Source organism: Danio rerio, chromosome 12, assembly GCF_049306965.1.
Source record: "Danio rerio strain Tuebingen ecotype United States chromosome 12, GRCz12tu, whole genome shotgun sequence".
Classification (NCBI taxonomy): Eukaryota; Metazoa; Chordata; class Actinopteri; order Cypriniformes; family Danionidae; genus Danio; species Danio rerio.
Genome location: NC_133187.1, coordinates 6,290,624 through 6,362,712, shown reverse-complemented (window position 1 = coordinate 6,362,712; position 72,089 = coordinate 6,290,624). Strand labels below are relative to the sequence as shown.

Below are 72,089 nucleotides of genomic sequence, written 5' to 3'. Positions count from 1 at the left end.
ACTTTGCTCTCCATGTGCGCTATGAATTGAAGCCAAAAGCCAATGGTGCCTGTATGTCTGTAGGCATTGTGCTTCTGGCTGACCCGAGAAACATTTTTCTTGTGAATATTTCAACCTTTCACATATGAGCGGGCGCTGCCAATGGACTTTTATTGACTTGAGACTTCCGATCCATTGATTTTTAGCCATAAAAACACAAAATTGCATTTTCTTATTATATCATTTTTGTGTATTGTCATGAGCACAATTGTTTGTAGAACAGTTTGATTGTTTAGTAATCCTAGTCATTTTACCTCCAGAAAATAAGTTGGAAGTCCTTAAACAGATTGCAGAATAAGGTCAATAGGTCTGTGATAATTATTGACTACACAATTGTTATTTTAGCATTGTTTTGTTAATCAATTGCACTTGTTTTTATTGTGATTGTCAATGCAGAAGCATTCGACCATCTATAAAAGTTGTAAGCTGTCAAATATGTATAATTGAAAACGACCAATAGGCATTTTGGCCCCGTATACACTGCGAGGGGGGAAAAATGGCAATTTTAGAGTGTCTGTTTAGGCAAAGTGCACATAACGCACCTCGTTGGAATAAGCTATTTGGACAATTTTTACTCATCAATGTTTGATTGACATAACTAAAGAGTGCAACTAATAGCAGCTTGAGTGTCGTAGCACAGCGACACATTTTGACGCCAACAACAGGCATGGGACGATAGCCGTTTTAAAAGTCAAGATTTTAAATCCGTCAATTTTCTGAAATACCGTTCCTGAGGTATGTGAAAGATTTTATTCATTCATTTATTTATTTATTTATTTATTTATTTATTTATTTATTTATTTATTTATTTATTTATTTATTTATTTATTTATTTTTTATTTTTTATTTTTTTAGGAAAAATTCTCCAAAGAGACCATTTTAAATTGTAAAGAAATCAGTGTTTTTGAAACTATTAAAAACAGCAGAAGTCAGCGATTCATTTAAAATATTTAGCCTGACATGTTTACTGTGTTAAAATATTTCAAATCTTTGACAAAATAAAATATGTTCAAAGGGGGAACATTGGTTTTTTTACCTAGCCATTTAAAAAGAACTTATTTTAGAGTTGTAATCGCAATACCGTGATATTTTTATCCAAGGTGATCATACCTTCTGAATCTTATACCTGCCCTTGCCTAGCCAACGATCATCTCTCAGATGAGAAGACTCAAATTCATAAAACTGGATAGGAGTCCGGAGAGGCATTATGTGTCGCATGCCAATAATATGCAGTTATATTTCAGAAATACCCTTTAAAATGTATATTTATTGTTAGTACTGCTTCAGTGATCTTGAACAAGAAAAAAACCCATTAATTTTGACTAGTTTTATTAATATTGTTTTTTAAAGTGTGCTTTAAATGCTTTAAAAATAAGTTAATTCTTTGTAGATATGCATTATATATAATTTATTTTAAAAATGTGGGCAATACATTATAGATTCATTTTATAAACATTTTATTATATTATTATTTTTTAATTCAATTATAGGGCTAAGGCCGGGTAGGGGGCCTACAAGACAATGTACTCATTAATAATCCGGACCTGATTGTACAGCTATCTCTTCCAATTTTTATAAAAAGGTTTTAACTATAGAAATGTTTTAGCCAATGACTCAAGTAGGTGTTTACCTCAGAGAAACAGGACCACTTAACAAGACCAAAAATTGATTATTACTTCTAAGTGTTGATGTTTTAATGTTAAAATAGTTTTATTAGCGGAGGCCAGAGAACAGTACAAAATCTTAAAAAGGCAATTCATCCCCTTTCCTCAGAATTTGCCTTTATTGAGTTTCTTTTTTTATGCTAAAAGAAAATATTCAGAAAACGCCAGGCTTACATAAGGAAAAACTAGTTCTATGGAAGTCAGTGGTTCAAAGTTTTCTGCCTTCTTCAGAATATGTTTTGCGTTCAACAGCTCGAGCAGGTTTGTGACAAGTGAAGGGTGAGTAAAGGACAGAATTTTTGTTTTGTTTTGAGTGAACTGGGCCTATATAAAAGGGTTCTTAAACAGGTATAACAATGAAAAATATACTTGGTGTATTTCAAACAAACAGTAAAATAGCCTTACCCCAACATCTTTTTGTGCTAGCTTACTGGCAGCACTATTGCCAGCAATTTATTGCAACTGCCCCATTACAGTAACTTACCTGTAAATGTGTTTTACAGCAGCTGGGCCCTGCCATTTTAGAGTGAAGTAGTGGTAACACTTTACAATAAGGTTCATTAGTTAATGCATTTACTAACATGAACTAATCATGAACAACACTTGTACAGCATTTATTAGTCATAATTGAACATTTACTAATGCATTATTAACATACAAGTCTGTGCTTGTTAACATTAGTTAATGCACCGTGAGTTAACATGAACTCGCAATGAACAACTGTATTTTCATTAACTAACGTTAACTAACATGAACAAATACTGTTGTAAATGTATTGTTCAGTGTTTGTTCATGTTTGTAAATGCATTACTTAACATTAACTAATGAACCTTATTGTAAAGTGTGACCGAAATAGTTGTACCTCAACTTCATTCTATTGTAAAGTGCCCTTTACCACATTTAAATTTTACAGTATGACAATTTTTACAGTATTTTGCTGTAATTTATTTACATTTCTCTCTAGCAGTACAAAACCTTTAAGTGTTTACTATTGAATTTAATAAACTAAAGATCATGTAAAACAATATATGTATTATTCATTGCTATTACATCCATTTTTTAAATGGTTCACAAAAGTAAATTTAATTTAATAATCTATTTTAAATACATTTTGTGATACAAGATCACATTCTTTAAGTGTCTCATATTTGTCTTCAAATACAGTAGGAGTACTTGATAAGTTTGATTACAGAATACCGCAAATTCCTAATATTCCTAGTCATTTTAAAATGACCCACACTGCAGTGCATATTACAGTAGTGAGAATGTATGCAGTATTTTACTGGACGTTTTTGCAGTAAATAACTGTAAAATCAGTATAGTTAGTTTTGATCAAATGTGTACTTTAAAGAAAGGAGGAAATTCAAAATACAATTTTTACATTTTAATGCAAAACTATGATTACAGTATAATACCACAAATTCTTAATATGCAGTAATTTACTGTAAAAGTGTTAAAATGACCCAAAATGCAGTAACTACTACAGTAGTGAACTATAAAAAATGTATATGGTATTTCACTGGGCGTTTTTGCTGTAAATAACTGTAAAATTGCGGCAATGTCTAACAGTGTAGCAATGTGAGCTAACAAAATCAGTATGGATAGTTGTGATTTCATGTGTACTGAATGGGTGACAGCAAAATACAATTTTTACCTTTTAATGCAAAACTTAGATTACAGTATAATACCACAAATTCCTTATATTCTTAAGTTACTGTAAAAGTTTTAACATTGACCACACTGCATATGCACATTACAGTAGTGAACTGTAAAGAAGATATGTTGTATTTTACCTGCAGTATTTGCAATAAATAACTGTAAAATTGTGACAAAGTCTAAAAGTGTAACAATGTGAGATAACAAAATCAATATAGTGTGTTGTGATTTCATGAGTACTTTAAAGGAATGGGGGAAAGCAAAATACAATTTTTACTTGTTAATGCAAAACTTAGATTACAGTATAATACTGCAAATTCCTTATATTCTTAAGTTACTGTAAAAGTTTTAACATTGACCACACTGCATATGCATATTACAGTAGTGAACTGTAAAGAAGGTATGCTGTATTTTAGCAGCAGTATTTGCAAAATGGACCACACTGCAATGCATATTACAGTAGTGAACTGTAAAGAAGGTACACAGTAGTTTACTCTGTGTTTTTGCTGTAAATATCTGTAACATTGAGGCAAAGTCTAACAGCATAGCAATGTGAGCTAACAAAATCATTATGGGTAGTTGTAATTTTTAATGTGTACTTTAAAGGAACGGGGGAAAGCAAAATACAATTTTTACATTTTAATGCAAAACTTAAATTACAGTATAATACCGCAAATTCCTAATATTCTCTTAATTACTGTAAAAGTTTTAAAATTGACTACACTGCAATGCATATTACAGTACTGAACTGTAAAGAAAGTACACTGTAGTTTACTCTGTGTTTTTGCAGTAAATAACTGTAAAATTGCGGCAAAGTCTAACAGCGTACCAATGTGAGCTAACAAAATCAATATGGGTAGCTGTGATTTTATTTGTACTTTAAAGCAATGGAGGAAAGCAAAACTGAAAAACACCAATATCTATATGCGGATTGAACCTCGTCGTTGTACCGAATGTTTTAATATTATACCCTGCACTCAGAAGGTTTTAATAAACAATTATTAACTGTATTTCGAAGCGCCCATGATATCAATATCGTACATGTTTATCATCACAATATACTGAATTGTTGAGTATCAGCATATTGCTACCTGCAAGTGTGTAATAATTCCCCAGTTTAAACTTCTCCCAGAACTTTTAACATGAAAATCTGTGAACTTTTTAATCCATTTTTTTTAAAACCCTGCAATCGTGCATCTGTTTACGGCAAAGTTCCCAGCACTGCAGACGCCAATGGAAGCCAGACAGCAATTACAGTCCTCAAGAGATGTTCAGGGAATCAGCCGCAACACCCCGAAACCATAGGAATCGTGCACCTTATCTTAGGCTCTATCTAATGACTTTGTGGAAGGTAGTGGAGGAGTAACCACATCTAATGGCCTCCCCCTGCTTCCCCCAATGCAGCGGTGCGGCAGTTCATGTACAGTGTGCAGGAAGTGATTAAGTGGGCGAGATCAAAGACACTGGACACGATAAACATTCCTCCCCAGGACGAGTGGCTTCGGGGCAAGACTCGGCTTCCTCCTCTCAGACTTCCAGCACAGCGCACACATTGACACCACATGACCATCCAGGATGTGTGGAGCGTCTTTGTTTGGGCCGTTTAGAGTCTCGCCAGGCTGAGAGAGAGGATGTGTATGTGTTTTGTGAATGGGTTTGAATAAGATTGAAAAGGTGGAAATGCTAAGGATGGAGAGCCTTATCTGAAGGACACTGCTTGGGTCATCGCCCGCAATACACACCGCCTTTGGGTCGATTCCTCAGAACTGATAGGAAGATCTACTGAAGTAGCTGAAATCTGTGTGTGATGCTGAACACATCAGAAAGAGTCAGAAAAAAAAAAACGGAATTATGGAGGATTTAGATAAGTCAAAGGTTTGTTCATTAAAATGCAATGGGGATTTATATTACTTTTTTTATTTCATTTTAGATTTTGTTTTATTTTTTATTTTATTTGACTTTATTTTATTTTTATTTTATTTTATTTTATTTTATTTTATTTTATTTTTTATTTTAATTTTTAATTTTTAATATTTAATTTTATTTTTATTTAATTTAATGTAATTTATTTATTTATTTTTATTTGTTATTTTATTTTTATTTTATTTATTTTTATTTTATTGATTTATTTATTTGTTTATTTATTTATTATTTATTTTATTTTAAGATTTACATTTACACCTTAAAGTAGAACTTTTATAAACACAAAACATTTTTTATAAAAAGTTGTAGAACTTTTCATAAACACAGCATTAAAGTCACTTGAGTCAAAATTGTAGGTTTCCAGAGTTGACAGTCAGGGAATAAAGTGTCCCATATCTGTGCAATATATTTGTCCATATATCATCATTTAGCATAAAGGACTTGGCAGCATTCAAATATGAAAATAATTCATAAAAGATATATAGAGAAAAAAACAACAGGTAACAAAAATAATGCTTTAATAATGTTTTTTTTTTTTTTTCACTCCATATTTTCAGAGATGACAGTGAGTAAATAAAGTCTCCCATATTTGTTCAGTACATATATTATCATTTAGCGTGAAAGGCTTGGCAACAGTCAAAGAGAGACAGAATATATAAGTAGTATATCTTTAAAAATATGAGCAAGCAAGCAAGTAAATAAAATAAATAAAATAAAATAAATTGAATGAATAAAATAAATAAAATAAAATAAAAATAAATCGAATTAATAAATAAAATAAAATATTTATATTTTTTAAACATGAATAAAAGAAAAGAAAGAAAAGTAAAGAAAATGAATAACAATAAAATGAAATACAGACAGGTCATAAAAACTTTATTCAATGTTGATAGGGGTGGGCGATGTCGACCAATTTGGCATCGTACAATGTCTAGTGTCAAACATTGCGATGGACGATGGCATCGTAGGTGGTCATGAATTAATTATTTATAAATAAGCAATTAATTAAAAATTAATTAATTATTTGTAGCCTACCATTTTAACTACCTGACCCTGTCTTTGTTTTACTCATAACCAAATCATAAATAAATAAAGATGAGTTACACAAAAATTACCACATGTCAATCACTTTTTCCGCAGGACTCTGGCATAAATAGGCAGATTATTAAAATTTGTAATTGCACTTATGAACAAATTCCTCACGTCTTTCTTTTTTAAACTAACGTTAGACTTAGAGATTATTAGACATGTTTTTGTAATTGCACAAAGCAGAAATTAATGATTTTAAAGTAAAAAGGGAGGGGAAAATGACTAATTCAAGTTATTAGATCCATTGTTGATATTCTGAGCTGTCATTTTTCTTGTAACTTCCTGAAAGATGATGCCATAAAAGGAACTAGTTTTTTAGAAGAATTTATTAGAATAAATTCTAGAATTTAATTTATTACAAGAATTGTAAAAAAACAACAACAACAGAAATAATTAATGAACAATAAAACATTATTCCTTCCAAAAATCTTAAATCAATGACATTTTTCCCAAATCTAAAATGAAAATATTGTCTTTTATTATTTGAATTTATCCTAAAATTCTTAAATAGTGTTAGAATACTATTTTTATTGAAATTTGGAAGAAATGTTATCAGACCATTATTTGTTTTGACCATAATTTAACATCTGTTAATTTACAGTAAATGTCTGGAATTTAATGATTGTTATGTATGGTAAATTTCAGTAATATATGGTACATTTCTGTAATTTAATGTCCGATATTTTACAGTAAATTTCTGTGATTTAACATCCATTATTTTACAGTGTATTTCTGTAGTTTAATGTCTAATATTTATGGTAAAGTTCTGTAATTTAACATCAGTTATTTACGGTAAAATTCTGTAATTTAACGTCCGTTATTTTACAGCAATTTTTTGTAATTTAAGGTCCGTTATTTTACTGTAAATGTCTGTAATTTAACATTAATTATTTTACAGTAAATTTATGTAATTTAACAGCCGTTATTATTCAGTAAATTTCTGTGATTAAACATCCATTATTTTACAGTATATTTATGTGATTTAACAGCCATTATTTTACAGTAAATTTCTGTGATTTAACAGCCATTATTTTACAGTAAATTTATGTAATTTAACATCCATTATTTTACAGTAAATTTCTGTAATTTAACAGCCATTATTTTACTGTAAATTTTGTAATTTAACAGCTGTTATTTACAATAGATTTCTGTAAAATAAACAGCCGTCTGTAAATTAACATCTATTATTTTACAGTAAATTTCTGTACTTTAACAGCTGTTATTTACAGTAAATTTCTGTACTTTAACAGCTGTTATTTACAGTAAATTTCTGTTAATTAACATCTATTATTTTACAGTAAATTTCTGTACTTTAACAGCTGTTATTTACAGTAAATTTCTGTACTTTAACAGCTGTTATTTACAGTAAATTTCTGTTAATTAACATCTATTATTTTACAGTAAATTTCAGTACTTTAACAGCTGTTTTTTACAGTAAATTTCTGTTAAATAACATCTATTATTTTGCAGTTAATTTTTTGTAATTTAACAGCTGTTATTTACAGTAAATTTCGGTAAATTAACGTCTATTATTTTACAGTATATTTCTGTAATTTAACAGCTGTTATTTTACAGTAAATTTCTGTAATTTAACATCCATTTCATTATTGTAATTTAACATCCATAATTTTACAGTAAATTTCTGTAATTAAACAGCCGTTATTTTATGGTAAATTTCTGTAATTTACAGGCCATTGTTTTAAGGTAAATTTCTGAAATTCACTGACCGTTATTTAACTTTTTTTTTCCGGCACCCCTGCTGTGCCTTTAAATGACACTTTAAGCTCGATACTAATATCTTGCAAAATAACTAGTAAAATATTATGTACTGTCAATGCAAAAATAAAATAAATTAGTTATTTAATGGTTCTTAATTGTCTGCACTTATTTATGTGAGAAATTAGTTTTACAATGCTCTATGCTGTATTGTAGGAACAAAACCCTGACTGATGTCCACATAAAGCCGCGTTTAGTGTCATTTATAGGGCTGTGTGTTAGTGTGTGAGTAATGGGCCGGTGGTGTTCTGCTAATGTTAATCCACACATGGTTCTGTTGCTGTTGTACAGCTGGCTTGTTAATGGACTGCATTGGGAGTTTATTAATCAGAGCAGCTGCAGGTGTGTGTGTGTTTGTATGTGTGTATGAGCTGCTGAAGGAAACACACCGAGGGAAAACCTCTCCATTTCACTGACGTCAAACTGCTTGAGCTAAACCTCATCGCATGTTCAGACTGGAATCGGTTGAGGTTTTGTGCCAGTGTTTTTGGGATTGGGCTTGCTGTGCGTCACGGAGGGTTTATGTCTTGATTATATTTTTTTATCATTAGGTTTAGTGTTACTGTTTTGTGTTTGTGGATGTATTTGTACACTGTAAAAATGCTGGATTCCACACAATTCCTTAATGTGGTCCCAACACAAATCGGTTAAGTTATTGTTTTTACAAATTAAAGTGCATTAACCATAATATAAAAATAAAAAACTCAGGAATTGTGCTGATTCAACTAATTTTGAATAATTAGTTTAAACAAGCAGCACAAATCTTTTTGTTTGAGTGTATGTTTGTGCTTCTTTATTATGAATTTGTTTATTGTATAACAGAGCTTTAGAAAAAAATAAGAGATATAGAGATAACTTTAAAATTTGTTGTTATTAGGTACACTGTAAAAGAAATCGGATGTTAAATTACAAAAATGTACTGCCGAATTGAATGACAGTAAACGTCTGTAATTTAATGTCCACTATTTTACAGTAAATTTCTGTTATTTAATTGCTGTTATTTAAAGTTTTTTGGCAAAAAAAAAAAAAAAAAAGTAAAATAACGAATTGGTTTGATAACATTTCTTTCAATTGTCATGTAAAGTGTAGTAATAAAAATATTAATATAAAAAAATAAAATAATAAAATTGTTCAAATGAACTGTTTAGCAATACATATTACTAACCAAAATTAAGTTTTGATATATTTACAATAGGAAATTAACAGAATGTATCGCTGGAACATGATCTTTACTTAATATTCTAATGATTTCTTGCATAAAAGATAATCATTTTGACCAAATCAATGTATTTTTGGCTGACTACACAAAATGATGGGAAGCCATAACCCAATAGGTTAAATTTGGAAAAACCAAACATTCACTGTTAAAAATAACCTTAAATTTGCAGTTTTCTGTAATTAGTGAGTCAAGTTTTCATTTTTTTATTTCCCCCCATTTATTTATGCTTGTGAATTGCATTATGGAACCTTGATCTTGCTTCTAACAACTTTTAAACTTAAGAAGTTCGAAAAAGTGACTTTTATTAAAATTTTTAAAAGTTTAAAGTGATATATTGTCTGGGTTGGTTTATCACGCTACAAAAACCTTGTAATGAACTCCAGTACATTTTCTGTAATTTAACAGACTTATTTCTCTCTCTATATTATTTCTTATACATTAAATTATTTCAAAATGTCAATAAAAGTCACTTTGTTAAAGTGTAGAGTTGAATTTTCAACATCAAAATTCCACAAAGCAGAGTTTAAGGTCCCATAGCTCGCAAATAAATGAAAAAAGCAATTGTGAATTGCAAAATATATTTTTCACATGTGTTGGGTTAATTTTTTCAGGTACATTAAAATCACACTTTTTAGCCCAACTGTTGGGTTTGTCCATATTTAACCCAATGTTTGACCCAAACAACCATTAGTGTATTTATCATATATCTGAATAATTAAAAACTAAAAATGATGGAAAATAGCAAAAATATATCATTAAAACCTTGCTGATATGCAGTGCTCAACATATACGAGTACACCCCTTACAAATCTCTCATTTAGATGAATATTTTCTGTAGGAAGCTTTACAATATTACATTTACGCATATACGTTAGATAAGTCAGTACTGAAGCCAAATCTAGAGCTAATCTAACAAAATAACGCATGATAACGGTAAAAAATTAATACACCCACATTTATATGTACATGTTAGGGAAAAAATATTAAATAAAACATTAAAAAAAGGAAAATTTAGAAGAAACAAAATATTTAGCATAAATTTAAATGTATTATCTTTCTATTTCTAAAGAGGTTCAGTGACTAAAATAATATTTTAATAAATATATCTATTTAATAAATCTGTTTTGTTCAAATGCATCAAAATATATTACCCATATTCACTGAGAAATGGATAAAAAATATTCGTTTACAAAATAGGGTGTACTCATATATGCTGAGCACTGTATGTATGTTTGTTTGCTTAAACCTCAAGAGAAAAAAGGCTCTTTTAAGTCTTTATTGGTTTGTGTGATGTGAAGTGGAACTCCCTCCATCCACACGCGAAAAGAATCCGTCATTCCTGCGACTTCAATGGATGGAGGATCACACAAGCCCTCAGTGATCTGAAAGAGACAATTATCCACAATTGAGCTCTGTCAGGAAGAACAAACCGGCCCTTAATAAGCCGTGTGTGTGTGTGAGGGGGGGTTTAGTGGCGGAGTCCCATCCAGGTGAGTGACGAGCTCTCGGCCCTGGGCTAAAGGCCTGAACCCTGCACTCCACACGCTCGGCTGATCACAGCTCCAGACTGTCCTCTCACCTGTGTCTGTTTCATCAAGAACACTGTCTGTCTGATCTGAATGACCCGCTGCATCACTTGACCTTTTCAAAAGCCTCTTTTGTGCTGCACCGATGATCATTGAGGCGTTGTTTACTATTAGAGAGTTTGGGGGTTTGACTTTATTTGGCTTTTTCTAATGATAAAGAGAATGTTGGTAGAAAGATGTCATTTTCATGTTTATGAGGTTTAGAGTGCTCTTTGGATAACTGAACGACTACTAAAATGTCTTTCAGTGGAACTGTAGTTTATTTGGCTAAAAATCTCATCGGGAGTGTTTAGATCAGTCATTTAAGGGCATTTCAAAAGATGCAAAAGCAAGAATAGCTTGAAATATTTGAAATATTTATACTTTTCCACTACACTCCGTTCAAACAGCTACGTTTAACCTCATTTTTTAGCTCTCTCTCTCTCTCTCTCTCTCTCTCTCTCTCTCTCTCTCTCTCTCTCTCTCTCTCTCTCTCTCTCTCTMTATATATATATATATATATATATATATATATATATCGTTTTTTGGGTTTTTATTAAATACATTTTAGCAAGTACTTTTAAGATTATTAATGTTGTTAAATTTGTATAACTATATCTGTCATGCTAAATGACGAAGGAACTATTTAAATTAATTGATATGTTAGTTTGTTAGTTATATAGTGCATCCGGACAGTATTCACTGCACTCACATTTTCCACTTTTATTCAAAAATGGATTAAATTAATTCATTTCCTTAAATTTCTACACACAATTAATGACAATGTGAAAAAAAAGAGTTTTTGAAATTGTTGCAAATTTATTAAAAATAAAAAACCTGAAAAACCACATGCACATCATTATTCACAGCCTTTGCTCAATATTTTGTTGATGCACATTTGGCAGCAATTACAGCCTCAAGTCTTAAATATGGTGCCACAAGCTTGGCACACCTGTCTTTGGTTATTTCCACCCATTCCTCTTTGCAGTACCTCTCAAGCTCAGGTTGGATGGGAAGCGATGGTGTGCAGCCATTTTCAGATCTCTCCAGAGATGTTCAATAGGATTTAGGTCTGGGCTCTGGCTGGGCCACTCAAGAACATTTACCAAATTGTTGTGAAGACACTCCATTGATATTTTGGCAGTGTGCTTTGGGTCATTGCCCTGCTGGAAGATGAATCGTCGCCCCAGTCTGAGGTCAAGAGCACTCTGAAGCAGGTTTTCATTCAGGATGTCTCTGTACATTGCTGCATTCATCTTTCCCTCTATCCTGACTAGTCTTCCAGTTCCTGCTGCTGAAAAACATCCCCACAGCATGATGCTGCCACCACCATGCTTCACTGTAGGGATGGTGATAGCCTGGTGATGAGCGGTGCCTGGTTTTCTCCAAACGTAACGCCTGGTTTTCACTTCAAAGAGTTAAATTTTAGTCTCATCAAACCAGACAACTTGTTTCTTATGATCTGAGAGTCCTTCAGATGCCTTTGGCAAATTCCTGGCGTGAGTGGCTTCCATCTAGCCACTCTACCAAACAAGCTTGATTGGTGGACTGCTGCACAGATAGTTGTCCTTCTGTAAGGTTCTCCTCTCTCCGCAGAAGAACGTTGAAGATCAGACCATCAGGTTATTGATCACCTCCCTGACTAAGGCCCTTCTCCCCTGATCACTCAGCTCAGATGGCCTGCCAGCTCTAGGAAGAGTCCTGTTGGTTCCAAACATCTTTCATTTACTTATGATGGAGGCCGCTGTGCTCATTGGAACTTTCAGAGCAGCAGAAATTTTTCTGTAACCTTCCCCAGCCTTGCGCCTCGAGAAAATCCTGTCCCGGAGGTCTACAGACTATTCCTTTGTCTTCATGCCTGGTTTGTGCTTTGTCATGCACTGTCAACCCTGGTACCTAATATAGATAGGTGTATGGCTTTTCAAATCATGTCCAATCAACTGAATTTACCACAGGTGAACTCCAATTAAGCTGCTGAAACATCTCAAGAATGATCAGTGGAAACAGAATGTACCTGAGCTTAGTTTAGAGCTTCACGGCAAAGGCTGAGAATACTGATGTAGATCTGATTTTTTAAGGGTTTTTATTCATAATAAATTTGCAACAATTTCAAAAAGTCTTCTTTCACATTGTCATTATAGGGTATTGTGTGCAGAATTGTTAGGAAATAAATAATTTTTTTTTCCATTTTGGAACAAGACTGTAACATAAAAAAATGTGGAACAAGTGAAGCGCTATGAATACTTTCCAGATGCACTGTATATACAGTGCGCAGCATATATAAGTACACCCCTCACAAATCTCTCTTTTAAATTCATATTTTTAAAAAAGAAGCTTTACAATATTATATTTGTGCATACACATTAGATAAGTCAGTACGGAAGCCAAATCCGGAGCTTATCTAACAAAATAACGTAAGATAATGGTCCAAAAACTAGTACACCCAAATGTAGATGTTATAGAAAAATATTTAATGCAAATTTGAATAAAGAAGAAAAATCAAAAGTGCTTATTTATGCTGAGCACGGTACAGTATGTCTCTGTATTACAGATGTGGCTGTGAATATGATCATAGGAAAATAGTAGCACACTGACTTAAAAAATCCCTGTGATTCATGTGCAAAAATATGCATCAAAGTTTAATACCTCAAAATAGGGTAATCCTTGTTTTACTTTAAAAAGGTAGATCATCCAAAAACTAAAATTTACTGTCAATTTACTCACCCTCAGTCCATCCAGGTGACTTCTTTTTCAGTAGAACTTTAAAGAAGGTTTTTAGATGAAACTGTGGCTCTCTGCAATTCATAAAGCACAATTCAGCAGTTACTTGGACTATGAGAGTAAACAAAAAGCATATACAGGCAAAACAAAATGAATACCCGTGGCTGACGATACGTTGAGGTCTTGAGGAATTGAGTCAAACTGAACATTATTTACAACGTTATTACATTTCTGCCACAGGCAAATTGGGGAATTTGATTCTTTTCTGAAAACTGGTTGTTTCAGAGAGTTTGTTTCTGCTTCTCAGTGGTGCAGTAGGTAGTGCTGTCACCTCACAGCAAGAAAGTCGCTGGGTCGCTGGTTTGAGCCTCGGCTCTGTTGGCGTTTCTGTGTGTGAGTTTGCATGTTCTCCCTGCGTTCGCGTGGGTTTCCTCCTGGTGCTCCGGTTTCCAAAGACATGCGGTACAGGTGAATTGGGTAGGCTAAATTGTCCATAGTGTATGTGTGTGTGTGTGTGTGAATGTGTGCGTGGATGTTTCCCAGAGATGGGTTGCGGCTGGAAGGGCATCTGCTGCGTAAAAACTTGCTGGATAAGTAATTAATATTAATAAATAAGGATTAATAAAGGGACTAAGCCGACAAGAAAATGAATGAATAAATGAATGAATGTTTCTGCTTTAAATAACCAATTGTCCAGTTCATCTGTCAGTGTTTCTCACTACATTTTTCAAGTAGCTTGCCCAATACTGGTTTCCGGGGTATATAATAGCTTGTAAAAAGCTTATGATATAGCTTTAGTTTTGTTTCACAGCCAAAACAAGATTATTTTATTGACCCCATTGGCAGATTATTTTACTTATTTTAAGGAAAAGCTCACTCAATTTTGTCTTACTATTTCTGAAAACAAGCTGTTACTTTTTGCATGTCTATAAAATGATTCACGGTTTCAGAACTTTTAGATATTTGGACTAGAAACAAGACGAAAACTGTAAATAAGAAGCAGAGAGCTTCAGCTGCACTGACTGAAATTTTTCAGTATGATTCAGAAACACTTGGCTGTAACTTTCGAAAAGCAGAACCATTAGTTATGGACATTATGTCACAAGAGCGTTATTTCACACTCTTTTCTTACGCTCCCTATTATCGGTCCAGTTTAATTAAGCGTGACATGATTTGGACCCAGCAATTCTCAGGTGGTCTCCATTTCATTCTGGAAGGAATAATACCATGACTTATTGTGTCTTAGCTCCAGTTTGCCTTGACATTTTTAAACGTCTTCCTCCGCTTCACATGGAACAAAAGTCTTGGCCGTAGGCAAGAGCGCTACGAGTTGGCCTTTTTCTCCAACACTACAAAGCCCGGCTGTCATTACATACAGTGCATCTGGAGAAACAAACAACACAGATTGTGCTCGGGCCCCCGTGAGGCGGAGCGGTTCCATTGGCGGATTACAAATTAGAGCTCATTTTGAATGATTATCAGAGCAAATCCACATGTGGCTTCGGACTTTCTCCGCATGCCATTAAAAAACATTTAATCTGATAGATTCATTTGTCTTTGCGTCTGGGCCGGCAAAGTCAAGGGCAGGCCGGAGCATTCCAATTGGCCAAAGGACACGTTGACATCACTAGGGGTGAAAGGTTGAGCCGGGACAAGCCTACATATTCGGCGGTGCCAAGTTTTGTGTTGAGACTTGCCAGGTGTAAAGGTTCTCCTTGTTGTTCTTGGACTTATTTGAACATCTGTGCCGGACTACCGGTCAGACCCAGCGCTCTGGAATGAATTCAGCCTGAATCTAGCTGCAAATTCCATTTAAACATGAGGGTAATTTAGCGGAGGAACATTTCAGGGTGGACATGGAAGGTGGTTTAGGGATTGGCTATATCAAGTCCCAAGTGCTGAGGGTTTCCTCTTCACACCCCATCAGAATTCTAGATAGTGATCTGGAAGTGACTTTGGATTATTACACCAATGCTAGTTTGAGAAGTCCAGCGTAATTGCTATGGAAAAACCAACATGTGTACAAAAAGTCATTGTGTTTTTTTTTTTTTTAAATTTCAAATAAAAGACCCTCATTTATGAAAAAGTATTTTATTTATTTTATTTTTTTAAGTTTTAGATTTTTATTTACATTTGCATGATTGGTTGAACTAAAGTTCATCACAAACAACTTTTCCACAAGAAAAGAAGAAGCATACTAATATATTGAAGATGTTCAGTGTCATTCACACATCTACTCAATACCATCATGGTACTGTAACACATAAAATTAAAATAATGAAATAAATATTAAATAAATAAATAAACTTCCGTTCACACTGCACTCTCAGAAGCTGTCACTGGGGTGGTACCTCAAAGGTATATTAGTTTATTATAATTAGTGCCTAAAAATGAGGTACTCTTTTGTACTTCTTGGATACTAATATGTACCTTGAGGTATTAATACTGACCATTTAAGTACAAATATGTACTTTTCAAAAAGATACCACCCCAGTGACAGCTCTTGTACCTTTGTTTCTGAGTGTGTGGGACAATGTTTATGTATCCCAAGTTGGTGCATTTTAAAATGCAAGCATGTCTCTATCAGGCAAGAAACTAACAAAATAAGGTACTTGCAAATGTTGTCACAATTTTCTAAAAAAGAAAAATTTAGATCTCACAATTTTGAGTTTAAGTTTGACAATAGCCATTTTTTTAAAATCAAAACTACAGTTTATTATGTGTGTTCCCCAGACATGGGTTGCGGCTGGAAAAGCATAAGCTGTGCAAAACATATGCTGGATAAGTTGGTGGTTCATTCCGCTGTGGTGACCCCAGATTAATAAAGGGACTAAGCCAAAAAGAAAATGAATGAATGAATTATAAATAAATATTTGATTCTCATTTGTTTGTTTTCAGTAATTAATAATTACTTCAGTTTCAATTTATTTTCTGACGTCACAATGTGAACAAGAAACTTTTGGAAAACACTAGTGTGGACATATACAGTACAGCATTTCACTGTGTTTAATGTATTCATCGAATGTAGAAAAAACCTATATACAGTTGAAGTCAGAATTATTAGCCCTCCTTTGAATTATTATTATTATTTTTTATATTTCCCGAGTTATGTATACCAGAGCAAATAAATTTTCACAGTATGTCTGATAATATTTTTTCTTCTGGAAAAAGTCTTATTTGTTTTATTTTGACTAGAATAAAAACAGTTTTTAATTTTTATGATCCATTTTAAGGTCAAAATTATTAGGCCCTTTAAGCTAATTTTTTTGACTGTTTTAAGAGCAAATCATTAATATACATTAACTTGCCTAATTACCCTAACCTGCCTAGTTAACCTAATTAGCCTAGTTAAGCTTTTAAATGTCACTTTAAGCTGTATTGAAGTGTCTTGAAAATTCTAGTAAAATATTATTTACTGTCATCATGGCAAAGATAAAATAAGTCAGTTATTAGAAATAAGTTATCAAAACTGAAAAAAGTGTTACATGCAGAACTGTTGCACACAATTTATTTGTGTTAAATTTAAACAAACAAATTAAATAGAATAATGTTCAACTTAATTTGTTTGTTTAAATTCCACCCAATTAAATTGTTTACAACCACTTAACGTAAAAAATTGAGTAAATCAAAGGAATCATCTTTGTATATTTTTTTTCAGTGTATTATGTTTAGAAATGTGTTAATTTTTTCCCCTTCCATTAAACAGAAATTGGAAAAAAGAAAAAAAAAAGTAAACAGTAATAATTTGGGGGGCTAATAATTCTGACTTCAACTGTGTGTGTTTGTGTATGTATATATATATATATATATATATATATATATATATATATATATATATATATATATATATATATATATATATATATATATATATATATATAAAGAAGAACCCTTGACATGCATGAAATCGTTATAGTTTTTTAAAAATTCTTTAGATTATTCAAATATTTTTCACCTTACAAAAACAGCTTTTGAATACTTTCAAAGGTGTTTCTAAACTGTAATGTGGACTATAGAAGTGTGTTCCCGCTGGTGAATATTGTAAAAAGACAAAACATAAATTTAATTTTTTTTTTGTGATGTAATTCTGACTATTTCCTGACTTGGACTTTCACACTCAGAAAAAAATAGTAGTTTCAGAACTATTCACTAAAAGATTCTTTGAGGAACCTAAATGGTATCGCTGCTTTGAAACCTATATGTTTTCTGAGTGTACAGATCCAGACTGATCTCATGAGGAAACTCATCACACTTTTACGTTTTGTCAGTTTAATTCATACAAATTTACATAAGTTCAAATGTACAAAAATGTAAAATTTTTAACAGGAGGCACAAACCGCACCCCTAAACCCAAGCATCATTGGGGATGAGCAAATCGATCTCAACTGTACTAAATTGTACAATTGAGATTGGCTGAATTTCTTTGATTTAGCCACTGATATAAAAAGTTCTGAATCGCCGTGAAATAGCGTTGACAGATCACACTGCATAAGATGTGGAAGTGTTTTCTTTTTGGATGTGAAGGTGGTTTTGTGCTTGCTAGATGTCCCATCTGGACATCGAGTTTTGGCCAAGGTCAGAGTTCATGCTCCCGAAATGACAGTCCCCGCAGCCCTAAATTGGCCCATTTATTTTTAGTCTAAACAGGCCAATCCAGGCTATTAAAAGAAAGGCCAACATGAGGCAGTGTGCTAATTGCAGCTGGTCAGACAGAACTTTCTCTCCTCAATTGCTGCCACATGTGCACATCGAGACCAAGTCTTTTCCATCACCTCCTATACGTCCCATTCACTTTCACTACAGGCAATATTTTGAACATTTTGCATCCCATTCTCTGTTATGATCAGATATTTAATTGGACGTTTGTAGTTGAATGTTTATCCGTAAAAGTCTTTTAGAGGCACGTTTTGTATTTCTTATGCAATAATTTATGTATCTGCTGTTTGTGCTAAACCGTTCAGTTAATGATTCAATGCCTATTTAATTTGATAAACTTGTCATTTTAGTGGCGATGCTGTGGCGCAGTAGGTAGTGCTGTCGCCTCACAGCAAGAAGGTCGTTGGTTCGAGCATCGACTGGGTCAGTTGGCGTTTATGTGTGGAGTTTGCATGTTCTCCCCGCATTGGCGGCTAAATTGTCCATAGTGTATAAGTATGAATGAATGGAATGAATGTATATAGATGTTTCCCAGAGATGGGTTGCAGCTGGAAGGGCATCAGCTGTGTAAATCCTATGCTGGATATGTTGGCGGTTCATTCCGCTGTGGCGAACCTGTATTAATAAAAGGACTAAGCTGAAAAGAAAATGAATGAATGAATATATCATGTTAAAAATAAACTGTTTGCTTGATTATCTACTGTTATCAGCCTCTGTTCTTTTTAATATATATATATATATATATATATATATATATATATATATATATATATATATATATTTTTTTTTTTTTTTTTTTTTTTTTTCATGCCCTCGTCCATTAATTTCTATTTTATTTTTATCCAAATGTATGTATTGCTAGTTACATTATATGGGTAAAATACATTTTAGAATTTGTACAATTTTGTTTTCTTTTACTGTTTGTTAACATAAATTGGGCAAAATAATGTTTATTACCATTAAGTGTAAAATTAAATATATTCTGATCTGTGCCTTTCAGAATAAGATATTAAAATAAATTTATTATATTTTTAATGATTCAATCTTCTTGTTGACAAATTGGTTAAATTTTTTTATAATATGGTTTAAAAATGAATATTTAAAATGACAAATATTGAGTGTTTTGGAGCTGCACTGTGATCCTTTAATAGAGTATTTTATTATTTAATTAAATAGGAATTAATCTGATTGTAAAAATGCCTGACAGAATTCCTTCATTCATTTATTTTCCTTCGGCTTAGTCCCTTATTTATCAGGGCTTGCCACAGCGGAATGAACCGCCAACTATTCCAGCATATGTTTTGCACAGCAGATGCCCTTCCAGCTGCAAGCCAGTACTGGAAAACACCCATACACTTTCACATTTACAATTTAGTTTATTCAATTCACCTATAGTGCATTTGGATTGTGGGAGAAACCGGAGCACCCGAAGGAATGATATTTTACTGAGTGTCTTCTCTAAATCCTAATAAAAATGTACATTTGTAGTAAACATATCACATGTACTGTATATTTGAAAGATGTTCTTTTCCCCATCGTATTTCATTCAGCCATTTGCCTTTGTTTCCAGATTGATGCGTCTGGGTCATCTATGTAAATGAGATGAGTTATTTCCACACGGGCTATGAAGCAGAACATACAAATAAACCAGTTATCACAGCTCTAGCGCTGGAGAGTATCAAAGCACTCCGAATGTCTGTTTTGGACAAGTAAAGTAATTGGTTTGATTAGAGTCTGCCTTTAGACAGACTAAGTAATTGGTTTGATTCAGACCTGTTTGTGGTCGCAGTGGAACAAACAACATAAAGCACTAATGTCTGTAGCAGATAAAAACAAGATCGACTCATTTTTAGTTTGTCTGATTGTGATGTTTACGGATTATCCACGAATAAATGACTTAAATTTAAATAAAAGCAAATCACTTGAGTTAAATGCCTTTAATCTGAAGTTTTAACACAGATAGGAATGCATATGTGCCAAAGATGAAAATAAGTTTTATTTCTTTCTCTCTGTACATTAAAAGTGTCCTGTTTACTTTTTTAAGCAAAAACTAATAAACACACATGGGTTTCTGTATACAATATAGGTCTTAGACAAGTCTTAAATCACTATTCAATAATTTAGGCCATACAATGTCTTAAATCTGGCCAGAAAATAATAAATTCTGAGGAAAATCTTGACGTTTTCCTTAAAAAAATGTGTCAGTAAACGTAAATGAGATGTATAAACTAATGTCAATCCTCCAGATTCAAATGATTTGACAGGCACATTTAAAACAAGAATAATTTAACAGCATATTAAAGGACTTAATTAATAAAATAATGTAACTTGAACAATTCAATTAAAATAAATAATAATTAAATGATGAAATAATTATCATCCTTGTACATATCCTATAAACCACTATAGGTTTTAACCATTTTTCAGCAAAATATAATAACATTTAGCACATTTTGTTTATTTTATTAAGTACTTGTCAATATAATTGTTCTATCGTTTTTACATTAAAATATAGAGATGAAATTAAAGTTATTAGCCCTCCTGTGAATTTTTTAATAATATTTTTTTAATCAATTTACTAGTTAATTAATATTGAACCAATTCACTAACTTATTTTATCTGTCTGTGCTATGATATCAATACATACTTTTTCCTACTTATGTTGCATGATACTTGTATTAATATTAAAGTGCTTCAGGGACAGTGTAAAGGGACAGTTCGCCCAAAAAGGAAAATGTCCTCACTATTTACTGTTCCTCAAGTGGTTCCAAACCTTTGAGGTTTTTTTTTCTTCTTCTCTTAAACACAAAAGAAGATATTTTGAAGAATGTTGGAAATTGTAACCATTGACTTCCATGGTAGGAGAAACAGATACTTTGGAAGTCACTGGTTACAGGTTTCCAAGATTTTTCAGCAGAGGAAAGAAGCACATTAAAGTTTGAAATGATGTAAATAATGACAGAATTAAAATTTTTGGGGTGAACTATTCCTAAACTATTCCACATTTAAAACAAGATTAATTTAATGACATAGTAAAGTACTTAATTAAATAAACAATGTAATTTAAACAATTGAATTAAAATAAATAATAATTAAATGATGAAATAAGTATCATCCTTGTACATATCCTATAAACCACTATAGGTTTTAACCGTTTGTCAGCAAAATATAATAACATTTAGCACATTTTGTTTATTTTATTAAGTACTTGTCAATATAATTGTTCTATTGTTTTTACATTAAAATATACAGATGAAATTAAAATTATTAGCCCTCCTATGAATTTTTTAAAATATTATTTTTAATCAATTTACAAGTTAATTAATATTGAACCAATTCACTAACTTATATCATCTGTCTGTGCTATGATATCAATACATACTTTTTTTAGTTATGTAGCATGATACTTGTATTAATATTAAAGTGCTTCAGGGACAGTGTAAAGGGACAGTTCGCCCAAAAAGGAAAATGTCCTCACTATTTACTGTTCCTCAAGTGGTTCCAAACCTTTGAGTTTTTTTTTCTTTCTTCTGTTAAACACAAAAGAAGATATTTTGAAGAATGTTGGAGTTTGTAACTATTGACTTCCATGGTAGGGGAAACAGATACTTTGGAAGTCAATGGTTACAGGTTTCCAAGATTTTTCAGCAAAGGAAAGAAGCACATTAACGTTTGAAATGATGTAAATAATGACAGAATTTAAATTTTTGGGGTGAACTATTCCTAAACTATTCCACATTTAAAACAAGAATAATTTAATGACATATTAAAGTACTTAATTAATTAAATAATGTAATTTAAACAATTGAATTAAAATAAATAATAATTAAATGATGAAATAAGTATCATCCTTTTACATATCCTATAAACCACTATAGGTTTTAACCATTTTTCAGCAAAATATAATAACATTTAGCACATTTTGTTTATTTTATTAAGTACTTGTCAATATAATTGTTCTATCGTTTTTACATTAAAATATAGAGATGAAATTAAAATTATTGGCCCTCCTGTGAATTTTTTAAAATATTATTTTTAATCAATTTACAAGTTAATTAATATTGAACCAATTCACTAACTTATTTCATCTGTCTGTGCTATGATATCAATACATACTTTTTTTTAGTTATGTAGCATGATACTTGTATTAATATTAAAGTGCTTCAGGGACAGTGTAAAGGGACAGTTCGCCCAAAAATGAAAATGTCCTCACTATTTACTGTTCCTCAGGTGGTTTAAAATGTTTGAGTTTTTTTCTTCTGTTAAACACAAAAGAAGGTATTTTGAAGAATGTTGGAAACCTGTAACCATTGACTTCCATTGTAGGGAAAACAGATACTTTGAAAGTTAATGGTTACAGGCTTCCTAGTTTTTTCAGCAGAGGAAAGAAACGCATTAATGTTTGAAATGATGTAAATGATGACAGAGTTAAAATTTGGGGTGAACTATTCCTTTAACCAGCTTAATTAGGCTAAATAGGAAAGTGAGTTAGCCAAATCATTGGACAACAGTTGTTTGTTCTGTAGCCAATTGGAAAAAAAATACATTTCTAAGAATATTGACCATAAAAGTCCAGCCAAATTAAAATTGTAAAACCATTTTTTGCTTTATTCCAGGCAGCAAAAGTAGACATTTGTCTTTCTTTCATGTGTTTTTAAACGTATAAACTTAATTAGCATCGTCTCGCCTTTGACCCACATTTTTTCGGTTTAGTGATTTTTCGAGCTCACGCAGCTGATGTTATCTTCAACTATAACTGCGTAATGGCCTCTTTATTTTACGCCGTGTAATCACAGGTTTGCAGTGTAATGTGCACTTGACTTTAACAGCCAACAATCTCCTCTGGTTTCTCTCCATTTGGCCTCATGTTCTTCCGTAATTTTTGTTCTCTCGTTCTCATTTCGAGTATGAAAATCTTGTGTGCCGTGCTGATTTGATGGCGTCTTTGGATGGAGATTAATTTAGAGAGACTGGTTAGTGCTCTGGATAGTGTCAGTCTGGTGAAGGTGGACATTTCAGGCCCACCCGCCTTGAACCCACCTGATTTGACTGATTTTCCACCTTACTTCCTCATTAGTTGTTTTCATCTGGAAAGCAGCCGCTCCAGACGTGACATTCATCATTGCCAAACTTCACCAGCGCACGTGTTGTAATGTTAGCCGCTGCTTTATCTCAAAGCCTGAGAGATTTGGAGTAAGTGCACCTGTAGAGCTGCACTTCTCACTTTTTTAGTCTTCAAATTGTTGGTTTTATAGCTCATTTTTACATTCATACAGTGCTCAGCATAATTGAGTACACTCCATTTTGAAAATTTATATATTTTTCCATTTCTCAGTGAATATAGGCAAAGTATTTCGGTGCATTTGAACAAAACAGATTTTTTTTATTAAAAATGTATATATTTTAGTCACCAAACATCTTTAGAAATAGAAAGATAATACATTTAAATACATGCAGTGAATTAAGGAAAAAATGACAAACTACAAAATCTCAACAAAATTTTAGAATTTTTTTTTTTATTGTAAATTTTGCTGTTTTTAAAATGTTTTATTTAATATTTTTTTTCCTAACATGAATTTGGGTGTACTAATTTTTGATCATTGATACAATTTAAAAGATGGTCAGTCAAGGGGATGGAGAGACACATTAATTTTGGGTGAAACACATAAGCAAACACACAATATCAACAAGTGAGAGACAAAATACCAAGACACTAAATGCAATAAAGTGAGTTTATTTACAAAGATAGTGATAATAATGTGCCAAAAAAATGTATATAGAAAGAAAAATAAATATTTACAAGAATATATTGAAAATTACAGACAACAAATGGGACACAAACTGTTTAAACAGATAGATTGGAGAGTTGGAGAGATGAGACACAGTCGGCGTCCAAACAATAGAAATAAATAAAACTATTTATTTATTTATACATTTTACTACTACATATTTACATATACTATTTATACAATCTATTCTATTGGCCCAACTTCGACCCTAACTATCCAAAAGAAAAATATATCCGCTTTTTAAAAGAAAATCTTTGTGTCTTTTACGCACTACCTAACCTACTCTAATATAAGATTAAAAACAAAAGTACAGCAGGTGGAGCAAAACCCCTTACCTAGTGTGTCTAACAAAAGTGATATTTAAAGCCTACGTGTGCACAATGTATCATACATTATTTAGTAAGATACAGACTAATCTAATATATTTGCACAAATATAATATTGTAATGCTTCTTAATAAAAAAAATTATCTAAATGAGACATTTCTGAGGGGTGCACTTAGATATGTTGAGCACTCTAAGTAATATACAACTTATATTACGGTCATAAATGTAAAAAAAAATGACAATAAAAGCATGAGATTAAAATACGTGTTAGCTAAGGGGTTTTATAGTTTATAATTTTTTTTATCTTCAGTTCGCTGCAGATTGAAGATTTTAAAAATGCAAAAGCTGTGCGAAATTCCTCCGAGCCCTGACGATGAATCATTTAGCAAATCTGTCGGTGTCAGAATTTAAGGATGGTGGTTCTCCCCCTAAGTCGAGCTTGTGTTTCTCACCCTTTACGTGAGGGAGATCCCATCACTGAGCCTCCCAATCTTCATTTAAACTTGTTTGTCTCTTGCTTGTTGTTGGCAAACAACTGCTCCTCCGCTCACAACTGTGTTAACGGTGCATTAAATGTGCTGTTTACTAGACAAAATACTCATGCTAAGTGTCTTATACCCAGAGCACTACAGCCCAAACCAGGGGTTTCTCTGTGATGCCACAATAGAACCATTTTTAGTTTACAATATTACATTTCAGTGATCTAAGAACTTTTTAATAGAAACATTGGCCCTATATGTGTTGTTTACATATATGTCAATTAATATGGAAATTAAATGCATGTTTTTACAAAAATTAATATTGGATTTTTTTTTAATGCGTGTGTGTATAAAACAATAATTTGCACAAAAACATCATGGGGTTTTTCTTTAAAGAAGTTGTTACCACCCAGTTCAGAGCATCATTATGGACATTTTAAGTTAGAATTAATGCGGTTCAAACGATGAATCTGCGACAGAGACACTATGGTTTGGGGAAACACTCATCACTACATCTTTATTTTCCCAAACAATGCATCATATGACAGCTGCAAGTTATGTTGTTGTTTGGGAAATGCAGCCCAGATCGTTTATAGATCAGATTTTTGTAACCATCTATGCATTAATGGATTGCTGATTTCCAGCAATCTTTTACAGAAATTAATGTTATATCAGATATCTTGAACAGTAATACTGATTTTAAAGCAGTATCTCCCTCATCTCTCATTGACTGCCTAAAATCCCAAAATAGCTCATGATTCCGGAACCCTTTTCCCTCATTAACCTCTTTCCTGAGAGCAGAATGTAGGTGTTTCAAGATGCTGGTGTTGGGCAGGTCAGATGGGGCTCAGGGGCTGCTATTAAACTGACACAGGCTTTGCCCTCATCCAGCTGTCAGTCCGGTTGATAAAGGCCAGACGCCAAAAAAACCCCATCACCACCAGCTCTGAGACTGAAAATTAGCTGAGATTCTCATTCAGTCACAGTATGTTTACATCAATGTGTATTCATTTTAAAACACACAACTTTTATAATGTTCATACCTGGCATCCACAATACTCTGCAGTTTTCAACCTTCACAAATGTTTGGAAACACCTGTTTTAGTTTGAAATAATGTCAGCTTAAACAGACCTAAACACAGACTTTTGAAAACAGAGGCGTTTCTGCTCGCATGTTTTCATTCACAGGATTGAATTAGGTGAATTAGATGAAGTTGATAATTATTTGCCCTCCTGTACTTTTTCTTTTTCAAAAATTTCCCAAATAATCTTTAACAGAACAAGGAATTTTTCACGGTCTATAATCTTTTTTTTCTATTGGAGAAAGTCTTTATTTTTTTGGAGTTTGCATGTTCTCCCCATGTTCACATGGGTTTCCTCCGGATGCTCCGGTTTCCCCCACAGTCCAAACAAATGCGCTATAGGTGAATTGAATAAACTAAATTGGCCATAGTGTATGTGTGTGAATGAGTGTGTATGGATGTTTCCCAGTACTGGGTTACAGCTGGAAGGGCATCTGCTGTGTAAAATATATGCTGAATAACTTGTTCAGCAATTAATTTGTTCCCAAACCCCACCTTTGCATAAGGCTAATCTGCTGTGATTGGTCCGATGACCCAATCTGTTGTGATTGGCCGTCTGGGTTCAGCGTGAGACTGAAGCTGCATCTCAAATGGCACACTATACACTATGCACTCATTTACTATGTATTTATGTACTTACACACTCAACAGCTTAGTACATCATATCTGCCAACACTCCCGTTTTTCCCGGGAGTCTCCCATATTTCAGACTAATCTCCCGCCCATCTCCCGTATTGTTCTGTCTCCCGGAAAACTCCCAGAATTTTTTGGTTCAGTCCCCATGTGCACTCCCCGCTCTTCAGTTCGCACGCACCTTTCCCCCCGTTCTTCACTTTGCATGGAGAAAGATTTTGTGATCCGAATGTTGGCAGGTATGTAGTACATGTATGTAGTGGCGCCCCAAATGGAACACAATAATGTTTTTTTACTAATCGGAAATTCAAGCCCGTTTTCCTGATGACGTTTGACGGTTGCCAAAATCAGTGAAGTAAATGACCAAACTATCAAATAATACCTGCCATGAGTATAACAGTATTCACCATCGCGAGGCGCTATAATCCCTCTCATAGGAGAATTTTGCTTTCACCATCCAAAATAAATAAAGTTATCCAACATGTGCGGCTGATAGCTCCACCCCTTCCACTACTTGAGCAAACCTGCGGTCGTTGAGGGCATGAAGTGTCCATCATTCCACACTTCATTTTACTGGCTGAACGATCGCATCATCTGGGTAATTAAAATGCACTTATTATTTCAGTGTGAACGCACTACTTACACTATTTATACTACAAAATGGTTTAGAATAGTGCATAAGTATGCGATTTAGGACACAGCTAGAGAGAAATGCCTTCTATGGCTATGAAGTAGCACAGAGCATGTTAGAGCCCAATGCAGGAATGTATTAAAGCAATGCAGTTAAACACTAGCATATTCAATATTCCTAACCATAACTCACATTCACACATTCAGTATTAATCCACACAGTGGCAAAAGTTGAACAATTTGGAAATTGACCGTTTGTGTGAGGAATAGCTGATGGAGGCCATAGCAAAGACCCACGGCAGAGGATCGCGAGTTCAGAAACGCATTTAAATCGGTAAAGGAAGAAGCATGTGTCATGTTATCAACGTGGTTTTGGACACAATATGTGAACAACCATTACAGATTTAACCTGAGAGATACATTACAAGCACTGATCTATAATAGATACGTGATTACAAGCTGCGTGGAGCGATTGCAACTTACAACACAATTAATTCTTCTTTGTCAAATCTTAGTCAGATATATCTCAACAGTGCACAAGTAGGAGAGTTCTCGAGACCTACCTGAGCTCAAACTCTCCTGTCACCCTTTAAACGGGAGGGAGCCCCGGGCTCAAGGATATTCTGAGCTTAGGGCTCTCTCCCAGGAAAGCATGCCAAACACGCTTTATTATCAATCATCAAGTGTGAACTCTTGAATATAAATTGATTATCTTTCCATTTCTATAGATGTTCTGTGACTGCAATAATATTTTAATAAATAGATCTGTTTAATAAATCAGTTTTGTTCAAATGCACCAAATATATATTTCCCATATTCACTGAGAAATGGATAAAAATATAAATATTTTTAAAATTAGTTGTACTCATTTATGCTGAGTATTGTAGATGAGGATTGTTTTTATTTTCAGATGTCAAGTTAAAATGAAAATGCACATATAAAGATGCATATAACGGTTCTTTATTTTGCCTCTGCTGACTGAGACCTAATTTCCTGTTTGTTGTTGTGTGATCCTCCGTCTACGGAGTCATTTTTGTTGTTTCCTTTTGTTCTTGCTGTTGTTTTGTTATTTCCTTTGTACCACACTGTGATTTTACTGGAGGGCTAAGCTTGAAATGTGGCGACCACATGTACCTGCAGTACAGACGCAGATCTGAGACTCTTTCCCAGCAGTCTGTCCTCTTCTCATTCTCACCGCAGTCTTCTAATACATTGTGAAAAATGATATGATCAATAACTCATGACAACATACACCAGCGAGCCATTGCATTATGACCGTCCTTTGCCTAGGGCAATGAGCACACCTGGAAACTGAGCCCTGGCACAAATGCAGTTCACAGAGCAGTATGTATGCCACCAGACGACCAGCTTTCAGTCAGTGGAGTGTTCTGGGACATAATGGGAAAAGCTGATGATTTATTGGAGTTTAGTAAATTTGTGGTCAAATTTTAATACATACAGTAATAATACATACAGATAGTTGAAACCTGAAGCTTACATACACTGTATAAAAAGGCACATACCCATTTAAAAAAATGTCAGATGTTAATGTGACTAAACTTTTTCTCTCTTAGGTAAGTCAGGATTATCAAATTAGTTTCTTTTATGCTTAATAGCAGAACAATGAGAGAGATATGTTTTGAGAAATTGTTATAACTTTTCTTGAAAGTCAAGTTTACATACAATAAGATTATTATGCCTCTGAAAAGGCTCAGATGATGATGTCAAGGTTTTGAAAGTTTCTGATTGGCTAATTGACTACATTTGAATTAATTGGAGGCACAACAGTAGAATAGTATTTAAAACCAACATGACAACATGGGAAAATCAACAAGCCAGATTACAATTTGCTAAATTACACTGGGAAAAAGAATAATTTTTGGAGACATATCCTGTGGTCTGATGGAACTAAGATTGAGCTCATTCATTCATTCATTTTCTTGTCAGCTTAGTCCCTTTATTAATCCGGGGTCGCCACAGCGGAATGAACCGCCAACTTATCCAACAAGTATTTACACAGCAGATACCTTTCCAGCCGCAACCCATCTCTGGGAAACATCCACACACACATTCACACACACTCATACACTACGGACAATTTAGCCTACCCAATTCCCCTGTACCGCATGTCTTTGGACTGTGGGGGAAACCGGAGCATCCGGAGGAAACCCACACGAAGGCAGGGAGAACATGCAAACTCCACACAGAAATGCCAACTGAGCCGAGGTTCGAACCAGCGACCTTCTTGCTTTGAGACGACAGCACTACCTCAGCACTGCCTCGCCCTAAGATTGAATTGTTTGGCCATAATGACCAGTGTTACATTTGGAGGACAAAGGGGAAAGCTTACAAGCCTAGGAACACCATCCCAACTGTGAAGTATGGGGGCGTCAGCATCATGGTGTGGGGCTGTTTTGCTGCAGGAGGGACTGGTCCACTTCACAACATAGATGGCATCGTGAATAAAGAACATCATGTAGAAATACTGAAGGAACATCTCAAGATATTAGCCAGGAAATTAAAACTTAGCCACAAATGTGTCTTCCAAACAGACCATGATCCTAGGCATACTGCCAAATTAGTTAAAATGTGCTTTAAGGACAACAGAGTGAATGTTTTGGAGTGGCCATCACAAAGCCCTGAACTCAATCCTATAGAAAATTTGTGGCAAAAGTTTAAAAAACTTGTGTGAGCAAGACAGCCAACAAATCTGACTTACACCAATTCTGTCAGGAGGAATGGGCCAAAATTCCTTCAAACTATTGTGAGAAGCTTGTGGAAGGATACCCAAAGCATTTGACCAAAGTTATACAGTTTAAAAGCAAAGCTAAAAAATGCCAAGGATATGTATGTAAACTTTTGACAGTCTAGAAATTAATAAAAAAAATCTTTAAAGAAATTCTCTCATTATTTTGGCATTTAGCAAATGTAAACGATTTAGGTAATCCTAACAGACCTAAAATCGTCAACGTTTAGTATGATTTACCTTTAGACATTTAAAAAAAAATGGTTATGTTCCTTTTTTTAGTGTGTATGTAAACTTCTGGTTTCAACTGTATACAGTATATTGACTTATACAAGGGTTTGCAGCAAAAAAAAATTTATATATAACATATATAATAACATCTTTTTGATTACACCAGTGATATTTATTTAAAGTGCATGTCCCTAATGAGTGTGTAAATTAGGCTCACCCCTCATATTTATGTCCGAAACAGCTGGAGTGTTTGATAGGAGCCTCGCACATCTCCACTTTCATAGCTAATCTCCCTGAGAACTGAAGGAGTGGCGTCTCTTCAGGCATTCTCGGGATCCGCAGGGGTCCACGGGCTGGGTCCGGTTGACTGGCAGGCCTGCATTGGTGATGGAGAGGGAGCATTGTTTGAGAAGGGGTGTCTGCACAGGTGGGCAAGGCCCGGTTTTGTTGTTGTTGTCTTTGTTGACGAGGCTCAATAAACATTCCAGCCCTCAATGCTGGAAGGTAATAAGACAGCGGAGCGGGGGAGGAGTGGAAAAAGTGGAGGAAAGAAGTCTCAGATGAAGTCTACATTAAAAGCAGAAGAAAAAGGAATAAGAGATTGTTAGTATTAGTAAGTTAATGCAAGGTGTGTTTTTTGTAAAGATAGTATAGGGAATATAACAAATCTGACATTTTCATATGCCCTGTTGTGTTTGTTTGCTTAAAATTCATAATGCATAGAAACTTTGCACGCTGGGTATATAAAGTAATTTGTTAATGTAATACAGTTTGGTATATTTACCTTCTGCCCACAGCTCTCAATCACAAGCTTTTACATTTTTTTGACAGTGTGTCTTCCAGTAGAAAGTAGAAAAATGAATGGAACAAAATACTATAAAAGTAAATAGTTACAGGTTTCCAACATTCTTCAGAATATCTTCTTTTGGGTTAAACAGAAGAAAGTGAACTTAAAATTGTAAGGCAACTTGCTGCAGTTTTTTTTTTTTTTGACTCAACTCTTAACCCAAGCACTGTTGTTGAGTCAACTTAAAAATACTAGCAGCAAGATGCCTTACAATTTTAGGTTGAGTTATTTTATTTACAGTTTGCCTTCCATTGTAGAAAAAAAAAGAAAAAAAAAACAACGGAACAAAAATCATGGAAGTCATTGGATACAAGTTTCCAGTATTCTTCAAAAATTTTTGTTCAACAGAACAAAGTAAGGGCCTACTCACACTATGCTATCCGAACTGTGCACAGGTCCATTTCCCGGACCGTTTGAGAAGTGTGAGTGCTCTGATTCAGGCTCAGGCATGGTTCACTTGGCCGGCTCTGGCCCGGTTGGAAGAGGTGTGCCAGAGCGCGGTTGACTTGGGCTTTGGTGCGGTTAACTTATAGTGTGATTGCAAAGCCTGCCAAAGCCCGAAACTAAAGACGAGACATGACTTTTACAGGATTGTTTCATATGTGTTTATTAATCATTCTTACTATTCAATTAGCGCAAACTGTCATACATTATTAAAGACGCAAACCCCTCATTGCATGACAGCTGCACCTTCAGCAAACCTCCTAATTCCTGCAGCATGAAGACTTTATGATTGTTTATGAGCGTCTAAAGTGGCTGATCTGTTTGGCGAAATTTTGGACTGCGTGTTACTACATATCAAACGACTAAAATAATATAACTAAAGAAATCTCCACTGTGCCGAGCGAGAGCGCTTCTCTACTGAACAGCGCATCCTCGATGGAAAGAGTACTGAAAAATTATACTCAAGTAAAAGTACCATTACTTGCCCAAAAATGTAGTGCAAGTAGATTAAAAGTATCTGTTGTAAATATTACTTAAAGTAAGAGTAAAAAGTAGCCCTTTAAAAAAACTCAAGAGTAGTGAGTAGTGAGTATAACGCTGTAAAAAGCTGATGCGTTTACATGTCATTTGTGCATGTGTAAACGTAACATTCTATAGTGCATCTAATTATTGCCCAGCAGGCACACAACATCATAAGACGTTAAAATTAGGTTAGATTTAGGTTGTGATGTCAAGTGACCAAAATTTTGTCTAGTCAGCATCTAAAGACAATGTTATTTTGATGTCCAATAATGATGTTGATATTTGCTTGATTTTAGGTTGTTAGAAAAAGTAACAACCAAAGCAAATCTAAGTTGACTTAACTTAAAGTTGCTAGGCTAATAGTTAGCTCAACTTCTATCCCAAGCACTGTAGTTGACTGGATTTAAGTTGAGTCAACCCAAAATATAACTGTGCAGCACATTGCCTCACAATTTTAAGTTGAGTCAATGTTTTGTTTTGTTTTTTACATTGTGTATCCATTGACTTCCATAGAAGGAAAAACAAAAACTAAAGAATTCAGTGGTTACTGGTTTCCAACATTCTTCAGAATATCTTCTTTTGTCTTCAACACAACAAAGTCTATCAGGAACAACTAAAAGGTTGTCAATGACAGAATCTTAATTTTTGGGTAAACTATCCCTTTAACAACCGAAGCGATATAGGAGTGTAAAAAAAAGAAGTGAGGTTTTCAAATCTCAGAGGCTCCGAAACAATAGAGGATGAACCTCCAAGCGCTGTGACCCCACGGGCTCTCGAATTCACTGATGCATGACAATGAGAAGGGCCACTGTGCGGTCCGTTGCCTCGGGCCAAACCACCAGGCCAGGTTTCCGTCAAATATTTGAATGCGCAGGACAGGGACTGGGGAGATATGTGTCGTTCTGGCCCTGGTGTTAATGGAGCACAACACGACCAGCATCTGAGGTGGCGAATGCAAAATGATGGAGGTTTTGATATACTGAGATTTTGGGAGAGTCGATTTGTTTTGGTCACAGGCCACGGCAGACACTCCCTTCCTGAGCACGGCTTAGAGATTTCTCTGTAATCCCTTAAAGCCTTGTGCTTTGTGTCCGATATTTAGTTGAAGGGGCAGATCAGACCTGCTCAGCTTTATGGGCTTCACCTGTACGAGGGGGACTTAAGCTTTACCTGAGGATAGATGAAGAAAGGTCAGGCTGATGTGTTGGGCTGGGCGATTTAGGGAAAATATTTAATTGGGATCTTTTTTTTTTTGGAAAGATATTCAAATTTGATTTATGAATACATTCAGGATTAATATTGTAGTTTACGCACTTTAAATTAAAGGAATGCAACATTCTTTGATCTCAGTATATATATATATATATATATATATATATATATATATATATATATATATATATATATATATATATATATATATATATATATATATATATATATATATATTCATTAATTGTGTTTAAGTTGTATACTGTATATTTGTGTGTATTGTCATTATTTTAAATGCAGTATGTGTGTGTGTCTCTCTGCATCAGGCCCGTAACGGCTAAGCAGGAGGACCGAGAGAATTCCCGGTGGGCCGGTCCGTTTTTTGACCGCGAGAGCTGGTGTCCCTAGGTGCTTGCACTCTCAGCAGTCTCACTTTCTTCATTTATTTATTTGACATAGCCTCACTCTTTTTATTCATTATTTTGCCGCAGCTACGCTCTTTTTACTTATTTTCTCGCAGCCCCGTGAGCAAAATACAGCCTGCAGGTTAATAATGATGTAACTATTCAACATTCAACCCCAAACAGCGGCACCTTAGTGAATATAGGAATTCGAATAATCAATATTAATGAATATTACACCTGCTCAATGAAGATCAGATGATTCACTACATTAATAAATCTGACATAACTTGATCAGAAATCTAAAAAGGGGAAAAATGATTAATTCATCAATAAAAAAAAGAGAAAGTCTCTTGCAGATAGCAGTGCAATATTTATGTTTAGTACCATATACCAATAGTACCACTGTGGTCCAGTGGTTCGCACGTTGCGTTACGACGCTGCAGATCCGAGTTCAAACCTGACCAGAGAATTTTTTTTTTTTCATTTTTATTGTTAAGACATATAATGCTGTTTGGGTTACTAATATAGGTGTACATATTTTATTTTATTTTGTGTGTGTGTGTGTGTGTGTGACCACCATTGCAAAGGACTGGATATCTATAAAGAATTTAGCACAGAATATATAATATTCAGATATTGCACTGAGGTGGGCCGGCTTGGAACTCCAGGGCTGAAAAGGAGCCCCACTCCGGCGCCATGCTCTGCATAAAATGATATGAAATGTTATTTAATTAACTATTCCCTATTTCTTATTAGGCAACATTGTGAAGTTTGTGACACATTATTGATAATAATTGCTACTTTAACCGGTCGGACATCTGAATAATCCCATTGTGTGTTAAATCGAATGATATCAAAATGATGCAAAATTTAATCAGTGCTGCCCTTTTAATTAATTTACAGTTTGCAACGAGAAAAAAAAATCTTGAAAAAGTCCTCGAGTTTCTCTGGATTTACTTGATTTATTAGGTAGTGGTTTGAGTGAAATGTAAATGTGTTTGCTAAAAAATGTCCTTAAGCCTTTCACCCAAATTTCAAATATTAAAAAAATTATAATTTAGAGCATTTTATTTTTTCAGAAAATGTCAGTTGGGTCAATTGAAAGACAGGATTTTATTTTTATTTTTATTTTTTTACCAAATTTAAATATTTAACTCTTTTAAAGTTAAAATTGGCATACTCAACCAGAAACTTACATTTTCACTTATAAAAATGTGACAAGGCCTGACCTTTTAGCTTGTCTTCCTCAAAAAGAATCATACAAAAACAAGCTTAAAGTCATACAATTCAATTAAAGAACGCATCCTTGAACTCTGTCAGCTTCTCGTCCATCAAATGATGTCACTTTCTCTGAGTCATAGCTTCAAAAGTGTACTGCACGCATTATATATTCAGTTTAATACAAATGTGACAGGACTGACAGAAACATGGGGACAGTTGTAAAATAGTGTGGAATTTATTTATAATTTCATGTTTTTAATCGATTGATGTGAATGATAACAACTTAAACTTGCTATTTCTAAAGATTATTTTATAAAAAACATTTTTTTAGCATAACAAAAACTATTAAAGCTGTAGGTTCAATTGGGCTGAGGACAAGGATGATGACAGGGTTTGCATATTTGTAAAGTGTTTAAAAAATAAAAAATAAAAATCTGAAAACCAAATGAATGACATATTCCTTTACTGAAGAACTCACAAAAATCAACCATCAGTCCATTTTAGATTTTTTTGGGATGAAATACTTTGTGTTTACTGTATTTATGTTTTTATTTCAAGGGCAGATAATGCACATTTCTGGTAAAATGTCCAGAAAATGTGACCCTGGACCACAAAATCAGCCATAATTGTTATTTTTGTATACATCGTCTAAAAGCTGAATAAATAAGTCGTCCATTGATATATAATTGATAGAATAAGATAATAAGTTGGCCAAAATACAAGTATTTGAATATCTGGAATCAAAAAAATCTTAACAATGACAAAAACCAGCCTGATCTCATGAGGAAACGTAACTATTTTACGTTTTGGAAGTTTATTTGCTAATTCATAGGAGTTCAGTCGATCAAAATTATACAACTTCAAAAAGGAGGTGTGGCACCAAACTCCGCCCCTAAACTGAACCTTTATTGGGGGATGAGCAAATTGTTCTAAATTTTACGAATGAAATTGAATTCATATAATTTTGCCACTAAATAAATGAAACTACAAATTGCTTGAGATATCATTGAGAAAAACACATTTAAAGTTGTCTTAAAAAAGTGCTTAGAGATGCACATTACCTGAAATTAAGTTTTGATTATATATTAACAGTAGGAAATTTGGTCCAGGTTCACTAATGTTGTTGTAAATATAGAAGAAATCAGTACCAGAATAATCACTACAATACAATACAATTGAACAGAATACGTTTAACGACTAATTTTAGTATATAGAATAATTTTTACATAAAACTAAAATTAGACACATTACAATCTTAAACACAGAGCTGTAAACTATAGATCCAAATAAACCACGAAACAGAAGTCTTCAAATGAAAGTGAATAATGAAAATGAAAGTGAATTAACACTATATATTCAACAATACTACAGTATATTCATGTATTGTTGGTTGTTAGTAAGGTAACCAATTGCTTGTTTGTGCTTGAGCTAATAATTCTGACTTCAACTGTATGTAGAGAAGCAAAGATGTAATAATAAAGCTTGATTTGTGCTCGCATCTGTACATTTAAGGGTGTTATACAGGTTAAGAAATTGATATAGTGACTGTTGTTGGCAAGAAAGTGTCAATTATAATGTTTCCCCTTTGAACTGGTATAACATTTCCAGCATTGTCCTTCATGACCAGTAGTATAACATGCCTAAAAGCAACGTTTAATTGTTACATGCCAGTTCGACAAAGCTTACACAAAACTTTTGTGTTTTCTTCTGCTTTGTTATTTGCAGATACTCCCTCATGCTGCTTGTCTTCTGAGAGGATGTTTCTTTTCCTGAAATCGCCACAGGTGACAGGGAGAAAACAAACGCATGAAAAGCATTGAGGTAAACTTATTTTCTGTTTTGATTTCATCAATAATTTACACATTCAAAAAATTATGTTTGCTGTTTGTTCAAATTGCTTATTTAAAATTAGCTGAAACAACACAATTCTTGTTTTTTGTTGGCAACGTAATTGTTTTAAGTTCAATCCACTTATATATGTTACATTAATTTTTTTACGTTAACATATTTTGTTAGGACAGCTTGAACAAATTGTGTGGGACCCTGCATATTTTACAGTGCACTCAAAGAATGGCGTGTACTGTTTGTTCAAAGTACTTATTTAAAATAAACTGAAACAACACAATTCTTGATTTTTTTTGGGACAACTTAATTGTTTTAAGTTCAGTCCACTTATATTTGTTACATTAAATCCATTTTAGCTGGGACAACTTGAACGAATTGTGTAGAACCCTGCATTTTTACAGTGCACTCAAAAATGATGTGTACTGTTTGTTCTAAATGCTTCCTTAAAATAAGCTAGGGGAACACGGTGGCTCAGTGGTTAGCACTCTCACCTCACAGCAAGAGTGTTGTTCCCATACTGATAAACTTCCGGTGACCAGTTATTGTGAGTTTTTTTTTTTTTTTTTCATTTTATACGGTTCCTTTTACAGCATTGATGTTGTAATGTCATTAAAATACAATCAGTTAAACAGACTTTGGCATTAATTTAGTTGTTCAAGTGTAAAACTAGACAAAAAGCGGTTTGCTCACACACGCCTATCAGAATAGGCAGGCTAGCGCAGAAGCTTCACTGAATATACTGGGGTAAAATAAATGCTTATATTATAAAGACATGGCAGTGGAAAATGTAATTTAATGCAGTGCTTCTTGTACAATCTGAGACCCACTTTATATCGGATATCACTCAGCCAGTGGAGATCGCTGATTTTTAAAGAAAACAGACCTTAAATGCGCTGTTTTTGCAATGGCAAACAGTTCATTTATGTGAAGCTGCTTTGACACAATCTACATTGTAAAAGCGCTATACAAATAAAGCTGAATTGAATTGAATTGAATTGAATTGAATTGAATTGAAGCGCTTAACCCAGGTTATTGACAAATTAAAAGTCCTATTAGCATATTTCGGCATCACTGAAAAAAGTGTTGCATGTAGAACTGTTGAAAACAATTTATTTGTGTTGAATTTAAACAAACAAATTAAGTTTATTAATGTTCAACTTAATTTCTTTGTTTAAACTCAGCCCAAATAAATTGTTTACAACCACTTAACATAAAAAAAAAATTGAGTAAATCCAAGGAATCATTTTTGAAATTTTTTTTTCAGTGTACCCCATTGAAAAAATATTGGTTATAATATTGACCTTAAAATGTTTTTTTTATTTTATTTTATTATTATTATTTAAATTAATAACTGCTTTTATTCCAGCCAAAATAAAACATACGATTTTCTCCAGAATTATAATAATATTATAGGAATTACTGCAAAAAATGTCTTGCTCTGGTAAACAGTATTTGGGAAATATTTAGTAAAGAAAACAAAATCCACGTGAGAGCTAATAGCAATGACTTCAACTGTGTATTCTCATGCGGATGATAAAGAAAAACTCTGAATCTGAAAGCAAACTCTTGGCATTTCAGACCAAAGGAGTCCATCATTTCTGACAAACCTCAAAGCTGAATTCCATTCAACCTAAATGGCCACAGGCTACACAGTATTCAAGGTTCGACAACGTTGTTCTTCCTATTACGCTCTTGTGGAATTTATGAACGCTCACATCTTGAAACCTTACGCAGATGAAGACAATGCATTTGCGTAATAACTCTTGCGTTCCAGAGCATTTTTTCTATTATTATTATTATGCTTGCTTCTGCAGGGACTTGCTCATTTGGGAGGCTGTAGAATTGAATTTAGAGATGTTATAATCACCTGCAATGTGCTGTGAAACAGAACCGTTCAGCATCATTTAACTCTTGTTTTTGTTCAAATTTCAAGATCGCAATTCATTAAAGAAAGGGAAATGTTAAGCAGATGAAGGCAATCCATTTGCGTAATACCTCTTGCTTTCCAGTGAACTTTTTTCAGTATTATTATTGTGCTTGCTTCTGCAGGGACTTGCTCATTTGCTCATTGAATTTCGAGATGTTCTATTCACCTGCGATCTGGGGTGAAACAGAACCATTTAACATCATTAAATACTTTTGTTTGTACAAATTTCAAGATTGTAATACATTAAAGAAAGAGAAATGTTATGCAGACAAAGTCAATGCATTTGCGTAATACTTCTTGCATTCCAGAGTAATTTATTATTATTATAATGAATAGTATTATTATTATTATTATTAATATTATCATTGTCAATATTATGCTTCTGCAGGGATTTTGGAGGCTGTAGAATTAATTTTGGAGATGTTCTAATCACAACACAGGCTCATTCTGAAAACATAGTCCTGCGAACGTTTCTGGAGGCCGCAAATTATGTATAGCCGGAGGTACGTACATTATGGCTGTATTTCATTTTTTTAAGCGAATGCCGTTCCTTTTGGCGCTTACCGGCTCTTCCGAACGACTCGAACCCCCCTGGCTACAGGTCTGAAAAGTTAAAACATGTTTTATGCTTATAGTAAACATGTTTTAATAGAATTTTGACTGTAAATGCGCACCTACAGGTGTTTCAGACGCAGGTCAGATTTTCTCCAGGTCATAATTTATTTAGTTTATATTAATTTTGTCCCAAAAAAGATAATACCTATCCAGCTTTATCTGGAATGCATCCCAAATCACCCTCTGAAGTGGTTTGAGCAATCAAGTCTATATCCGATCGGAATAAGTGAGCAAACAGCCTCAAAAACACAGATGTGATGGGATTAGCGCCTTTTGCTGTGAAGTGATATCTGACGGCTGAGGACTCCGCTTGCCATTAAAGCTTTCATCAGGCAGTTATTTAAAAAATGTCTGAAATAGGGAAAGAGAGGCCATGTACTGGACAAGTCAATAAATATACAGGACATCCAGGCTAATGCGGCCAGTTAGCCTAGAACCTCAGGGGCAGATTTTCATCAGTTAGGAAATCCCTTACCTGTTTGGCAGTCTTTATGAACGTGTTTAATACTTTGCAATAATGATGCCGCTTCCTGCTTCTCTGCCTTCTTGCTCTTTTCGACCAACAGCATAACTCAGTAGCTATCCATTGATGTTGCATCAAAGATTCAAATGTGACCACTCAGTGGGTTATGTCACGTGACTCGCATCACATTATTGTGGGTTTGAGGCTCTATGGGATTCGAATTACTGTCCAGAGTTATTTAAAATTACACTTTATTATAATATATATTGAATATAAATGTATTATATAATATAAAATTACATAAAATAATTAAAAGGACAATTTCTGGACCTTTTGGCACTGGCCCCCCCTGGCTACGGGCATGAGAGTGCTTTCCCGCCGCAACCAGTTTGTCCAGTTAGCTTGTCGTGTACGTCAGCATACATGTGACGCAGAGAGGAGTTGACCACGACCCCCAGGTTCGAGTCCGGGGAAGAGCGTTTCCAGAAATCAGGTAAGACAAAAGCAGAATCCAAAAAAGAAAATGAACGAGTGAACAACGGGGTGAGAATGTGGTAAAATCAGAAAACGTGGTAAAAATCAGACGAGGGCTTTTCTTTTTCTAGACGGCTTTTGTAAACCGTCGGTTGGCTTTAGGGAAGTAAGCGGGTGGGCGGGTCAATCAAAAAATTGGTTGGGTTTAGGGAAGGAGGACGGGTGGGTCAGTCGATTGGCCGGTCGCCCAGTCAGTCATTCAGTCGGTCGACAGCAGCATCAGAACCGTTCAGTATGATTCAACACGTTTTTTAATCGAATTTCAGGATCATGATACAATAAAGAAAGAAACATGTTATGCAGATGAAAACAATGCATTTGCACAATACCTCTTACATTCCAGTGCACTTTTATTATTATTATTGTGCTTCTGCAGGGACTTGCTCATTTGGGAGGCTGTAGAATAGAATTTTAAGATGTTCTAATCACCTGTGATCTGGGGTGAATCAGAACCATTCAGCATCATTAAACACTTTTGTTTTGTACAAATTTTCAAGATTGTAAAACATTAAAGAAAGACAAATGTTACGCAGATGAAGACAATGCATTGAGTAATACCTCTGGCATTCCAGTGTACTTTTATTCCTATTATTGTGCTTGCTTCTGCAGGGACTTGCTCATTTGCGAGGCTGTAGAATTAAATTTTGAGATGTTCACCTACAATCTGGGGTGAACCAGAACCGTTCAGCATCATTTAACTCTTTTGTTTTTGTACGAATTTCAAGATCATAATACATTAAAGAAAGAGAAAAAATACCCAGCCATCTAAAGAAGCGTCCACATCGAAGTCAATCAGATAAAATTATTTTCCTTGAGAATTTCTCCTTTTCTCCTGCAGATTTTTTCTTTTTTTTTTTCGCCCTCTGTTGTTTTTTTAGTTTTTCCCACAGGAGCTGATAATGCTAATGGGACTGTGTTAACGTGACCAAAGGCAGCCGCCGTCAAAAGCTTATCAAGCGATCTTGCTGTAGCTGGACTCAGAAAGAGGAAAAAGACAAACCCTCTGGTCACATCAGAGACATATCTTGATGGTAAACACTGACGATGTTGGGAAACAGAGCTAAGAATCTGATACCAAACACAAACTGTAGTTTATTTGCAAACACAAGGATTCGATACATGTCTTTTGATGTGTCACCTTAAAGAGGCTAAATATATAGAGTTCTGTACATACAAGAGACTGAACATGATTCAATGCCCTAATATATACTTAAGGTAAAAAAGTTGCAAATATAGTCATGTGATAAAGTCAACCCAGGCTTATTAGGGATATGTATTCAGGTCTACATTTCTGGGGACAGTACATAAATGGAGGTACGCCTGTTCAGCTTTTTGTTTTTGCAAATCCGCTGCCACCTAGTTTCTGGAAGCGTTATTTGCAACACTCGATCCCCGTTGTTTTGGTCAACAGTCCATCAGCAAATGCAGCGAGGTACTGGGTGAACTAGTAACGCCGGAAAAGTCGTCTAGGTTAAAAGGAACAGAAGCTGTCAGTGCCATCATACCACCCCGTTGCGATCGTTTTAAAGGCTAAATGCAGCCATACCTCTGACTACATAATTCACGCTATCCAGAAATATAGACAGGGGTATGTATCCACAATGAGCCTGTGTTGTATAAACTTGGAACTAAAATTTGGAGGATAAACCTTAAATAAACGACCTCGGATGAACAGCATCACATGACTTAATAATAATATATTGTAACTGGAGTTTATTACCCTAATATACAACACCAACCCAGGCAATATATCACTTCAAACTATTAAACATGTTCATAAAAGTACATTTTTTTACAACTTTTCAGGGATGAAAATTGTTGGAAGAAAGACCAATGTCCCATAATGCAACACAAAAACATAAAGAAATGGAGAAAAATAAAAATTTTAATGACAAAATATGGAAATCTGCTAACTTGCAATTTTTTTTTCTTACAGTGTACATGCAGACATTAGTGCGATACAATAAACCATCTTACCTCAGAGTACCGATATGAAAACGTTACACTGGCAGTCGAAGCCGTTGCAGGTCTTCTTGGAGTTTTCCAGAAGCATCTGTGTTTATTTCTTTGTGCTAACCGCTGAATTAGCCCTCGTGAGATTGAGAGGTGACATATGTCAGGGGGCGAACAGTCTGCATGTGGGAGAGCAGAGCAGCAAACAGGTGTTGGCTTTGATTGGACTAATTATCACGGGCTGAACACACCTGTCTACTTTTTCATCTGCGCGCCTCGGCGTTCAGTGCTCCATGGACTCAATCATTGTGTTGGAGACTCGCTGTGTCAGAAACGGACTCCTGTCCCCTTAAATAGTCCAATATTTGAAGAAGCAACCTTTTCCAGTGATGTCTGAAACCATGCATGACATTATGAAGTGCACACGATCAATCCCACAATCCACAGTAATAACAAGCCTACAACCCATGTGCACTCAACAGCTAGAAAATCCCTGTAATACACTATGAAATACACAAATGCAAAAACAAAAAACTTTTTTTAAATCTGACCACAAGATGACATCTGAAAGCACAAAACTTAACCCAAGCTCATTGTGAAAACATCTTAAATGATGGAAAATTTTGGTTAGTTTTGGCTGATAGTCAAAACATGTTGATGAACAAAAAATGATTTGTTCTATATGCATTAAAAAGCAGTCAGGAAAATGCATCATTTTTTTTATAAGTACATCATATCAAAAGATGATACTTTGGTTTTTATTATAATTAGGTTCCAATAAGCCCAAATAAAATAAAATATGCATGTAAAAAAACACCTTGGGCCTTAAGAGGTTAAGTTAGGTACAGTATGCTAAATGAAGATGGACATATTTTTTTCCATATTGTGAGACTTTTTTAATTCAATGTGAATTTAATGCAAATTATCATTGACTCAAACACTTAATTTTAAACTGTATTGGCTCAAGACATGCATGATTTTAAACTTTTAAAAAGTGTATGTATTAGTAACTAAACATTTCATATGGTACATTTTAGGTATGTACCTTTAAATTTCTGAAATAGACCCTTGAGATGCAATTGTGTACCTTTTGAAAAGGTGCCGCCCCAGTGACAGCTTTTGTGTCTTTGTTTCTGAGTGTGCAAAGAGAAATATTACACAGTGCTTTCATGAAATTCTAAGCTTCACATTTCTATTAAAAAAAAAAAAAAGAGGCTCCAATCACTAAGTGTAAGTTTTATTGTTTAGGTTGTTAAGCAAAAGAGGGACAAAGCTTATAGGCTCAATGGAAGCGCAAGCCTGCAGCGATGTTTCTGCAAAATGATATTTTGTACACTGATCCTAATTGACAGTGTTCATGAAAAAAACTATATAAAATGTTTTTTTTTTCAAGCTAGCATGCCAGTTTAACTTGTTTATACATGTTTGCTATTGCTATTAATCACATACTTGTAATATAGTGCATCTGGAAAGTATTAATAGCGCTTCACTTTTTCCACATTTTTTATGTTACAGCCTTATTCCAAAATGGGTTAAATTAATTTATTTCCTCAAAATTCTACACACAATACCCCACAATGACAATGTGAAGAGAGTTTTTAAAATTGTTGCAAATTTATATATATATAAAAAAAGAAAAAGCTGAAAAACCACACGTACATCTGTATTCACAGACTTTTTTCAATACCTTGTTGATGCACCTTTGGCAGCAATTACAGCCTCAAGTCTTTTTGAATATGATGCCACAAGCTTGGCACACCTGTCTTTGGTCTTTTTGCCCGTTCCTCTCTACAGTACCTCTCAAGCTCTATCAGGTTGGATGGTAAGCGACGGTATACAGCCATTTTCAGATCTCTCCAGAGATGTTCAATAGGATTTAGGTCTGGGCTCTAACTGGGCCACTCAAGAACATTCACCTAGTTGTTGTGAAGACACACATTGATAATTTGGTGGTTTGATATTTTGCGAGTCATTGTCCTGCTGGAAGATAAACCGTCGCCCCAGTTTGAAGTCAAGAACACTCTGAAGAAGATTTTCATTCAGGATGTCTCTGTACATTGCTGCATTCATCTTTCCCTCTATCCTGACTAGTCTTCCAGTTCCTGCTGCTGAAAAACATCCCCACAGCATGATGCTGCCACCACCATGCTTCACTGTAGGGATTGTATTAGCCTGGTGATGAGCGGTGCCTGGTTTTCTCCAAACGTAACGCCTGGCATTCACCCCAAAGAGTTCAATTTGAGTCTCATCAGACCAGACAATTAGTTTCCTGTGGTCTGAAAGTCCTTCAGATGCCTTTTGACAAATTCCAGTCGGGGAGTGGCTTCCGTCTGGCCACTCTACTATACAGGCCTGATTGGATTGCTGCACAGATGGTTGTCCTTCTGTAAGGTTCTCCTCTCTCCACAGAAGAACGCTGGAGATCAGATAGAGTGACCATCAGGTTATTGATCACCTCCCTAACTAAGGCCCTTCTCCCCGATCACTCAGCTCAGATGGCCGGCCAGCTCTAGGAAGAGTCCTGGTGGTTCCAAACATGTTCCACTTACGGATGATGGAGGCCGCTGTGCTCATTGGAACTTTCAGAGCAGCAGACATTTTTCTTTAACCTTCCCCAGCCTTGTGCCTCGAGTCAATCCTGTCTCGGAGGTCTACAGACAATTCCTTTGTCTTCATGCTTGGTTTGTGCTTTGACATGCACTGTCAACCCTGGGACCTAATATAGATAGGTGTATGGCTTTTTAAATCATGTCCAATCAACTGAATTTACCACAGGTGAACTCCAATTAAGTTGAAACATCTCAAGAATGATCAGTGGGAACAGAATGTACTTGAGCTCAGTTTAGAGCTTCACGGCAAAGGCTGGGAATACTGATGTACTTGTGATTTTTCAGCTTTTTATTTTTAATAAGTTTGCAACAATTTCAAAAACTCTTTTTTTCAAACTGTCATTATGAAGTATTGTGTGAAGAATTTTGAGGAAATAAATTAATTTTATCCTGTTTGAAATAAGGCTGTAACATAAAAGAAATGTGGAAAAAGTGAAGCACTATGAATACCGGATAAACTGTATTTTGTACAAAATATCTGGATGGTTTTCCCTGCTCCAAATGAGAAAAATGCGTATGCTTCTATTCACCGCCAGGGCATTATTGGGTAAATTGCCGTCTGATATTTGTAACCTTTTATCATATTATACTTGTACTTATAGCATATAAAATTCCTATAAATTACATTTAAGTGTTTCTGGAGTGTGTACGGAGTTTGGTAAAACAGCGTTTTTCTCTGTTGGCTCTACATTATGGAATAAAATGTGTTTTATTATTTAAATGAGTGTTATCATGTTAGCAACAATTCCATCTCTAAATATTTTTTTTACAAATCTTGTAAAATCTTACCTTGAAGAATCATGTGATTTTTTTTGTGTAAATTATAATTGATATTTTAATATTAATAAATTAATAATATTAAAAAAAATATTAAAGTAATATAAAAAAATTATTCATTTATTTATTTTCTTGTCGGCTTAGTCCCTTTATTGATCTGGGGTCGCCACAGCGGAATGAACCGCCAACTTATCCAGCAAGTTTTTATGCAGGTGATGCCCTTCCAGCCGCAACCCATCTCTGGGAAAAAAATAAAAAATAAATATATGTGTGTGTATATATATATATATAATTTTAAAATTGCATTTTATGTGCGTCTATTTTTGTATCTGAAACTTTTTGTGCTGCCATTTTGGCCAGGAGCACCTGTTAGATGAGACGTATATCTCAATGGAAAATTCCTGGTATAATAAAGGATAAAATAGTGTTTGTCTCAGCTGGAAACTGCAGTGAATTGAATTCATCAGCATGGTTTTGTTTCATACATTTGCAGGTAAACACAGATTTTTTTCTCAAGTCAATGTTCAGAGAGTGAAGCCACAAACCGATTTGGCAGTTTGTGGCTTTCTGTCGTTGAATAAAATGACACCCGAGGGATTTTCTTCACACTTTTCCCCTTCAGTCTGAAGATTACTCGGGTATCTTGTTAGCTAGCAAACATATTATCTCATTAGTCTTGTTTGTGGTTTGTGGCTCACTCTCTCTTATTGTCTCCACCATGTCCTTTTGTGATCTCAACACAACTCCTGGTAGATCATTAAGGCTAATCAAAAGCCACAAAGGCTAGCCTCCGTCCTCACACTTTCACTTCATTCTAAACCTTTCAGAAGTTAACCAAGTTTAGTTTTTTTTTTCACCATTTTAACCTGTCAAATGAATAATGAGGGACTCTTTGTTTTGAATATAAAGCTCCAAGAAAGAGTCTTCTAAGCACACCAACGTTTCAATTACATGAACTGTGCACGTTCTGTTCCTCCATGCTAAACCCATGAGGTTATGTTTATGAATTAAGTGCGCTATTGTGTGCGATAATGATTTCTTGATCTACCACAAATAATTGCGTTGACTCAAGAGAAACAGACAACAACAGGTCCCACAACCCGAGATCATTTGTCTCGCAGTCATCGCCAGTCGGCGTCACAGAGAGACCATTCACTAGAACTTGTGGGAAAAACAGGTGTTGGAATGATGTAAACATATCCCAGTTTGCACCGCTTGTATCGACGGCCTCTGTACTGTAAAGCACAGCCCACTTTGTCTGACGAACAGGAGAGTGGCGCGATTATGGCATTAACACTCGGTGGCTGCACAGTAAATACAAGCGTGACTATTGAGATGTGGACGCTTGATGACTTGTTCCCACAGGAAAGTAATCCGGCTCCGCGAGACGTGGTCTCAGTGGCTCTGCTTTTTTTGTTTCATACAGTTCGACGTTCTCTGGAGAATCTGTGCTATTTAGTGGGTTTTCTCAAAGTGCTTCTTTGTTGACTAGGATTATATCCCAGCGCTCATCTGAGGAGCTATTATTCCGAATGAGCGCTTTATCTTTGCCCACTAGAAAATGATGATTGGCAAGCAATGGCTGAGCACATTAAATTATGTTTCTCCGATTTTGGTTTTGCTTTATGAATTACACAGTCCGCTGAACCTTGGTGTAATTCCTCTCTCAAGCGCCCTTAGTTTTCATAAGGTGACCCCAGATGTGTTGTGTTTATTTTAGGGTCCAACTGAGATGATCTCTTTCGGGAATAAGGAAGAAAGGGGAGTTTGTGTATTGGGGCTGGTGGTGTTGGATGTTTTTGTAGTCCATACCTGTCCATTTAACTCCATTTATTCTTTTTTTTATGTGACTTCACTTCTTGTATGACTAAATTTCCATGGTTATGACTAAAATATTGGCATTACATAACCTTTAACATCCATATAAAATGGTTTATTCCACAAAAGCCTTTTTATAGGTGGGAAACTGATCCACTTAATTGGTTCTTTGGTTCTTTTTGAGGAACCAAACATAATGCGTTTATGCCATAAAAGCAAAAGCCTTATTTTGGAACAATTTTTCTAAGGTGTATTAGTATAGTTGTAATGCATAAAAATACACATTGAACATATTGAATTTAATTAAACACATATTGAAATTCTTGTTGTGCTTTAGGGCTGCACAATAGACAGTTGAAGTCAGAATTATTAAACCCCCTGAATTATTAGCCCACCTAAGGAGTCATAGGAGTCATGCACTTTTTTCACTGCACCATTTATAATCTATACTGTACATTATTTCTGTTAAGTGACAAGACTTTTTAAATAATTAAACATCAGGTATATGGTGATATTTTATTTTGGTAAAATAAGCGTAATCTGAAGGCCTTTACCTTTCATATTAGCCACTTCTGAAGCCAAATGATCAACTAGAAGACAAGTTATTATTTGTTGTTCCTAAAACGTGGAACTCAGACTTTTGTCAGGTAGTGTATATACATTGTTTACCCTATATACACACTGTCTGACTCCTGAAGTTTAACAGAGCAAGGACTTTTTTTACTGTATTTCCTATAATGTTTTTTCTTTGGGAAAAGTCTTTTTTGTTTGATTTCAGATAGAATTAAATCAGTTTTCAATTTTTTTAAAACTATTTTAAGGTCAATATTATTAGCTCCCTTAAGCAATATTAAGCAAACCAAAAATATACAGGGTGGCTTCAACTGTTCAACTGTGTGTGTGTGTGTGTGTGTGTGTGTGTGTGTGTGTGTGTGTGTGTGTGTGTGTGTGTGTGTGTGTGTGTGTGTGTGTGTGTGTGTGTGTATATATATATATATATAAAGTAAATCCACTCTGTAATGCTTTACAGTAAGTCTAACTGAACCAGTTAGAAAGCAAACTTTTTATGAATGAATGTTAACGGTGCCCTTTTTTAGGAAAATGACAGTAACAAAATGGAGCAATGAAATATTGGTGCTGGCTTTCATTAGACAATATATCTGATGCAAAAATATATAAACAAATAAATAAATAAATAAATAAGGATGATAGCCTTTTGTAACTCAAAAGACCACAATAAGCTATTTTGGATATTTGAAGCATGGATTTTAAAGATATTAAATAATTAGGGTCAGCTAAAGTTTTAAAGAAACCTTCCAAAGGTAAACCCGTATTTATTATAAAGCACTGATTTAGGGAAGTATTGCAATTGTTTTTTTTTTCTGATTGTTTGAACTTTAAATTTCATATGATGTCATTACTTAGTTTTGCATACTTGCAGGCCTATTTTAATAAAATAGAAAAAAATAATTAATATTCAAATATAAATCAAACGGCGTAAAATTAGATAAATTAATAATAATAATAATAATATTAATAATAGCAACAATAATAATAACAACAATTTAAATTTAAAAATGTGTGTGTGTATGTATATATATATATATATATATATATATATATATATATATATACACAAATATATATATATATATATATACAAATATATATATATATATATATATATATATATATATATATATATATATATATATATATATATATATATATATATATAATTAATTAATTTATTTATTTTTTGTGAGATAATAAAATTTAAAGGGGGGCCCTGATTTGCTATAGCCTCAGGGGCCAATGTTCTTAATCCGGCTCTGCATATATATATTTATAAATATATATTCCTACCTCCGTCTTCATGTAAAATAGCTTACAACAAGTAACTTATAATGGTTGTGCATTTAAACCCTGCCCCTTGCTTTCAAATAACTGCTAGCTTGTCTTTATTTTCCCACATCTCCAGATAAAACCAGTCTCCAGCCTTTCATTACATCAGCGCTTTGAGGTATCCTAACTACCTGTGACCGTCACTGTGGTCAACTTCCTTTAGTTGCACATTTACTGTACAGTATACTTAGTACGGTCCTACATTAAACCTAGCGTTTAGATACCAGACTTAAGTTGCAAGACGATACTTTAATAATGCAAACTATCTATGGTTAATAATTCAAGATAATGCCTTTTAATTCCAAGCCTGTCCACCGAGGATTAAGGAATCCTTTGTTTATTACAGTAGCTCTCTAGGTATTTTGACCGCAGTCATTTTTCATAATGACTGATCTCAACGCATGTAATCATATCTGCGGTGTTCGCTGTGAAACCCGACTCTGGAGGGACGGAGCTCTCTCTGCATTCCTGCTGAAGTGTGGGACAGCGTTTCACCCCAAACTGGCTGCATGCCTCAACTTCACCTGAAGGTGCAGGCAATAAGAGAAACATGCTTTGATCTGCGGCTCCACCCGTGTACAGCCTCTTTCCAATGGACTAATTCATTACTGGACCAGTTGATGGCTCTCGGCCCTCCTCTTCAAAGCATGGCCGTTCAGTTGTGCTGAGAATCTCTGTGTTCTGAGACCGACTTTTAAGCTCTCGGCCTCCCTTGGGCTATAGGACTGGTATTTAGCGTGAAAGGTTAAAGTGAAACACCTACAGTTCCTCGGGTTGTGCTGTTATTATTGTAAGAGCAGACTTTGCTTCGTTCCCACGGGTAATAAACTCAATCAGCTGGACTTTCGGCTTTAGTATTGTTTGGTAGCATTTGATTTTTTAATTACTGTTACTTACTTTTGACTCTATATTTATAGCTCAGAGTGTATATTGTTACCCCTCACCCCCAAAATGTAAGTTTTTGGATTTTACCCATCATATAGATCATGTCTCAGTGGTTAGCACTGTCGCCTCACAGCAAGAAGGTTAGAGTCCCGGCTGAATCATTTGGCATTTCTGTGTGGATTTTGCATGTTCTCCTCGTCTTCGTGTGGGTTTCCTCCGGGTGCTCCGGTTTCCCCCACAGTCCAAAGACATGCGCTATATGCAACCCAAGCTCATTCTGAAAACGTAGTGCCACGGACGTTTCTGGACACAGCGGAATACGTCCTGGGGGGTACGTACGGCCACGTTTATTTTTTTCAAGCGAACGATGCGGGGCGGAGTGACGCTGTTCCCTTTTGCGCTTGCCTTACCTCCTTGTGGAGGGCTTCCCCGGAGGAGGAGTCGACCACGGCGACCGGTTTCGAGTCCGGGGTGGTTCCAGCAATCAGGTAAGACAAAAACAGAATCCCATAAATTAAGTAAACGAGTTTCGTGACAGGGTGAGAACGCAGTGAAATCCGAAAACGCAGTAAAAAAAACAAAAATCGGGGCTTTTATTTTTTTGGATGGCTTTTTGTAAACTGTCGCTCAGGTTTAGGGAAGTGAGCGGGTCGATCGGTAAAATTGGTTGGGTTCGAGGAAGAAGGAGGGCGGGTCGGCCTGATTGGTCGGTCGCGCAGTCAATCATCTGGTCAGTCGGACAGCGGCCTCCGGTGGGTTCATGCGAGAACAGCGCGGGCGCGAACCGCACTCGCGAGAGGCGTCTGAGGTGCGAAAAAGCGCACAACATCGGCCTCTCACGGATTCGCTAAAACAAAAACTGCAGCAGTACGCACCCGCCGGGACGTATTCCGCGGTCTCCAGAAACGTCCGTGGGACTACGTTTCCACAATGAGCCCGGGTTGGCTATATGTGAATTGAATAAACTAACTAGGCTGTAGTGTATGTGTGTGAATGTGAGAATGTATGGGTGTTTCCTAGTACTGGGTTGCAACTGGAAGGGTATGCACTGTGTAAAACATATGCTGGATAAGTTGACGGTTCATTCCACTGTGGTGACCCCTTATGAATAAAGGAACTAAGCCAAAGGAAAATGAATGAATGAAATATAGATCATCAATCAATATTGGTCAAATGTTAATAAATAATCACCCAATAGGGGTCCAGATTAAACATAAAGATGCTTATAAATGCAGCAATGCATTAGGAATAATTAAAAATGTATTTAAATTTCACAATCAGCTGCAAGCTTATGTTCCGATTTGCCTTAATTCTTGTATTTCTACATTTCCACTTATGTGTAAAACCTGGTCCTGCCCTATGTGGTATTTTTTACATTTGCATCACATACAGTTGAAATCAGAATTATTAGTCGCTTTTTTTTTTTTTTTTTTGGTTCCCGATTTTTGTTTAACGGAACAGTAGTTTTGGTAACGCATTTCTAATAACTGATTTATTTAATCTTTGCCATGATGACAGTAAATAATATTTGACTAGATATTTTTCAAGACACTTTTATACAGCTTAAAGTGACATTTAAAGGCTTACCTAGGTTAATTAGGTTAGCTAGGCTGTTTAGGGTAATTAGACAAGTTATTGTATTAACCTTATTCTCCGTGGATGAGCAGGCCCAGCCATTTTAATTATTTTGGCTCGAGACTTCCGGTCTCATTCACTTCCATTCATTTTTATATGTTAAAAACAACTCATTCTGCTTGATGTTGTAAACATATATTTTCTTATTATATTAATCTATTTTGTCTGTTCAGTCATGCAAGCATTTGTTTGTAGAGCAAGTAGTTTGACTGTTTTCTGACGTTTGTTATTCCTAGTCATTTCTCCCTGAATCGGAAGTTCTAAAACAATCGCAAAAACGAGTGCACTTCCGCATCGAAGAATAAGGTCAATGACGATGGTTTGTTCTGTAGACTATCGAAAAAAAATGTATAGCTTAAAGAGGCTAATAATTTTGACCTTAAAATAAGGTTAATAAAAAATAAGCTTTTTTAAATAAAAATAAATTTTTAATAATAATAGAATTTTAATAATAGTAATAATAATAATAATAATAATAATAATTATTATTATTATTATTATTGTAATTATTATTATTATTATTATTATTATTATTATTATTATATTAAATGGTCCATATGATTTATTTACAAAACAGCTTGTAAAGTAATATGTTCTGTCTTTTAGTAGATATATTATATAAGAGACTTGCTTTGTTAACCAAATAAAGGGATCTAATTGGATTTGCATTGTAAACATTAAATAAAAGTTGAAGCCTATTATTTTTTTATTTAATAAATTAAGCTATTTTGTTAAAAAATTCTTATTAAAAAATGCAGATTCTGTTTGGCTCTACTGATATATTTTAGAATAGAGTTTAAAATTTTACTTTACGTTAAGCCCACCAATTGAGAATCCCTGGTTTAAAGTGATATATTGTCTGAGGTGGTGTTGTATATTAGGCTACAAAAATATTATTTCTTATACATTATATTATTTCAAACTACTGCCTAAAATGTCAATAAAAGTGACTTTGTTGAACTGTAGAGTTGAATCTTCAACATGAAAAGTCGACAGAGCAGAGATCAATCAACATCCCATTAAGCAATTTACAATCAAATAAATGGAGAACACAAAATACAGATATTTTTAGTGTAGGTCATAGAATCCAATGTCTTTTTTCAGGCTTAAAAGATACCGATTTGTCTTCTTACAGTGCTAATAGAGCCTTTCTTTGGGTTTTTTCTGTCCTAATTGCCTATAGGAAGACACAGAACAAATGGTATTCATAAACATGGATCAGGTTGTAAGGAATGTCTCCACCTCAGGCCTCTGGACCACAGTTTTACCATTGAGATGCGCAGCCCCTACAATCTCAATCCCACGCAGACCCACATCACCCATAACGCTCGCCAAGTCTGATGTCAACCCAAGTCCCCAGGCTCATGTTCCATTTCTGTTTTGACACCTGGCCCTAATTACTGATGTAAATGATTGATCACCTAGATTATGCTGCAAGGGCGGATGGGAAGTCTTCTGCCTATCAAGTGAGACACGGACTCTGATGCTGAACTAGCACAGAGGTAAACAGATACCCGGCCCATCCTAAGAGATGGGGGATTAGGTTCTGAGCACCTGCAAATTGGACCAAAGGCTTTTCCCATTAGCAGGCACTCCACCGGCCACAGTACCCACACAGGTGTCGGAGGATCTCCGTGGCCCTTTGTTTGCTCTAATCCCACTTCTTTCGGCTCTCTGGTTCTCTCCTCCAGGTCTAAGCCTTCTTTTTGTCACCTGAAGGATTTGACCACTGGCAAGTAAACCTGGGCACTTTTGAAATGTGATTTGGCTAATTGGGTTTGGAGTGGAAGGACAGAGTGCCTTTGGGGAAATGCTCCAGATGGCTTCAGTCTATAGACCACAGCATCTAAAGAAGATTCGAAAGAAGGGAAACCAAAAATTACAGTTGCATTTGAATAATATATAGTTATTTCCCAAATTATGTGTAACAGAGCAGGGAATTTTTCACAGTATTTCCGATATTTTTTTTTTCTTCTGGAGAAAGTCTTATTTGTTTTATTTCAGCAAGAATAAAAGCAGTTGAAAACTTATTTAAAAACCATTTTAAGGTCAGTATTATTAGCCCTTTAAGCATTGTTTTTTTGAGTGTCTACAGAACAAATGGTTATACATTAACTTGCTTTATTACCTTAACTTGCCTAATTACCCTAGCTTTTCAATAGCATTCTAGCTAAACACTATTACTGTGAAAAAAAATACCCAGTAAAATATTCTGTACTGTCATCATGGCAAAGACAACCGAAATCAGTTATTATATCACTTTGTTCATATACAAGAATGCCGCATATCGATATGAATGTTGGCTCAGTTTTTTATGCTACTCCACACGCCCTTTTTTAGATCAATTTAACATGCAATTGTGTTTAAATGAAAGTAACTCTATGTTCCAATTAATGTTTTAAGGAATTGATTACAGAAAACCAGAATGTTCACCAAACATTTAGTTATACTTTGGTTACTTTTGGAACCACCTCCTATCCGCTACATTTATTCTTCCATGGCAGGGCGCCACTTCAAAATTTATTCCAGCTACCGCTACATTACAGCTTCTCATTAAAAACATTCAGTTGTTGTTGTTTTTAACAGCGGGTTATAATCGCACCAAAACACATTAAAAGGTAAGTGAATTATAACAGAGTGAACTTTTCTGTAATCGTAGTAGTGCTGTGCGTTATTTGTTTAACCGTTTAAGGTGACATTAATGCACGCATTAATGCCATTCTGTAGGTCTATTGGAGACTTTCATATATATTCCTGACAAATCTAATATATGTTGGAGATATCCTCGTTACATTAACGCACTAAATTGCTCTTCAGCAGCTTTTATTTGAGAGTGCACAAGAAAATTTGAGGGGGCGTTTTACATGTATACCATCTCGATTTATAATACTGCGCTCACAACATTTGTCATTGAAATAATGTCATAGGTAGTATCTGTATAACAGGCCTGTGAAAATAAATGAACCTAACCTGCCTAGTTAACCTAATTAACCTAGTTAAGTCTTTTAATGTCACCTTAAGCTGTATAGAAGTGTCTTGAAAAATATCTAGTCAAATATTATTTACTGTCATCATGGCAAAGATAAAATAAATGAGTTATTAGAGATGACTTATTAAAACTATTATGTTTAGAAAAAAAAAATCTTCTCTCCGTTAAACAGAAATTGGGAGAAAAAAAAATAAATAAACAGGGGGGGCTACTACTTTTGACTTTAACTGTATATGTATATATATAACTTTTTTTTTTATCACAGTGAGTCTGGTTGCCCAACTTGCTTTAACAGGAAAATTTAGTAGACAATTCAAATCAGTGCCTGAATTCCTGAATTCCATATTATTTTAAAATTCAAGATAGTCATTATTACAAATTTTACCTAAATTAATATTCAGGTAAACTACTTTAAATAAAAAAGTATTTATACTTTAGAATACTTTTAAAGTTCTACTCTTTTTTTCAGAATCGATTGCAGTATTGTCAGTCTAGGCTTACTGAAAATACATGCCCCGCCTACGTATTTTCAAAACATAAAATACATTTCTCCTAGTAAGTTTTGTTGCACGTTTCAGATGACAAATCCACTCGAGGGCGAAATCTGCATTTTTGCGAATCTGAAATACATTACTATTGTACATTTTATTGTACTTTTCAGATAAACGACCTTCTTGTACATTTCCACAAGAAGGCAGGGCTTGTCGTATAGATTAACTACCAAACTTAAACCCAACTTATACTATTTTCGTAAGCAAACATAAGAGAAAGGTGCACTGCAACCACACAATTTTACCTTAATTTTAAACTACTTTGATCTCTTTTGGGGAAATGTGCTTCACCGGACTTAAACCCAAGCACTCTGCATCACAAGCACAATGCCAGAAAAGACATCAGAAAAGTTGTCCATATACAGGGTGTCCGCAGGGTCTTAAAAAATATTGAAAGTTGATCAGTCAAATATGAGAAAATTAAGGCCCTTAAAAGGTATTAAAAAGTCTTAATTGTGTAAATTTTGTTCAAGTGTTGTCCAAATTATTTGACTCCAAAAAGCAGAAACATGTTTATTTTCCTCCTAATATTAACAGGTGTGCTCGATCCACACAATTGGTTCAGGCCTGGGCACATCTGGCCAAGCTCCTCTGTCTAGGTGATGTGAAGGTGATGTGTCGCTCCCCACATTTAGCGAAACCATAGAGCGAAACTGATGGCAAAATGTGAAAATGTAAATTTGCATACTCCTGGTTGGAGAAAGATAGGTTTAAACGATGGCTGAAGCCGTTGCTGAAAACAGCCGCGTCATTTATTCTTTCAAGCTTTATTTCTTCAAAGCTGATCTGAGTTTTGTTGCATGGTTGTGCTCCATTGATTTATTTACCTACAGCTTTTTATTAACAATTATTTTTTAAGTTAAAGCTATTTATATAGAACTTGAAGTGGCGATGAGGTCTTAAAATATTCTGAGAAGGTCTTTAAAAAGTCTTAAAAAGGTAAAAAGGGTTCCTGCATTTTCTCTGGTAAAGAGAAAGGTCAGGCAAACATATTCAATTACAAATCATAGACTCCATTAAGTTGTTTTGGGTATTTATTTGGTATTGTGCAAAGAAATACATGAAATTAATTCTTTATTCATTGAGAAATGTCCCTGAAAATATCACTAGTGTGAAAAGGAACTAAAGTTGTTGGCCTCATACTTCCCCGTAGCATTCATTTGACTTAGAAACTCCAGTCAAACATAGAAATACATTCTTGCGGTTGTCCAAAAAATGTAGGCTGAAGAACATATTTCCAATGAACCTGCGCTGGGTATTGTTGCATAATTTCTGTACATGAGCGTGTGTATGAGAGCATGTTCTGCATTGTGACAAAACAATGTAACAGAAGCTGTATCAACTCACACCTCGTCCTTATTCCAACCACACACACCCTGCAACCCCCCTTCATCTGCGACAGGTATGAAGACAATCTAGCCAGTCTTTTTCCTAGGGGCCAGGCGAGGTTTAGCTCAATCTTCTCATTTTCCCAGACACACATGGCCCTCGCAGCTGCAGCGGTTGATGGAGGTGCTGCGGGGAGATAAATTGGAGGGGAAATGGCTTAATTGACCTCACTCTCACTGCTGGAATGCAACAGCTCTTTGTTACCCACCCATGAGGCCAAATCTTCGCACGTTTGGGTTGCTCCTGTTATGTCGACAACAAGAGCTGTGATCTGCTCGCTGACTATATGTTAGATTTACAGCATTTGCCATTGAAGGGTCTTTTTGGATTCCTCAAATGACCTTTAGGCATGGCACTGCAGGTAAATAGGGAAAATTATGAATTGTTTAACACCATAATTCCTGGAGGTGTGAACCTATACTGGTCTCACGGTTTGGTTCGGTTACAGTTATCATGCCTTCGATTTGGTTCAATTCTATATCTCGGTGCATCATGGAGCATTGACGATGCTTTCCATATACAGTGTTATATTTTAGGGGGGAGGCTGTAACAAGCTGTCTGTATAAACACACAGACACACAGCACCACACTGTCTCTCATTCAACACATACACAAACATAGACAGCACCAAACAAACAAACAAACACACACACACACACACACACACACACACACACACACACACACACACACACTTAAGCCCTTGCAACAAGGAGAGCTCACGCTGAGCGGAGGAGAAAAAAGAAAAAAAAAAGAAAAAAAAAGGCACTTTTCCGATGGTCCCTTACTGAGAGCTCATCTCAGCGCGAGCTCTCCCGGCTAAACACATATTGCGAGGGCTTAAACGGAGCAATGATCGTAATTTCGAGCGAAAAAATAAAGAAAGACAGCTGTGAAACATAACCAGCTTTTTCTTTTTGTAGGAAACACACTTTAGATCTTTTTAGGGTAAGAGGTTTTTGAGGTAATGCCGTCTATAACTGAATGTGTGTCAGGAAAATCGAAAACAAAACCAACTAAACCGAGCTTATTTCTGGCGCCCCCCTGGATTTACAGCACCCTTAGCATTTGCCTATGGTGCCTATGCCACGGGCCGGCCCTGAGTGTTGTAAATACTCGCGCTCACCTCCCTCGCGACAGAGCGCATAGGAGATAAATGACGTCAGTACATAATAACCGGTTATGATTATTACTGAACCGATACAGAATTGTCCACGTCTGCATCGCGGTGCACCGAAGAAACAATTAATTTTGACACCCCTAATAATTCCCAAGTTGATTGATTACATTAAGAATTGCGAAAATGCACGTTTTCAAAATGTTACGTTTAAATAGTCGATGAGGCATTAAATGAGGCATTATTTTTGTGAAATGTGTTCATTTGCATACATTTCTAATTCTTGTTCACTTTTTTGACATTACAGTTAACAATATTTCAATTTTTACAGATCTGTTATAATCCTTCTCATCAAAATCTGTTGACAGTTTATGCTAACTTTATACACCTACCGGCCACTCTATTATGTCCAACTGCTCATTAATGCAAATTTCTAATCAGCCAATCACATGGCAGCAACTCAATGCATTTAGGTGAAGACATGGTGAAAACAATCTGCTGCAGTTCAAACCGAGCATCAGAATGGGGAAGAAAGGTGATTTAAGTGACTTTGAACATGGCATGGTTGGTGGTCCCAGACTAGCTGAGTATTTCAGAAACTGCTGATCTACTGAAATTTTCAGGCACAACCATCTCTATGGTTTACAGAGAATGGTCCAAAAAAGAGGAAATATCCAGTGAGTGGCAGTTCTGTTGACGCAAATACCTTGTTGATGCCAGAGGTCAGAGGAGAATGGCTAGACTGGTTCCAGCTGATAGAAAGGCAACAGCAGCTCAAATAACCACTCATTACAACCGAGGTCTGCAGGAGAGCGTCTCTGAATGCACAACACGTCCAACCTTGAGACAGATGGGCTACAGCAGAACTGAGGCTACAATCAAAGGCTCACCTAAATTGGACATTGGAAAAACGTTGGTCTGATGATTTTAGATTTCTGTTGCGACATTTGAATGGTAGGGTCTAAATTTGCCGTCGACAAAATGAAATCATGAATCCATCCTGCCTTCAATCAACGGTTCAGGCTGGTAGTAGTGTAATGGTGTGGGGGATATTCTCTTGGCACACTTTGGCCCCATTAGTACCAATTGAGCATTGTATCAATGCTACAGCCTACCTGAGTATTGTTGCTGACCATATCCATCCCTTTAAAACCTAGACAAAAAGACTGGACAAAAGGTGAATTGGATTACTTGTTGGCAAAAATTGATCTCACGGGATCAGTATGTCGTGTGGCGAATGTTGTATGTTGTGTTGCACTGCCCGTACTGTTGAAAATATCACCACTGTCGAAGACATGGCACGGAGCCAAAAAGACGCAGCACGCACCCATCACACCGTCTGACAATTTGCAAGGGAGTCAGACAATTAATGACTCTGATATATAAACGTCGCTTTATTTCTGTGCATGCTAATTTAGTTTGCAAGTAATAAAATTAAAGCGTTCTGTCAATATTTGGGATATCATTGTTTAACAAGGTAATGCGATGATATAAATCAGGTGAGGTGGAAAACATCGTATCATATAATTTCATCTATCTGCCATCTAGTTACGAAATATAATTAAAGTTGGAGGGATTTTGGCGAATTTCTGACAGAATTATTTTTGCTTGGATTTTTTTTAGATATGGTGTATATATAACTTTAATGTCAAACTTCACACTATTTAAAATGTCATTAATAATTACACTTTCTAACATTTCACCAATGTACATTTTTTGAGGAATGGTCAAGGCCTCATAATGCGACTCAAAATCATAAATAGAAAAAAAAACACATGATTCCAAATTAAATAATATGAAAACCTGTTAATTTATGGGTATTTTTACAGTGTGTAATTCAGAAAATACTACAGACCAGACTAGAAAAAAATTGTAGAATAATTGTTGTAAATAATCAGTTAAATTATACATTTATCCCTTGGCAAATCCCTCAAAAATAGAAATGTGATTAAAAAGTTTTAGCACAGTGGCTCAGTGGTTAGCACTGTCATCTCACAGCAAGATCGCTGGTTTGAGTCCCTGCTTGGCCAGGTTGCCATTTCTGTGTGGAGTTTGCATGTTGTCCCCTTATTGGTGTTTGTTTCCTACGGGTGCTCCGGTTTCCCCCACAGTCCAAAAACGTGCTATTGGGGAATTGAGTAAGCTAAATTGCCCGAAGTGGAAGAGTGTGTGTGTGAATGAGAGTATATGGGTGTTTTTCAGTACTGGGTTGCAGCTGGAATGGTATTCGTTTTGTATAACCAGCCTGATCTTACGAGGAAACGAAAGTATTTTACGTTTTGTCTGTTTAGTGGCTAAATTGTATGAATTCATAAGATTTCAGTCGTAAGAAAATGTACGATTTTAAAAAGGAGGCGTGACACCCAACCCCAACCGTCATTGGGTGATCGTACTAAATTTTGCGAATGAGATTGTACAAATCCATATGAATTAGCCACTAAATCAAAAAGTTACGAATTGGAGTGAGATTGCGTTCGTAAAACATACTGTATGCTGGAATAGTTGGTGGTTTATTCAGCTGTGGTGACCTCTGAAATAGAGACTAAGCCGAAGGAAAGTGAATGAAGTTTGCTCTATGTATCATAATTTATGAAGTGTTTCTTTTAATTGATAAGCTTAATGAAAGTCAAAAAATAAAAAAATAGTTTAAAATCTATTTTTCTGTGTGTGAAGAACATTTTTGGAGAACCTGTTGTCCTATGGAATTTTTCCATGGATGTTTGAGGTGTGTGTGTGCTGGTATTCATCATTATGGGGACCAAATGTCCTCTGAAGTACAATAATATACATTTTTGATATTTTGTTTTTAGGACTGCACGATATTGGAAAACTCTGACATTGTGATATTTCGTTTTTCTGCAATATGTATTGCAATATGAATATAATAATTTCACCAGATCACCTGAAAACCTCATTTTGGAAAGAACTTGTAGTTTTTATATTAATTTGGTTGTTTTCGTAGGCCAGATAATCTGCATAAATTTACCTTCATTTTTTGGCAACCCAGGCTCATTCTGAAAACATATTCCCGTGGATGTTTCTGAAAACCGCGAAATACGTCCCGGGAGGTACGTATGTGTGCAGTTTTTGTTTTCGCGAATCTGCGAGACGCCGCTGTGTGTGCTTTTTCGCATCTGTTCTTGCGTAAACTCTCCGGAGGCCGCTGTCAATTGACCATCTGTCTGACTGAATGATTGACTGGGCGACCGGCCAATCGACTGACCCACCCTCCTCCTCCTTCCCTAAACCCAACCAATTTTACCTATTGATCCGCCTGGCTGCTTACTTTCTTAAACCCAACCAACGATCTACAAAAGCCATCCAGAAAAAGAAAAGCCTTCGTCTGATTTTTACCACGTTTTCGAATTTCACCACATTCTCACCCTGTTATGAATTTGTTCACTTTATTTTTTGGATTCTGTTTCTGTCTTACCTGATTTCTGGAACCGCTCTTCCCCAATCGTCGTCGTCATCATGGTCAACTCCTCTCTGGGTCTCAACTCCGCCGACGTATACAACGAGCTAACTGGACAAACTAGTTGCGGCAGGAAAGCCCTCCACACGGAGGTAAGCAGTCAGCCGGTAAGCGCGAAAAGGAATGGCGTCATACCGCCCCGTAGCGTTCGCTTAAAAAAATTAAATGCAGCCATACCTACCTTTGGCTACATAAATCGCTGTCTCCAGAAACGTCCACGGGACTACGTTTTCAGAATGAGCTTGGGTTGTTTCTTGGTGAGTCTAACTGTATTCAAGGATAAGTTAAATAATCAATTGTAAGCAAATACAAGTGCATTCTTCACAGTATATGAGTTAAATGCAATCAATTTTTATTGTTACAATTTCTTGCACACAAATTATTTAAAGGCCTTAAAATCAAATCAAACAAGCACTCTTTCACTCTATTAAGGTTAAACTTCACAATCACTAAGGATATGGTTCCAGGTCAGCTATAATTCCACTCAAATTTCCTGAGGGATGCTGAAGCTGAACTCAACATTGCAGATCTTGCAATGTGGCTATTGTGAATGATCACATTGCGATATCGATGCTGAAACGATATATTGTGTCGCCCTATTTTGTTTAGTCCACATTAGGTTTAAGTTATAGTAATAAAGTATAATTTATACTTTATAATAATAAAGTAATAACAACTTTATTATTCTTTCCCAGAGATGGGTTGCGGCTGGAAGGGCATCCGCTGCGTAAAAACTTCCTGGATAAGTTGGCGGTTCATTCCGCCGTGACGACCCTTGGATTAATAAATGGACTAAGCCGACAAGAAAATGAATGAATGAATGAACTTTATTATTCCCACCAGGGGCAATTAAATTAGGGCAGTAGCATCATGACGCAACAAATACATGCAAACAAAAACAATATTAAAAAACACAATCTAATCCATTAGGAACTATGCCAATTAGTACCCTTTATTGTGAATCCAGCATGTTTAAAGCACATGAATGAGAAAGTATTTGTGTTTTTGTTGTTCTCCCGCAGGTGCATCTCTCGGCCTCTGCCCATGCGACGTCCAGATAAACAGGCTCGGAGCTGCATAAAGATGAAAGAGTTAAACAGGCAGACGTGTGTAACCTGCGCGGCTTTGATCTTCTTCAAAGGTCACTGATCTTTCTCATCAATCTTCGTGTGACCCCTGAGCCACTGTAGAGGGCGCTGTCTTTCAGGTCAGTTCTTTGTGCGGACAGCTTCATATGGGACAGTTGGAGATCACAGTAAACGCAGACACACAGGGATCACTGAAGATCAATCAGTGCAGTGCTACACGTCTAAACTGGAGAGAGAGAAAAACAAAAAAACAGTGTCTCTGTTCTGAAGCGTGGTGAGTTGTGATGCTGTTTACTTCCTTAATAGGCAGCTCCCTTCTATGACAGAATTATGAATAGAAAGGCATCATGTAAAACACTCTAAGCAAACAATAACTCGTAAGGATGCAACGATTCACCTGAGTTCTCACGATTCAATACAATTGACAATACTAATCTTATGATACGGTTCAGTTACATTTAGGGTGACGATCCCTTTTTTTATTGGTGTTTAACAAGACAATACATCATAGTATGCAATACAACACAGGAAAAATACAGATTGTCTTGTTTTTTTTATTTTCTCACGATCCCCTAAAAATAAAATAAAATTTATGAGTTATAAACAAACAAATCCTCTGAAAAAAAAAGAAATTTAAAAGAAATTCTAAAAAAAAAAAAATAAATAAATAAATATATATATATATATATATATATATATATATATATATATATATATATATATATATATATATATATTTATTTTTATTAAACCATAAGAATTACCATATTTTATCCGTAAACTACTAAAGAGAAAAAATAGTCGTTTATAGTTACTATATAGTTACTATAGTAGCTTATAGTTACTAGTTCTATTGGATTGCAACCTTTGGGGTAATTACATTATATTAAAGACACAGCAATAGCATCAGATGCAGCAGATTGAGTTTATAACACCAGGTTTTGATATAGTCTAAAACAATAAGAGCAAAAAAATAAATAATTAAAAATTCAAAAGTTCACATTAAGGAGTCAATATTCCTCTTTACAAATGAATTACTGTGTATTAGATCTTGATCTCTAACTGAACAGGGTGAGCCTTTGATATAGTCTAAAACAGGGTTCCGGGTCTTGTAAAAAGATTTAAGATAACCTGCAAGTAAACATCTTAATTTCTCAAGTTTGAGGATTTCTCGGATCCACATGTCATGTGATGAAGGAATCACCTGTTTCCATTTGATAAGAATGGCTCGTCTAGCTCAGGGGTTCCCAAAATTTGCTCGCGACCCCCGTAATGACAATGCCAATGACTCGCGACCCCCAACATCCTCTGAGGTGGTTATAAATACAGTGGGTATAAATGCAACGGCGCACACACACACACCAATAGACCCAAGTCTATTCTTCGTTTAATTTTTTAGATGCATGTCAGTGCTGTAAATGTGCCAGAAAAGTTTAACCTGGTGTTATAAAATCAATCTACTGCATCTGACGCTATTGCTGTGTCTTTACTATAATGTAATTACCCCAGAGGTCGCAATCCAATAGAACTAGTATCTATAAGTTACTATAGTAACTGTATAGTAACTATAAACGACTATTTTTTCCCTTTAGTAGTTTATTGATAAAATATGGTAATTCTTATAGTTTAATAAAAACCCCTCGGGGGGTCCCGACACCCACTTTCAATTACTGGTCTAGCTAAAATTGTACAAAAGCAATGACCTGGCAAGATGAAACAGTCAAGTCAGCTCTCTCTGAAATACCTAAAAGGGCTGTCAAGGGGTTACGGTCTAGATTTATGTTAATAGATTTATTAAGTGTGTCAAAAACACTGGACCAAAAGTTTTTCAATTGAGGGCAACTCCAGAACATTTAGAGATGGTTAGCAGGAGACCGCTTACAATGATGACAGGCATCTTTTCTATCAGGGAAAAAAAATTGGCTAATTTGGCATTGGTTAAATGAGCTCTATGTAGCACCTTACATTGCAATAGGCATTGTCTGGTGCATTGCATAAAGAGGAGGATTGGACCATCTTTAAAATATCCTCCCATTGTTCTTTTGTAATATCAACACCAAGTTCATCTTCCCAAGGTTCTTTGAGAGAAACTATAGGATTTTCATTTAATGTACTCATTATTGGTATTAATCACATTATAGGGACCAAATGTCTCCTTAAGTATAACAACACCAATATTTTTGGCATTTTGTTTAGTCAGTATGAGGAAAACAGCACATGAATCATTTAGATTTAAGTATTTAGAAAAATTACACCTGCAGAATATTTTCTGTGAGTGTTTGGTTATGGAAAGAGGACAACATATGCAATATGTAAATCATTACGTCCAGGGGAAGTCCCCATAAAGCATGAAAACCCAACACATATATGTGTGTGTGTGTGTGTGTGTGTGTGTGTGTGCACATCTTCTTTTCTTTTTTTAGATTGCTGCAATTCATTCTTTACCCTCTTTGTAAAGCATGCAGTACATTATAATTACACATACACTGCTGCCTACATAGAAAGCTGACTAGTTTTTGAAACTGAGCCCTCATGTCCTGTCAGTCAGCAGTGCTTGAAGTTTTAAAGAGTGTATTTAAAAGTGGGAAGAGACGAGTGTCGCTCTTCTGTCTTGAGCTTGTCTGAAGCGTCTCCTGACATTCAGCTCTGACAGCAGCAGAAACGTGGTCCCTTTGAAGTGAGCGCTTCGTCCCTCAAACGCCAGACAATCTGACGCTTAGCAGACACGGCTCCTCTCTCCTTCCGGCTCTCCTTCCGCTCAGGCTTTCACACATGACAAGCTGGAGGTCAATCTGTAATTTCATTTTTTTTTTTTTTCTGCTTTACATCTTCAAGGCAAGACTCTGCAGGTGAATCCTGACACAGAAGCAAAATTTAACTGATCGTTAAACATTTTTTGCATTACGTGCGTTTTCTAAAATGTTATGTTTAAATATATGCAAATGAGACATTATTAATTTAAATATACACAAATTTGCATACATTTCAGCAATGTATGAAGTCAAGTTCAGAATTCTTTCTTTTGTATATATGCTAGAATATTTTTTTTTAATAAAGGATATTGGGAGTCTTTTATCACTGCATACTTCAGAAAATAATGTGAATGGAGATTTATGATTGATTAATGACAAGTTATCTGAAACTAATTTTATCAGATCCTGCATAAAAGTTTTGAGCTCACTTGAGTTTAGTATTGGAAATGGATCTAGATTAAAGCTAAACTTTCCCATTAATTAGATTTTTCATGTTTTTATTAATGTCTGTCATAAAAACCAGGGACACCGATGAAATCATAAGAGAATTTTAGCTTTTCTTCAAGTAATGAAAAGTAATTTAGATTTAGGTATACATTAAATATGTATTTGTTGTATTTTCTATTACACTCTCGGAAAAATAAAGATTTGCGAGCTGTCGCTGGGGTGGTACCTTTTTAAAAGGTACACATTTGTACCTAAAGAGTCCATATTGGTACCTAAAAGTATATATTAGTACCTAATAATTTAAAAAGGAACACTTTTGTACTTTTTAGGTACTAATATGTACCCTTAAGGTATTAATATGGACCCTTTAGGTACAAATGTGTACCTTTTGAAAAGGTACCACCCCAGTGACAGCTCACGTACCTTTATTTCTGAGAGTGTATGAACAACATTTTTATGATTAATTATGAGACAATATCTGCAGCAAATCAGCATAATACAATAATTTCTAAAGGATTATGTGACTCAAGACTGGATGAATGCATAGAAATAGAAAATGGTTGTTTTAAACTATAGTAATTGTTAATAATATTTCTGTTTTTACACTCTCCGAAATAAAAGTACAAGAGCTGTCACGGGGGTGGTACCTTTTCAAAAGGTACAATTTTGTTCCTAAAAGGTCCATATTAATACCTCAAAGGTACACATTAGTACCTAAAAAGTGCAAAAGTGTTCCTCTTAAAATTTGTAGGTACTTTATATAGTTTTTCATGTACCAATATGGACCCTTTCAAGTACAAATGTGTACCTTTTGAAAAGGTACCACCCCAGTGACAGCTCTTGTACCTTTATTTCTGAGAGTGTACAGTATTTTTGATCAAACAAATGCAGCCTTTGTACAGAAGAATCTTGTTTAATAACACTGTTGTATGTTGTGTGATTTATTTTATTTTATTATCAATGTTTGGGAAAGTTACTTTTGAAAGTAATTCTTTACAATATTGAGTTACTCTCCAAAAAAGCAACTAGTTGCCAACTAGTTGCGTTATTTGGTTACTTTTTATGGCAAGTAATGCATTACCTTACTTTTGAGTTACTTTTGCGTTACTTTTCCTTACCTTTGCTGAAGCTTGATCTCTTGATTTGTTGTTTAAATAGAGTAGCTCTGCAATTAACAACACACTCTATAGCCTTCATTTACCTTTAAAAAACACATCAAAATTATAATCTAGGATATTGGTTATCTTCTGAGAACTTTCTGATCCCAGAGCTCTGCCTGCTGTATGTACAGATTAATGAAAGTTTAAAGCAATGTGTTTGTTACTTTTGTATACGTTTTGTTTTATTAAATGCATAAAATCACTGTCCATCAAAACAATCCCCTTTTCTTTTTCTTTGAGGTGTACAAAATAATGAGCCCATTCTCTCATTGAGTCCGTGATTCAACCTTACAATCGCACAGCAGTTTGTAACTTTTTGTTTTAGTGGCTAATTCGTATGAACTTGTACAATCTCATTCATACAATTTAGTATGATTTGCCCCCAATGGCAGTTGGGTTTAGGGGTGGGGTTGGGTGCCACACCTCCTGGGGTTGGGTGTTCACACCTAGCTGGTGATTGATAATAAAGTGTGTTTGGCATTCTGTCACGGGAGAGAGCCCTGAGCTCAGAATATCCTCAAGCCCGGGTTTCAAGGGCAAGAGGGGAGTTTGAGCTCAGGTAGGTCTCGAGAACTCCTCTGCTTGTGATCGTGTTAGGATGTATAGCTGGCTAAGAGTTTGTCTTAAGATGCCACTTTGGATTAGTCAATTTACTTATGATGTATGTCATTGGACGGTAAGAGGAAACCGGGGAACCTGGAGCACATGGAGAAGATGTAAACTCCACACAGAAATGCTGACTGACCTAATGAGGGCTCAAACCAGTGACGTTCTTGCTGTGAGGCAACAGTGCACTGGGCCACCATGCCGCCCTATCAGGAGAAGTGGAGGAGTAGGGGTGGACGGAGGGATTCTTCAAGATGAAGATGACTGAAGTGGAAAGCTTTGGTTATTTATAGTGAGTCAGTATTCATCTGATTGGCGCAATATGCAAAGCTGATGCAGGACCAGCCGTGATCAATCATAAGCATGTGATCCTCTCGAAATTAGTTTATAAATAAACCGCACTTAAAATTGTACAAATTCGTACGGATTAGCCACTATTCAATTCAATTCAATTCAGCTTTATTTGTATAGCGCTTTTACAATGTAGATTGTGTCAAAGCAGCTTCACATAAATGGTCATAGTAGCTATAACAGTGTAGTTCAGTTTTTTAGTCTTTAAGTTCACTAACTTAACTACCGTAAAATAGTTGTTTCTTCGTGAGATCAGGCTGAATTCAATGTGGCTGTGTTCGTTTTGATTCAGAAGTATATTTTTTATAAGCTAAACAATTAAATTAAAAAGTAACACACATTACATTTTAGGCGGCAAGTGGCTCTGTGGTTAGCACTGTCGCCTCACAGCAGGAAGGTCGCTGGTTCTAGTCCCGGCTGGGGCAGTTTGCATGTTGGCATGTTCTCCCTGTGTTGGCGTGGGTTTCCTCCGGGTGCTCCGGTTTCCCCCACTGTCCAAAGACATGCGCTGTAGGTGAATTGGGTAAAACAAAATTGACCGTAGTGTATGAGTGCATGTGTGAATGAGAGAGTGTTTGGGTGTTTCCCAGTACTGGGTTGCAGCTGGAACGGCAACCACTGCGTAAAGCAGATGCCTGAATAGTTGGCGGTTAATTTCGCTGTGGCATCTCCCCGATAAATAAGGGACTAAGCCGAAGGAAAATTAATGTATTACAATATGTATAACTCAAATATTATTACTTTTTTTTACTTTGTTACTTTACTTGTTTCTTAGAAAAGTAATAGTATTACATAACTTACGTTACTTATATTGCGTTAGCCCCAACACTGTATATTTTTCACATAATTTTCTAAATCAACACACTGAATTGACATCCCTGACTGAAATGTACATAAACGTATGTAAACCACATCCAAGCGCCGCTCTCCGATCAATGAAACCTTTTAAATGTTGTTATTTTCAGAAGTGGGACAGATATGTTGCGGCATATCTCCGTGATCCGATAACCCGTCCGCATCCAGGGCTCCTGTGTTATTCATCAGGGACGGCCCGGGTGCTGTGAGGCCCATTGTGTGCCATTGTAGGTCACAATGGAACTTAACACTTGACGGAGCCGGGGACTTCTTGTCAGGAGCCGAACTTGATCCTGGTGGTTTGTTTCTATTGAGGAGCTCTGGAGAAGCGGGATTTGACCTTGGGGCAGGCGCTTTCTTAATATTTGATTCCTGGGAGTGAGAAAAAAAAAATCGTCGATTAGGTGGCAAGAGCGCAGTGTGTCTAAAATATCAGTCGGTCATGGAGAGGAGTTTGTTGTTGAAACTCAAATAAGTGAGAATGTCTCTCTCAAGTTTCCAGTGCAGGAAGTGCTCATGTGTTGCTTAGACAGATGTCAGGTCCGCTGAAGCTGGCCGTACAGATGGACTAAGCTGAGATGGTTAATCATACGGCTCAGAGGATGCTCAGGGCAGAGTAGACCACAATACCACAGGCTAGAGGAGGTCACGTTACCGAGGGCTTGGGAAACCCCAGAAGGATAATCCCTGGACCTGGTAAACCGGTCTTTAGAAGTTCCCTGTGTGTACCTGGCAACCCCAGGCCTTGTGGTATTGTCTGTTGATTGGACGTGCATGTGCTCTGCTCCGCTCCCCTGGGGAAAGCCTTCAACTGTAGGCTGGACAGTTTCTCCCACCTTCTGCCATCCTCATGTTCTTCCTTCAGCAAGATATTGGTGTAAATACTTTTAAAAACTAACAATAGCTACTTTTAAATCCCCAACTTATCATTGTGTGCTGTAAACTTGAGTAGGTTGGTCTGCTTTGTCCATTCGTAGGCTCAAGCATTGACATATTCTTGTTTACAAATCCATACTAGGTTTACTCCCATCATATCTACAGAATTACATTTGTAACAAGCCTGTTCTTAACTATAGCCTTCGGTCACAGGATATTTATTTACTGTCTGTTCCTAAAGTGCGGTCTGAGATGGGAAAAAAAGGCTTTTACATATGCTGCACCTTTTGTATGGAGTACTCTACAAACAAAGTCGCGGTTTAAAGAATTGATTTCGCTAAATGCTTTTAAAAAAATAGTATAACTGATTTAGAAATTGAAACAGGTTTGTAGAGGTTTTAAATAGTTTGTTGTCAATGTGTGATTCATGTTAACTCAATTGTTTTGTTATTGTTATTTTATTGTTTTATCGCGCGAAAAAAAAAAAATCGCTGTTAATCTATTCTCAAAGACTATTCTACGTAAGCTATGATGACTTTCACCTTGATATTTTTGCGCTGACCGGTGAGCCGTCTGACAATAAAGTGCCCTTCTGAATCAAATAAGCAGGATGACCTTCTGGGTCTTTCACTTATGCCGAGTTTAGACTTAATGATTTTAGCCCCGAATTTGACTCGCCGACAGGTTTTGAGGAATCCCCATCAAATGCCTGAAATCACAGGCAAATCAGTGCTCGTTCATGTGTATGACAATCACACAGGATGAACTATCAAGAATGCGATATGAGAGAATCGCCGATGAGTCGCCGACACCCGTAAAAATTTGGCATGCTAAACAACTGGAGCAGTTGATGATTCAAATCATACTGTGTGCAATGAGTTTTGACTGAAAATAACATCAGCGATCACCTACAGCCAATGAGAGGGCAGCATTCACTAGTTCGGGTACCTGCAGGCCAGCGGAAGGCTGGGGGAGAAATTAAAAGCACTCATTTTCAGTTTGTTTGGACCCAAGAAATGGAGAAAAAACTAGTGGAAATTTGGCAGGAGCACTGTGTCTGATTGACGCGTCATCTGAGCAATACCACAACCAAGTCAAAAAGTAAAAAAAAATGAAGGAGAGATTGTTAATTCTCTATAAATGCCAGGTGAGTAACACAAGTTTCTAAAGCTAAAGCCTTCTTTTTCCAATATGTAGTTAATAACGAAAGATATTACGTGACCTCGCGTTGTTTTCATGTCACTTCTTGTGTTTGTTTGGCTGTGAGACCTAGTTTAGACAAAGTTGTCTGTGATTCATCCTAACGCTTCCTGGCGCATTGGCACAGTAGGTAGTGCTGTCGCCTCACAGCAAGAAGAAACGTGCTTTGTAAAAGCGTGCTGGATAAGTTGGCGGTTCATTCCGCTGTGGCGACCCCGGATTAAAAAAGATACTAAGCCGACAAGAAAATGAATAAATGAATATTCCTTAGTCTCTATTTTAAAGGTCACCACAGCGAATTATTCCAGCATATGTTTTACGCAGCGGATGCCCTCCAAGTTGCAACCCAGTACTGGGAAACACCCATACACTCTCATTCACACACACACATCCACTATGGACAATTTAGTTTATTCAATTCACCTATAGCACTTGTGTTTGGACTGAGAGGGAAACCAGAGCACCCAGAGAAAACCCACGCCAACATGGGGAAAACATGCAAACTCCACACAGAAATGACAACTGACCCAGCCGAGACTCGAACCAGCGAACTTCTCGCTGTGAGGCAACAGTGCTAACCACTGAGCCACCTAGTTAAATTTTTACTTTATTTAAAAAGAATTAATTGCAGCCTTGTTGATCCTAAGAGACTTTTTTTAAATATTAGAGCAGTAGTGTGTTATTAATGTGTATTGTGTTGCTTATGCAGTGAGTGCTGGAGTTGTGTTTCACCTCTGGGCTGAGATCGTACCATCATACATGCTGTTCTGCTCTGTGTGACCTGAGCTGAACTGTGCATCTCTTCCACACTAAACGTCCCACCGCTGATCTGAGCTCATTTCTCAGCACTTTTTTTTTGTTGTGGTCCATGGTGACATTTACAGTGGAAAAAGCCTGGTGTCGTCTCGTCCTCTGGAATGTGTCTTTTGCTCTGAGTGTCAGAAAACAGCTCAATGCTGCTTTAGTTTTTCTGCCATCCAGATGTGAATGTTTAGAGCTCTGAATAAAATTCTCTCTGTCTGTCTGTCAATCTCATTCCCACTCTTTCTTCTTTATTTCCTTTCTGTGCTGTTTCTCTTTTTTCTCCATTTTGTTGTCTTGTGTGTAGCTTGATATGGTTAAGTCTGGGTAGGATTTAATAAATACTTTTTCTTTTCTTGTAATTATAAACATGGTAAATTTAGCAAACCAGAAAAAAATGATGAAAATTTTATTTTTAGTTTAGGAAAAAAATGTCTTTATTTTGTATTTTCTATTGGATTCAAGTCAGGTGATTGGTTGGGCCATTCTACAGCTTGATTTTCTCTTTCTGAAAGCATTTGAGAGTTGTTTTTGGCTGTGTTTTGGATCATTGTCTTGCTGAAATGTCCACCCTGCTTTCATCTTCATCAT

At 35.5% G+C, this 72,089-nt stretch overlaps 1 long non-coding RNA gene across 1 annotated transcript; it reads left to right on the top strand.

Annotated features, from left to right (window-relative positions):
• The first annotated feature begins 33,575 nt into the window (after positions 1-33,575).
• On the top strand, positions 33,576-62,983 carry LOC141376748 (uncharacterized). The gene is made up of 3 exons (XR_012387808.1): positions 33,576-33,657; positions 36,600-36,695; positions 62,384-62,983. It is a non-coding gene; the product is annotated as an uncharacterized lncRNA (long non-coding RNA).
• The last annotated feature ends 9,106 nt before the right edge of the window (positions 62,984-72,089 follow it).